This window comes from Monodelphis domestica, chromosome 1, assembly GCF_027887165.1.
Source record: "Monodelphis domestica isolate mMonDom1 chromosome 1, mMonDom1.pri, whole genome shotgun sequence".
Classification (NCBI taxonomy): Eukaryota; Metazoa; Chordata; class Mammalia; order Didelphimorphia; family Didelphidae; genus Monodelphis; species Monodelphis domestica.
This window is the reverse complement of record NC_077227.1, coordinates 496,075,043-496,147,131: the sequence shown is the minus strand read 5'-3', so window position 1 is coordinate 496,147,131 and position 72,089 is coordinate 496,075,043.

Below are 72,089 nucleotides of genomic sequence, written 5' to 3'. Positions count from 1 at the left end.
AAGGACTAGGCAATAGGAGAAAAGTGACTTATCCGGGGTCACACAGCTGGGAAGTGTCTGAGACCAGATTTGAACCCAGGACCTCCTGTCTCTAGGCATGGCTCTCAATCCACTGAGCTACCCAACTGCCCCCAGATGAGTGCTTTCTGGAAAGCTCTCACAACCCAATAAGAGCTGTGCCCTCAGCAATGTATAAAGAATACCAAAGAAGAATCATAGCATCTCAGAGGTCAAGGGGCTTCAGGAATCATTGTGCTCAAGCTTAGCTGCACTTTTGGAGACTGCATTGAAGTTTAAAATAATTTTCTCTTAAACAAATTAAAACCTGCATCCAGAAATTATATTTTACACTATTAATTTATTTAGCTAATCTTACTTTTAATATAGTAGAAAGATAAACTTCAGTCTAATCTAAGTCAGATGATCATAAATCCCTACTTTGTAGAGTTTGAATTATTGAGATTTCACTTCAGTTTGTAGAATATCAAGTAAATATAAATTCACAAATGACAACATAAATATTAAATTATAATGTAGAGGGGATGGCTAGGAAGGTGTTTCAATGGATTGAGAGCCAGGCCTAGTGACAAAAGATCCTGGGTTCAAATGCAGCCCCAGACCCTTCCTAGCTTTGTGACCCTGGATAAATCACTTTGCTTCCATTTCTATCCCTTCCTGCTCTTCTGCCTTGGAAGGAATACACAGTATTGATTCTAAGATGGAAGGTGAGGGGTTTTTTAATTGTAATGTAGATTTTTGTTGTTGTTCACAGCCTTGCTTGACTCTCCCCAGATACCTTATCTGAGGGAGCCTTGTAATTCTGCAGAATGCATAGTGGACCTCATTAGCACATGTCAGATGAGGGGCAGGTAAAAAGGAGGGGAAGACAGGTGGGGAGATGGAACTCTTGTCCCCTCTGCTACACACTGATAATAGCTGGAAAGTAATTTTAAGTCTAATATGTTCTAAACCACTGTCAGAGGTGACAGCAAGTGATTACAAGCTCTAATTCTCCTTTGATCATCATCAGCCGTCATCTGATTTCTTTGATGTGTAATTTTACATCTTCAAATGGTTTTCCATGCCTGTTTCTATGCCTGGCAGTATTCTAGCACAATGCTTGGTGCGTAGTAGGCACTCAAACACTCATCCAAAAGTTTTAGAACAAAAAGACACCTAATTAATCAACTTATCCAAATTCATCATTTTACAGAAAGGGAAACTGAGGCCCAATAATTAAATGGCTTACCCAGGACCTAATAGGTAGCAGAGTCAAGATTTGAACCTAGGTTTTGTGATTTTGAATCCAATATTCTTGCCACTTGTATCACATGAATGAATTAATCTATTATGTATCAATGAAGCGAATTAGAGGCAGGATGTTATTGTAAAAAGGTTTCTAGTCTTGAAGTCATAGGATCATAGATCTGGAAATAGCATCAGATGCCACTTAATCTAACTCCATTTTACAGATGAAAAACTGAAGCAGAAGGAAGTCATAGCTGACCCACAGTCAAGCAGGTAGTGTCAGTAGTGGGATTTAGACCCACATCTTCTGACCCCAACGTTTTTTCCAAAGTACTACACTTTTGTCCCATCAAGAGAATCCCAGTTTAAACACCTATTAATTGTTTGACCCCGGGCAAGTTATAAACTTTCTCTATGCCTCAGTTTCCTCATCTGTTAAAAAGTATGAAAGTCGTATCTATATTAATACTTCAAGAATTGTCGTGGCTTGGTAGATAGGGGTTCAGCCTTCAGGTTTGGAAGATCTTGGTTCAGATCCTGTTTCTGACTTATAGTAACTGTGTGACTCTGGTCAAGATATTTAACTTCTCAGTAATCCCAGTGAATTCTCTAAGACTAAATTACAAGCTAGGTGGCTCAGTAGATATAGGCAGCATCAGGAAGATATGAGTTCAAATCCATCCTCAGATACTAGCTGTGTGACTCTGAGCAAGTCACTTATCCTTGCTTTCCTCAGTTTCCTAATCTATAAAATTAGCTGGAGAAGAAAATAGCAAATCATTCCAGCATCTTTGTCCAGAAAATTCCAAATGAGGTCATGAATGGTCACAACTGAAATGACTGAACAACATATTTTGTACATTTCTTTCAATGGAGGAAGTTTTGTCACTGGAAATTCCCTATATAGATGAAATTTGTGTCTGGAGGGGAAATGCTTAATTCATAAGGTTGTTGTGGGGAAAACATTTTGTAAACCTTAAAGCCTAAAGAAATATGATATAGTCCTTGAGAATATATTATTTGACTTCTTTTTTTTTTTCATTTTTAAGGCACAAGACATATTCTTTGTTAGGAGGAAATAAAACTGAGTTGGAACCTATTAGCTCAATTGATTTTAGCATCCAAATTTGAGTCCTCATAATTTCTTGCCTGGATTATTGCAATAGCCTCCTAATTGGCCTCTTCCCTCTTCAATCTGTTTTATATACAGCTGCCACATTGGTATTCTTAAGCACAGATTTGATTATACTACTCCCCTGTTCAAGAAAAACTTCAGTGGCCCCTTATTGCCATGAAGAACAAATAGAAAATTCTTTGTCCAACATTTAAAGGCCTTTGCAATCTGACTTCAAGCTTTCCACATCGATTATGTATTACTCCTCCTTGTGCATTCTGCATTCCAGTCAGACTCATGTGTGTGATGTTCCCTTCCCAAGTCTTCACATCTCCCATCCCAACACTTCAAGGGAATGTCATTTTCCATTTCTGGAATACTCTCCAGGCTTACCTTCACCTTTAACTCTCTTCAAGGCTCAGCTCAAGTCCTACATCCTAAAGGAGGTCTTTCCAGATTCCCCCAGGTATTAGTTGTCTAAAAGTACTTTGCTAAGATTTTGTTTTGCATATATTTGTGTGTATGTTGTGTGCTGCCACACTGGCACTCAGCATCTCCTATACATGCACACAAACTCATAATTATCAAAAATGTTTGTTAAGTTTAAATGAAAATATTGAAAATGTCACAGAGCATCTGGCCCCAGATTGGCTAAATTTTCTTGAGTATTAGAGAGCAGTCTTATTGAAATATATAGAATTCCAGCCTCTGTAACAAGAGGCAATGATTGGGCTGTGTGTGTGTGTGTGTGTGTGTGTTGTGTTGTGTTCTTTAATTCCCATTTCATACAGTTTTCTTAGGCTACTAACAGAGAGGGGTAGAGAAAGATGCTAGAAGAGGGAGGGAGTGGGTGGTCTTATTAGTAAGTATGGGTGGGACAAGAGCAAATTCATCCGGCTGCATTTTGTGGGTGTAATGATTTTTAAAAATTTATTTGCAAGTCAGAATTTTTAAATGACTTCACAGGAGCCTGGCCAGATTTCCTAGGAAGAAAAATTCCCTTTCCTCCCACTGACAAGATACCATCTGATTTGAGACCTATTTGAAGATTTCAGCATCACAAAATCTGTCCCTATGTGCCAAAAGAGAATGGGTTACCCTTCAAATTTGGCTGTTCCAAAGTGCTTATATAACAACATAAATAAAATTATACATAAATGGTTCAACCTGAGCCAGAATAGGAAGAGGGGATTCCTGTGTTAGGATAGATTAAATGAAGTGGGGGAATCAGGGAAGAAGAATGACAGAAACTCAGAATCTCAGTTGTGAGGAACTCTAGAGACCATTTAGTCCAACCTTCTCCTGAACTAGAACTCCCTCCCACTGTTACCTGACAAGTGGTCACTCAGCCTTCATTTGAAAACCTCTAGTGAGAGATAGGTAATCAATCAATTAGTCAATGTTTATTAATCACCTACTATGTGCCAGGCACAATAGATTCAAGTACAAAGAAGTAAACAATCTCTACTTACATTTTTAATGAGGGAGACAACAAGGATATATTAAAAATATATACGACATAAATATAACTGAATAAATACAAATAAATGCAAAGTAGTTAGATACAAGGTTGTTTGGCAGACAGAACACTAGTAATTGGGGGGATCAGGAAGAACTTCGTACAGAAGCCAGTATTTGATTCATATTTTTAAAGAAGAAAGATACTCTATGAGGTAGAGGTAGGAAAGTTCAATATCAATTATCAATAAGCACTCAGGTAGGCACTAGTGATACAAAAACAAAATAGATCCTATTCTCAAGGGGATTACATTCTGTTGGGAGAGACTAAATATATATAACATATATATTTATATATGTAATTAAGTATATCACTTTTTAAAAAAAACAAGACTGTAAAGAACTTCACCTATCATTCCAGATGGTACCTTCTGTGCAATTTGTATCTTAGAGAATTCCCTGGACTACTAGAAAGTTAAGGGACTCATGCTAGATCCTACAACTAGGATGTCAGAGTGAAGACTGTTGACCTCAAAGCTCCTGACTCCAAAGTCAGCTCTCTATTATAGTACTATTTCTATCCAATAGAAAAACTATGAAACATAAATATGAGGTTATTTCTAGTCGAAACATTTATACCTGTTGGGGTGTGGGAAGTAGTATGGGGAGGTGGTCAGGAAAGGCTGCACATGGGAAATCTTTGAGTTATTTTTGAAAGAATCTAAAAAATTTAAAGCCTATGAGGTGGTACAGTGTTTAGAGTTCAAATACTGGAGTCAGAAAGACCTAAATTCAAACCTCAGATTCTTACTAGTTGTATGACACTTGGCAAGTCACTTAACATTGTTTGCCTCAGTTTCATCATCTGTAAATGAGCTGAAAAAGGAAATGGCAAACCACCCCAGTATCTTTGCCAATAAAAACCCAAATAGAGTCATGAAGAGTCAGATACAACTGAAAAATGATTCAACAACAACAAGGATTCTAAGAGATGAGCAGAAAGTGCAATGTGAGCATGGAATGGTAGATGTGTGAAAACAAAAGGTTAAGAGATGAGATTTCATGCATGAGGAGAAGCAAGAAGACCATTTGGGCTGAATCAAAGTAAATAAATGGGAATGATGGATGATAATCCTGGAAAGGCAAGCTGAAGCCCATTCTAAAGACTAAACAAGGTATTTTATCCTAAAAGTAATAAGGAGCCCCTGAAACTTCTTGAGCAGGAAAGTGATATGATCAGAACTGTGCTTTAGGGAAAGAAAAAAAACAGCACTGTGAAGAGGATAGATTGGAGAAAGGATAGATGAGGTAGAGACACCAATTCAAATGCTACTACAACAGATCAGATGAGAAGAGATAAAGGTCTGAACTAGGGTGACAACAGTGTGAATAGATAATAGAGCATCAATACAAGAAATGTTATGGAGATAGAAACATCAAGATTTGGCAAATGATTGAATATGTGGGGTGAGGGAGAATGATGAATAGAGGAAAGATGGTAAATCTGGGCAAATGGAAGGATGGTGGTGTTCTCAACTAAATTGGACAATAAGGAAGAAGAGGAACCAGGGTATACTTGGGGGAGATGATAATGAATTCTACTTTGGACATGGTGAGTTTCTTATGCTGAGAGAAAATCCAATTGGAAAGTTCCATTAGGCAATTGATGGTGCAACATCAGGACTCAGAAGAGAGGTCAGGGCTTGATACATCTTTTGATAAATTGAGCACCAAACAGTACCTTAGAGATCAACTTTTTGTGCCCTCTCAATTTACAATTCAGGTAGCTGAGATCTAGAAAAGTAAAATGACTTGCTCAAGATCTTACTTAACCCAGGCCCTCTGAATCCAAAGTCATTCTCTCTACTATGCCACAAAATGCTACCCTCTGTCATGGACTGGACAGGTTCTGAGGTTCCCACCAACTCTAGAACCAATCATAGATCTATTTATTTTTTACCTTTTACCTACTATCTTAGAAACAACTCCTAGACAGAGGGGCAAGGGCTAGGCAAATAGCGCTAAACAATTTGACCAGTGTCACACAACTAGGAAGCCATATTTGAATCCAGGTCCTCCAGACTCTAGGCCTGGGACTTAGAATGTACACTCCTTGAGGTCAAGGATAGTTTTTTCCTTACTTTATATCTCCCAGTACTAAACACAGTACCTGACACAGAGTAGACATTTAATAAATGTTTGTTTACTTGACTTAAAAGATTTGCCGAGTTCATCTAAATTTGTTTACCCCAGTGACAGGAAGAATGGTGATACCATCAAAGATATTAAGAAAAATTGGACCAGAGAGTAGGTTGGGGGAAAGAATGACTTCTGTTTTAGGCATGCTGGGTTTGAGATCCCTAAAGGATATACAGATGGAGATATCTAAAAAGTATTTGGTAATACAAGAAGTTAAAGAAAGAAATATAGATCTGGAAGTCATTGACTTGGAAATGATAATGGAACCTATGGAAGCTAATTAAGCCACCCAAAGAAATAGGATATAAAGAAAAGAGAAGAAGGCCCATGGCAGAGTCTTAGGGAATGCCTATCCTTAGTAAGTGGGAGTGTGATGATTCAGCACAGAAACTGAAGAATGCTTAAATAGAAAAGAACCAAGAGATAGATAGCATTTTCATGGAAGCTAAAGGAAAGAAAAAATTTGGAAGAAGGGGTTAATCCAAAGTTGTAATGAGGTTCAGTAAGATGAGACCAAGAAAAAGTCATTGTACTATATTTAGGAGATCTTTTGTAAATTAGAGAGAGTCATTTCAGCTGAGTGGTAAGGAAAGAAACCACATTTGTAAGGCAGAGGTATCAAACACAAGACTCTATTGCCACCCAAATGTGATAAATTAAATGTAACTATGACATATTTAATAAGAAATAAAAATACAACGAACATATATAATTTTGATATGTGGTTTTCTAAGATAATATGTGGCTTCCAGGATCCTTTGGTCCAGCTAAATGGTCCTGGTTCTATTTTAGTTCAACACTGAAACATGAATGGGAGATGAAGAGAAGCACAGGGTATCTTTGACCTTAAGTAAAATATAAAACTATTTTATCTTCATGGAGTTTTTCATGTGTCTAAATACTGGTGATGGTACCACTGCTTCCACCAAAAAAGTAGTATCTGAAAATAATTGTATCTGGAAATTATATGACATTTCCTTCATTCACATGTTTCATAACATGCAAGATACTTTAGGCAGTGTAGTACAGTGGGAAAAGCAGTGACTTTAAAATCAGAGAATTTGGATTAAAATTTTATTTCACACACACACACACACACACACACACATACCCTACTTAATCTTGGGCAATTCATTTCACATTCCTGGATCTCAGTTTCATCATCTGTAAATTTAAAAAATTGGACTAACTGGTCCCTATAGTCCTTCCAATTGTATCTTTATGATCTTTGGATTTCTCTGGGTCTCAATTTCCTCATCTGTTAGGTGAAAGTGTTAAGTCTTGGACTTTACTATTCTTTCTAACTCTAAACCTACAACTACATCCCATGATGGGGTTCTTTCATTCAGTGTAAGAAAACATTACAGTTCCAATTCCAGTTGAAATTCCTTTTGTGTAGTTTTAAGTTGTTTTTTGACCTCTAAGGTACGTTTCAGGGTCATTCCATCATCAAAACAATGTGTCAGATTGGAAATTTGGGGGGCTGGGGCTGGTGGGAATGCCTACAGGTACCTTTACTGATATGAAATGTTATTACCTGCTTTTTATTGTGTGTGTGTGTTTTTAAGGATGATAGGATTGAAAGAAAGGGAGAAAAGACTTACATGTACAAAATTATTCATAGCAGTTCTTTTTGTGTTGGCAAAGAACTGGAAATTGAAGATATCACCATCAAGTGAGGAATAGCTAATGAACAATTTTTGAGATATAATTGTGCTGGAATATTATCGTGTTCTAAGAAATGATGAGTAGGATGGTTTCAGAAAAACCTAGGAAGACAGATGATCTTTTACAAAGTGAAGTGGGCAGAATGAGGACAACATTGTATGCAGTGACAACAATATTATGATGATGATCAACCATGAAAGACTTAACTACTCTGATCAATATCCAATATCAATGAACCAAGACAATTCCAAAAGACCCTGGATGAAAAATGCTATCTACCTCTAGAGAGAGAACTGATGAACTCTGTGGGCAGTTTAAGGCATACTAGTTTCATTTTCTTTATTTTGCTTTCTTATTTTGTTTCTGTTTTTGCAACATGGCTAATATGGAAATATGTTTTACATGACTTCACATGTATAATTGATATCACAGTGCTTGTTCTCTCAATAACTAGAAGAATGGGAGGAAAGAAGAAAATTTTAAAAACACAAAAAAAAATTTTAATGACTTTTTAAAAATAACAGAGATTTAGACCCAGATAGTGCCTTAAAAACTGAAACAAAACTGTATTTTATAGATGATGAAATTAAAGATAAAAGAGGTTAAATTACTTTACTCCAGTCCCACAGGTAGCAAACAGCAGAGCTGGGAATCAAACCCAGGTCTCTGATTTGGAATATGTTGTTCTTTCCATTGAATAATGCTGCCTGTTAGTTTTGATTTTATAATCATGAAGTTTGAATCTTATCTATCTTTATATCTATGTCAGTGCATTATACAAAAAATATCCTGCACATGGTAAGAACTTCATACTTCAAAGATGTGTTGGATTTTCTTCATTCGTCTCTATAGACACACAGCGGCCAACATTCCAGCAGCACTGACTGCTGTTATTCTCAGCAAGCTGTTTAAAATTACTGAGTGGTTGTTGTTGTTTTTCCTCTCTCCCTTCCAATGCGAGAGTTCTATGATGCTATAAATGAGACTTATTTAAACAGCACCCTTAATAAAGCAGTGTTTGAACAGGATAAAGAAGCAAACAGAAAAGGTATTTAGACAAAGCACCCAGTAGCCCCTGGAGTGAAATGCCCTTCTCCTAAACCTACTAACAGCTTCTCTGGCATGAAAGATTTTTAGATTTTGTGGTTAGCACATTTGCAGTTTTTTAATATTGTATTGCCTATACTGTATTGGCTGAGGAGATAGACTTTTTTTTTTGTAAGAAAAAAAATGAAACCAAGAAAAGGAGCTTAACACTCATCTAAAAATAATTCAGCTCAGAAGTGTCTTGTGTTGTGGAAACCATGCGCCTGGGACTAAGTATACTTGAGTGTTGTTACTAGATGCCATCAAAAATCATAAATTTAAAGCTAGAAGAGCTCTTAGAGCTCCTTTAATCCAAATCCCTCATTCATCATACAGATGAAGAACTTGTAAACATTGGTAACTAGTAATTTGTCCAAGGTGATGCTGGTTCTAAGTGGAAGAATTGAGATCTGGATTCATGGCCTTGGATTCCAAATCCAAAATTGTTTCCATTTCACCATTTTAATCTTTTCAGTAAGAGAAATAAGCAACTATGAGATGTAGCTATAATCCTGAGTTAATTCTGTATCTTTTTTTCAAATTAGTGCTTTTGTTTTTTTATATACATTCGTTTTGAAAGATAATCTTTCCCCTACTCCCTTATCCAACAAATCCTTCCTTATTAAAAAAAAAGAATAAAAAAGGTCAGGGGAGCAATTCAACAAAACCAACCAATATACTGAATACCTTTGACAGTATTGTGACATTCCCCACCCATAGTTCCTGTATTATAAATGATGGTTAATTCAGTATTCGAGGGGTTTAAGACTTTCAGTATAGAGAGGAGGGCTCTAGGGGCAAGGTTAGGAAGACTTGAGTTCAAATCCTGCCTCAGATCCATGATCATACTAATGACAATGGGCATATCATTGAACCTTTATTTGCCTCAGTTTCCTCAACTATAAAATAGAGATAATTGTAGCACCTATCACCTAAAATTGTTATAAGGATTAAATTGTTATGAGAAAATATTTCTAAAGCACTTAGCACAGTGTTTGGAACATGGTAGGTGCTTAATAAAGTCTTGATTTCTTCCTTCCTCCAAGTCCAAGATTAGTCATTATAATCATGTAGCATTCAGTTTCATTTTATTGTTCTTTCCATTTATGTTGTTGTCCCTGTATATATTGTTTTCTTGGTTCTGCTTACTTCATTCTTTCTCCTCCTCAGAATTCTTCATAATAATTGTTTCTTAGAACATAATACTATCCCATTATATTCATGAGCTACAATTTGTCTAGCCTTTGCCCAATCTCCAGGAACCCACTTTGTTTCCATTTTTTTGCTACCACAAAAAGTTTTGCTTTGAATATTTTCAAAAGGAAGCTTTTGTCTTCCTTGGAGTGCATAACTCAATTATCATTAACAAAATCAAATGTATATTAATGTAATCTATAATTTCTTTTTAATCTTTGGAACCTCGCTGTCTAGAATAGTGTCTGAAATATAGTAGGGGTTTAGTAAATCCTTATTGATTGAATCGTTAATTGATTATTCTCAGTTCCTGCCTCCTGGGTCTTATAACCCATTTAACTTATATGATACCTCACCTAATAATTCTGGCTTTGCCACTTCCTAATGGTCTCCTTGATAAAGTCACTTTCCCTCTTTAGGACTCAATTTCTTCAGTGGTAAAGTGAGGGGATGGGACCAGTAGCATTCTAAGTTCCCATCCTACTCTAAATCTCTGATTCTAATTGCAATCGAGTGGTAACTAAGCTCAGTTTCTGGGCTTATCACAGCTTTCTGATTACTTTTGAAACTTTCTTTTTAACCTGAAGCCCAAAACACATCTGGAATGAGGCATAATCCTCCCACCTTCAACAAATACAGTTAGTGTAATGTCACAAGTAAAAGTATTGCAACTCAGTTGTTGTTCCACTTATGGTAATTGCTTTGAAATGCTGCCACGCTTCTCAAAATATAGGTGTTGTCTCAGGGCATGTGATGAGAGAGCAAGGTATGCCTCATTTTCCTCTTTTCATCTTGGACTCTGCACCTAACAAAAGGCTCCCAACAGCTAATAATTGTTATTTTTCTATATTTATTTCAAGTGAAAGGCTCTTAAAAGCAGACTTCATAGTGTGATCTCACTAAGATTTCTAATGTAATATTTATCATCACCAATATTAAACTGAATCATACTTTTACCCTAGCTATTCCTATGAAAACACTCCTCCCCATCCCCTTCTTTTCTATTCTTTCTGCCTGCTACTTTCTGACAAAGGCAGACTGTGATAAAGGTGGCATAAGCCTACAGACTACTCCTTTGCCTTTGGAAAATTACATGTGTACTACACCACCAGCTGATTTTGATAATTCTGCACATTGTTGGTCATCCAAAAACACTTGGAAGCCCCATCCATGATTCTGCCATCTCTTGCTCCAATACTTGCCCTTTTCTGTTCTACAGACACTATCTATTACCTATGCATTTAATAGACATTTCAGAAAACTAGTTTTATGTAATCTGACATTCCTAATTAGCCTGAACATCTAGCACTTTGCTACAGTCAAGTATTGCTACACAATGATCAAAGGGTGAGAGAAGAGGTGAGCCCATTAGGACTTATGGGGGCTTACCTCATAAAAGCCAGAGCACAGTGTATCTGCAGAATGAGAACATTCTTTCCTCCATCCCATAACAATGAAAGATAGGAGCCTGCGAGGCTTTGTAAACCCTACGTAAATGTTTCATTACCTCTTCTTCAATACTTCAAGAGAACCATGATCTCATTCTCACTTGACCTATACAAACAAAAACTTTTCCATGTCCTCTAATCCTGTATGATTCATCTAATGAAACCAGCCTAGTTGACACAGCAAGGTGCCCTGAGAGAGAAACAGGAGTCAGCATGTTCCAGGTGGACCAAACCAACCCCCTACTGTACTGGTCACAACCTCCTCTCAAAGCCTAGACGAAACAGTCCAAGACCCTTCATCCAAGAGCCCAAGAATAGCAGTCCTTCTAGCATCCAGCCTACCATCCCTTCTTCCAGACTAGTCCTGCAGTCAATCCAAGTAAATGACTCTTGTGGAAATGAAGGATGGCATCTGATACTGCAGGTGCTGTAACTTCAATATCCTCAGCAAAAGTAGCAACTAAAAATTCAGAAAGGTTCTCCCCACCAAAGTCTTTTGCCCTGTCAAATGTTTCAATGTTAAAAATGGCTTCTGGTTTGATAAATGAAAATAACATTTTAAAAGATATATTATCTTACTAGGGCAACATTGAATAGGACTCTCATTTTCCTAATCCTATCTACTGTGTTTTATTTTCCCATGCAGGGTACATTACATTATCTTTTTCTAGCTACCATGTCACAATTCAAAGAATCGTAGAATCATAAGATGATAGATTTAGTCAACTGCTGTTGAGTTTGCATTCTCTAAAATCCCAAGAGCTTTTTCAGGGAAACTATTATCAAGTCATGTCTTCCCTATACTGTATTTGTGACATTGATTTTTTACCTAAGTATAAGACTTGCATTGATCCCTATGAAATTTCATCTTATGGAGACAAGAGACAAGATAGCAGAGTAGCAGGAAGAAGTACAGCCAACTTGTTCCCCACAATTCTTCTAGACATAATCTAGAATATATACCAGATCACATCTTGATAGGGAAATCCAAGAAAATATCATAGTGGATCATTTTTCTATCCTGAAACAGTATATTAAATGGACAGAGAGGTCTATAGTCCCTGAGAAGAGGATCTAGCCAGAAATAATGGCCATGCATATAGAGACCCAGATGGGAGGTATAGGGACCTCCCACGTGAGTCCTATAATATCTATCTGTGGGAATAACCTGAGGTGGATAGAGGGGGCTAAGGAAATGGGAGAATAATAATGACTCAAAGACAGAAGTAGAAACACATGGGGAGTAACAGGAACTCCGAGGAAGCAAGAGGAATGAGAGAACAGGTGGGGAGTATCAACCCCTTGATACTCCTAGACAAAAGAGTCTGCTTTGGGGGCGACAACATCGCTAGAAAAGTGGGGGGAGTCACCACTCCCTGGTGCAGAGGCACGGTGGAGAGAGGATCCCTAGGAAAGGTGGAGTCTCTACTCCTGGTGCTGAGGCACTGGGGCGACAGCAGCCCTAGAAAAGGGGGGAGACTCAACTCCTAGGTGCCTCCTATAGACAATAGAGACTGAGCATTAGTAGGAGGTACTGGGGCGCCCACATCTCTAGGAAAGAGATACAGAGTAGCAAGAATGGTAAGAGGAGAGGAGGATAAGGGAGAGAGGAGAGGCAGTGAAGGCCGAAGGGCCTGGTCAGAGAGAGCTGGTAAGAGAGAGCAAGAGAGGAGTTAGTAAGGGTTCAGTCCGCTTGTCCCCTGGTATTTATTGAAGGTATTAGGAATGTATACGTAACATGACATGGGTATTTCCATTGGTCAAATTGACAATGATGATATCAAAGAGGTGGGGTTTTGCAAATGAGTGTAGTCAGAGCCCTAAATGCCCTGATTCAAACCACGTGGCCTTGCTCTGAGCAGAGGTAACGTGGCTGTCTCCCCGCCCAGCCCAAGAATTTGCCCATCCTTTGCTTGTGCCTAGGACTGTCCCTTTAACATCAAGAGTTCTGACCATGTGTCTGGTAGTACAATATTAATACATCAATCATACTTCCCAGATGCTAATATGCCTGGTATGTTACAATGCAGAACAAAGGGAATGCATGGAAATTCAGTGGACCAGGATAAGAACAGATTCCAAATTCAACACAGAGGGAATTAACCTTTGACAGGATGAAGAAATAGGTGTCAAATGGTGGCTCCATTGCTTTCTACCCAATTCCAAGTAACAATAGTCAGGTTGTACTGAAAAGGGGATCTGTACATAGGAGTGGCAGTCCAAGATAAGGATGGTTATGGAAATGAGTTATATATATTGAGCAAGCAGCATGTTCCAAAGCAAGCTGCAGCTATGTGGTTCTAATCCCAGGAGGAAAGCAGGGACTCGGTTATACCTTACAGGCCAGTTTGAGCCTGTAGCAGAATAACCAAAGTAGGAACATTAGACCAAAAGAAAGAACCCTGCAGTTCAATCAATCTGAACCAGCAAAGCTTGCTAGCTGACTGATAGAGGCTGAGACCAGCAGCACTCTACTGTAATTCTAACTGGGGCAATACCACAGGTGAGTTGCTTGACCCAAAACCAGACCAGGAACTAGCAGATCAGAAAGACAGCAACCACACTTCATCTGAACATGTCACTTGGGGAGCACTGAAAGTTTTCATGTTCCCAGATTGAGCTTTCTCAAGATCCTAGAATAACAAAACACTAAATATTCTACCAAAAAAAATGCAGCAGCAGAATCATAGAGGTTATCAGCTCAGCTCAGTCGTTCCCTGTAGATATAAAAAGAGCTTGGCTCTACCATAAAGTCAAAAGGCAGGAAGTGGGTTAGAAGAATGAACAAATTTAAAAAGAAGCACGCCATTAAAAAATATTATGGTGACAGAGATATTCAAGACATAATACCAAAAGAAGAGACTCGTCCAAAAACATTTAAAGAAAAGTTTCAAAGGAAAACTCTTCCCATACAGAAGTTCAAAGTTCCTGGAAGAGTTTAAGCAAAAAATAAGGGTTGAAAAACATTTTATAAATTAAGTGAGTGCTTGAAGGGAAAAATGGGAAAAAAATAAAAGCTATGGAAGAAAGAATTAGAAAAGTAATTAATAGTAGTAGTCTCTCAGTAATCGAGGATGACAATGGCCTTTGTGCGCTTTCATCTGTGATGTAGATGAGTGTGCACAAAAAACACTTGTGCGTGAAGGAGATTTAAGTGGAAAAGTCGATGCACAGAGACAGTCCCACTCTCTCAGCATTGGAAGCCTGGGTCCAGTGGCACGAAAATTCGTTACATCTGGAGACTTCCTCAGCTGCATTGGATGGCCGTGTTGTCTTTTGTGCTCCAACATGCCCTAAGCACTCCACAGTGCTTTGCTGCATCGCCATCTCAGCTGTTGAACCTTCTTATTGGTTTCTTCCATCTGTTCGGCCAAAGCAATCTTCACATGCTGGTTGAGCAAAGCCCTGGTTCTCCAGGGGTCTACGACCCGATGGCTACCCTCACAAGGTTTAGCTGGCCTGTTCAAGCCGTTGCCCAAGGGGTACTAACCTGCAAATGGCTTTATTCACATTAATCATATCTATCACAGAGTGTTGTAGAAACCTAGTAAATGATAACAGAATTCTTTGTTGTAGTAACATCACAAGAGTGTTGTTTAGGTGATTTGATAATATCCAATCAAAAGGTAGAATGTCACATACGTAGAGAATTGATTGTGTGCATGTACCTGAAAACCTATATAATAAACGAACCACGGCACTATGGCAGATCACTTATGTGATGCTGGCATACGTGGGTTGAATGCACAGTGTTTCTCATCTCATTTATCCAATGAGGTTGTCACATCTGGGCAGAGAGACCCTGGGTCCTCAGAGAGGCCGCTGGATAGACCCCACTATATGTTGGTGATGGAATACTATTGTGCTGAAAAGAATAATGAACTGGAGGAATTTCATGTGAACTGGAATGACCTCCAGGAATTGATGTGGAGTTAAAGGAGCAGAAAGAACCAGGAGAACATTATACACAGAGACTGATACATTGTGGTACAATCAAAGGTCATGGACTTCTCTACCAGCAGCAATGCAATGACCCAGGACAATTCTGAGAGACTTATGAGAAAGAACACTATCTACATTAAGAAGAACTGGGGGAATAGAAACAAAGAAGAAAAACAACTGCTTGATCACATGGGTTGATGGGGATATGATTGGTGATATAGATTCTAAAAAATCACCCTAGTGCAAATATCAGTAATTTGTAAATAGGTCTTGATCAATAATATATGTAAAACCCAGTGGAATTATATGTTGGCTATGGGAGGAAGGGGTGGGGAGGGGTGGGAAAGAATGTGAATCTTGTAACCATGGAAAAACATTCTAAATTAATTAATTAAATAAAAATTTCCAATTTAAAAAATAAAAAAATAAAATCTTTAAGTGATAAAATGAATAAACAAGAAAAAAGGCATAATATCCAATCAATAGCACTTGCCCTCCTCCAAAAATCTATCAGTCCCTTACCTGCCACTTCTGTAAGAAGGGCCACATAATGATGAACTGTAGGAATTTGTTTCACACAATCAGAAATAATACCTCCTGGAATAATTACAGAAACAATTATAGGACTAATAATTACAATAATGATTTCAGGAATTGCAATTTAAGGACTAATAATTCGAGGAATATAAATCAGGTAATTGATAACTCAAACCAAATGACCCCACAACAGAATATCTTAAGTGGAACTCATCCCAGAACTACACAGGATGCTAATGCCCCTCGGGGGGGAGCCCAAGGAACTACCCAAAGATTATAAAGGTGTACAGGGGGAGGGGCTGGGGCTCATGAATCAGAGGATACAACCTTTGATTTTCTAGACCCTGATGTCTTACTGCCTGTTGTCCCAATTGATATAACTCTTTGTTTCAGGGGATGGTAATTTAGGTAAGTAATCTGGTTTGGGAAGAGTACCCAAGCCCTGAGAAGGCAGAGCCAGACCCTGAGCTAATAAAAACAGACCATTATATTAACACAGGACAGTTTGGAATTTAATTAACAAGGGAAGGTGAAAAGGGGATTTGGAATAATCTAAACTAATGTTAATCTACCTATACCCACCAGATCTAAAAATCCCTTCACAGAGATTTCTTCTTAGTGAACTTCCTACTCTAATTCTCCCTAACCCCAAATTTCTAGTCCCTGATCTTAACTAAAAACTTCAACTAAACCCCCCTTTGGTGGATTTAAGGAAAGAGTCTGTGTAAGGCTTTGCTAGGGCCAGGGAAGGTCTTAGATCCAGAGTCAATCTCATTATCTCTATAGATGAATCAAGTTCACCAGGAACTGCCTCAATGAAATACAGCAATCAGGAATCAGGAAAGTATTGGCCCCAAGGAAATTTGAAGCTAACACCTCCAGAGATTCTCCAGAGCGCCAGCTAACAGTCTTGGTCTCAGCCTAACCCCCTTCAAAGTTCCAGAATCTTCCTGGTGGTCTCATGCCACTTCTCTCTGCCATCTTAAACACTTTCCTTACAAGACTATCTATGCCCCCCCACATTGATGAGCCTCACGTAACATGAAAACTTGTTAAAGCCTATTATGATTGTCTTTTGGACACTGGAGCCTCCATGTCTACACTGAGGAGTACATTTGATTCATACTGCAATTCCATCGGATCAATGAATGGAGTGGGGAAAATCAGGAACACCCCTAAAGGTTCCAAACCTTTCCCTAAGATGGTATCTGTAGAACCCTTGTCTATGGAGCATTCTTTCCTCTTGATGCCTGGCTACCCTAAAAATTTACTGGGGAGAGATCTTTCATGCAAGCTTAGAGCCACAATAACTTGCTCTCCAGATGGCTCTATGTCACTGGAATTTCCTGAGGAATCCTTAACTTTGCTCCCTTTATTTCTTTCAGACAGTCATGAGATGAAGGGGTCTCCCACTTAATAGCTTAGCACAAAAGATACAAAACCTTACCCAAGTAATAAAGTAAAACGACTGAAAACAGAAGAAAATATAAGGCATCTCATAGCAAAAACAACTGACCTGAAAAACAAACTGAAAGGATAAAATTTAAGAATCACTGGAATGCCTGAACATTATGACCAAAAGAAGAAAAACTGAGAGCTTGGTTGTCATATTTTAAGGAACCGTAAAATAAAACTGACCAGATCTTTGAGAATAAGAGACAAAAATAGAAATAGAAGGAACCCAGTGACCTTCTCCTAGAATTCTAAAATGAAAGATCCTAAGAACATTATAGACAAACCAGAGTTTTCAGATCAAAAGGGAAAAAATACCACAAACCACCAGGAAGAAGTAATTCAGGAACCAAGGAGCCACAGTAAGAATCACACAAGGGAGCTTAGAATCCAATATTCCACAAGGCAAAAATATTGAATTATGACCTAGAATAACTCACTGGGGGAAACTGAGTATAATTCCAAGCATAAGAAAAGACCAGGCCTGCATAGAAACTTTGAAACATACATAAAACAGTCAAGAGAAACATAAAAATGCTCTTTTTGGTTTTCAAAGCCCTCCATAATCTAATCCTCTCCAGCATTTCCAATCTCCTTACATCCTACTCCTTTGACATCCTTGATCCAATGACATTGACTTCCTAGCAGAATTTCCCCTAAATGTTCCTATGCCTGGACTAGTCTCTCTCTTCAGCTCCTCTCAATGATTTTCTTGGTTTTCTTTAAGTTCTAATTAAAATTCTATCTTTTATTGGAAATCTTCTGCAACCCCCCTTAATTCTAGTGCCTTCCTTCTATTATTAGTGTCCTATTTATCCTGTATAAAACTTGCTTTGTATATATTTGTTTGCATGTTGTCTCCCCCATTAGATTGTTAAATCCTTGAGGGCAAAAACTATCTTTTGCCTCTTTTTGAATCTCCAACATTTAGCAGAGTGCCTGGCACATAGTAGGTGCTTAATAAATATTTATTGTTTGATTGATGAAAATTAATCAACAGAGATATTCAAGATCTTTTCTCATGTTTATATTTCACATGCAAATGAATCACAAGATTTGAAGTTTGGGAAGAGCCTCAATGGCCATTTAACCTAATGCACACATGAAAAGAAGTCCTACCATATACACCTGACAAGTGGTCTTCCAACCACTGCCTGAAGACCTCCAAGAAGGAAAGCCTGACTACCTCTCATTGTAGCACATTCTCCTTTAGAATGTTTGTAGGAATGAACACATGCTTTCCATTGCTTTTCCTAGTAATGTGGCCTCAGACCTGTGAGATTGTGTCAGCTTAGTGCTAATGTTAACAATGTTCTGTATTCCTAAACATTGGCAAGAATACACAACATTGAACTACAACCTTTTGACCACTAGAAAAAAATTTTGAAGATGCAAAAATTGCAAAATTATGGAGTGTTTTTACACTGATATTTTGCTAATGCAATTAGCAGTATGTTTTGCATGTATGACTTATAAATGCTTGAATCACGTTAAAAAAAAAAAAAGACCGTTTGTAGGATTATCTGCCATAGCTGGGCTTCATGCCTAGCACTCTGCTCCTTTGTTTTTCCCAATTACTTCTTTATTTTATAAACCAATATCACTCATGAACATATTGCTAACAAAAAGCCCATTTTAAAACTACATTCCTCTGGGGATGCTACATGACTGATTCATGACATACCACAATCCCCAAAGGATTCAAATTGAGAGTCACTCAAAGGGCAATAAAAAGGCACATGGTAATCTTCAGTAGGCTGCAACATATTACCAACCAAGAAGTCTTCAAGAAGAAAGAATTACCAGAAGAAAAGATGAACTAATCTATGGCAAGGCTGAGAAAAAACAAATGGGCAGCCTGAATATTCTGCTGGGATTCATGCAATATCAAGAAAACTAGAAAAAGGCCCCAGTATAATGAGTTATCTGCATATGGAAGATTTATTTGAATACATAGACAAGATTTCTGCAGTTGTGAAAGGATATGGATAGGTGGTCATCTGAATTACTGAAAACAATATCCATATTGATATAGCCATATGACTACTGAAATTTCAAAATATTGCTTCTAATCTGATGTAATCCTCCTCTATATTACTTGGCAAACGAGATCATACTCTAAACTGATACTTCCCTACACTATCATATTTCACCACTTGGCTCTTCTCATCTCATATATGCTAAATAGTCAAAATTAAATCAAAGTAGTCATCCTTAAACTTTAGGGTTGGGAGTAGATATTTGGTGGTGACAATGCCAATTGGCACATTCTTTCAGAAAGCAATCTGCCCATTTGTTACAAGAAAATTAAAATTGTTTATGTGCTTTGGTAATACCAATACTGAAATGAATACACAGCAAAGATTTTTTTTTAATTTTACATGGGGAAATGTTTGTTGTAGAACTATACATAATGTGTTTAACCCATGGGCCAGTAGCCCAAACTCTGGGCTTACACGAAACAAATTCAGTGTTGAGGTCTGCCCCCAAATCATATGCCTTACGCTAATTTCAGTCCTTACCCAGAGTTTTCTCTGGGAACCTAAAATATAGCTCATTTCTAAATTTAAAACATAGATGTAGGCAAAAGTATCCTAGCTCTCATGCAATCATTCAAGCTAAGCTAAGAGGGTAGTCATTGTTTCCCTCCTAGAGTCAAGAGAAAGAAAGCACAAAGGACTCTCAGGAGCCTCCCTCTTAAAGAGAAAAACTGGAAACAACTTTGATGTCCAGTGGCTAAACAGCTGATGACATAGCAGTATGATGATATCTTAAGAGGTGTAGAGCAGAGATATATACAAAGAACACAGAACTTGGAATCGGAAGACCTTTGTTTAAGAGCTTCTTCTGTAGGCAACTCACTTCAGCCCTCTGACTCAATATCTTCTTCTGTAAAATGAAGAATATGATACTTGCCCTCCCCCCTCACTCATATAGAAAGTGATTTATAAACATAAATGATGTTCATTGTTATTATGAGCACTACTTTTCAAAATGAAAATCTTAACTCTATACAGAAAGATGGAAACATCCATGTGAAATAATATAAAGTGGGGGGAAAAAAGCAGAATTAATGAACAGTACTAGACATGTACTGTTCCAGGAATTGAGAATGGATTTGAGATATAATTGGCAAAGGGAATTTCCAGATGAGGATACTGCTACCAATATAAGTCAACACCTATTTTGGAATAAATAGTATGAGAGAGGGAATGAGAAGGAAACAAGCATTTATTAAGCACCCACCTTGAGCTAGGCATTGTGTCAAGTTCTTTACAAACAGTATCTCATGTGATTCTCACAACATCCCTGGGAGATAAATGCTATTATTAACCTCATTTTACAATTGAGGAAACTGAGTTAGGCAGAAGTTGAATGACTTTCCCAGCATCATGTAGCTAGTAAGTATCCACAGCCAGATTTGAACTCCAATCTAACTGATTCCAGGTCAACAACTCTATACACCCACTACACTATCTTACTACCCAATGAATTACCTAGGGCACTAAGGAGTTAACTTTGCCCAGGGTCACAAAGACAATATATGTCAGAGGAGGGACTCAGACCCAGGTGTTCCTGCTTTCAAGGCCAGGTCTCTATCCATTACACCATGTTACCTCTCAGCTATAACTATATATTATATGTTAACATATTTACATGTATATATCTCATATAGATCATATGTTCACACACACATACAAATATACATGCATATACTTTTATCCTGTATTTAGCCACCAGATAATGCTGATTGCCATTCATTAGAGCATTGAATGCTCACCCTGGTTATTTGTATGTACCTCACTGGGGCAGAAGGGTTAAGTAAATATCTATGGTAATTAGAGGCTAAAACCTCCTACCATATGTTCCTGCCTCTGACTGCAGGAAGGTATCCACTCATTGTCTAAGGATATATGAATCTGTGTATTAACCCATTCAGAACATAGCTCTGAGTTCCATCTGACCCCCCCTCCATTGGTTAAATCTTCCTCCCATATTTCGATCAGAGAGATATGACCTTGGCCATAATGGCATCAGTTCCCAATGGAAGTAGACAAATATACAAGAATGCTCCATACAATGTTTTTGCACTTAGCATAGAATCAATAAGTAAATGAACAGCACTTAATAATAAAGAGACAATGCATATAATAGACAATAAATATCTTTTATGTGTCACATGCCCACTGCTCTCCTGGGTCCTAGAATTTCCCTAGACATAGAATTTATGTGGAAGCAGAAGGCTTAACACATGTATAATTTACCTCCACCCTTGAGCAGGGCAAAATACAATGACAAAATACCCCAGATTTTGACACATACTTCTCTTAGTCCTATAATCAAATGCAGGGTCAGAAGTTCTCCAGTCATGGTCCCATCTCACCTGGGGCTTGGAATATGGGATCCAGTATGAACTGAGCCATGAGGATTATCTGTTCATTATAAAGTATCTCTGACATTATCTGGTTGTTGCTTAATTCATCATGAAGCAAGATGGATGGAGCAGCAAGACTGTGCAAGGAGTAGTGCCACCACTATCCTTCCAGTCTCTCTGAATTGGTTTCTCTCTCTCTCTCTCTCTCTCTCTCTCTCTCTCTCTCTCTCTCTCTCTCTCTCTCTCTCTCTCTCTCTCTCTCTCTCTCTCTCTCTCTCTCTCTCTCTCTCCCCCTCCCTCCCTCCCTCCCTCTTTCCCTCCTTCCCTCTGTCCCTCTATCCCTCCCTTCCTCCCTCTCTCCCTCCCTCTTTCTCTTTCCCTCTCTCTCCCTCCCTCCCTTCCTTTTTCTCTCTCTCTCCCTCCTTCCCTCCCCCTTTCTCTCTCTCTGTCTCTCTCTCCCCTTACCTCCCTCTCTATCTCCCTCCCTCCCTTTCTCTCTTTCTTTTTCTCTCTTTCTCCCTCCCTCTCTTTCTCTCTGTCTTTGTCTCTCCCCCCCCCGTATGTTTCTCTATCTCTGTCTCTTTGTCTCTGTCTCCCTCTATCTCTGTCTCTGTCTCTCTGTGTCTCTCTGTCACTGTCTCTGTCTCTCTTTCTCTCCCTACCTCCCTCCCCCTCTCTCTGTCTCTCTCTGTCTCTTTGTCTCTCTCTGCCCATCTCTCTGTCTGTCTGTCTCACTCTGTCTTTCTCTGTCTCTCTCTCTCTGTCTGTCTGTCTCTCTCTTCCCCCTCCCCATCACTCCTCTTGTTCCAATCATCTTCTCCAGAAGAGGAGTGAAAGGATGCTACATAGACAGTGCAGATAAGTAGCATTGAAGATAGAGCATCACCCCTAGAGACAGAAAAACCTGAGTTTAAATCCAGTCTCAGACTAGCTATGTAACCCTAAGTAGTCATTTAACCTCTGTTTCCTCATCCATAAAATGGGAATAATAGCACTTACCTTCTAGAGTTGTTGTGAGGATCAAATCAGATAATAATTATAAAGCATTTAACATAGTGCCTGACACATAGTGCTATAAAATTTTGACTATTATAATTATATGCATGATGTTCCCAAAGTCTTTGCAAAATTTTAAGCTTTAATAGATTAAAATTACACTATGGCTTTGTATAATAATATCAATTATAGTTAATATTTATATTGCATTTTAAAGTTTGGAAACTGCTTGATCAACATTTCATTTGATCCTCACAACAACCCTGGGATACAGGTGTTCTTATTTTACAGATAAGGAAACTGAAGCAGAGATCAACTGACTTGATCATCATTATCTGGCTGCTTTCCTGAACTTCCATCATCTCCAGGAATTCATCATTTTGTAAGAAGAAATCAACTCAGAAACTCAAATCTCCTGAGATCATTTCCCACTCCAGCTTCATGACTTCATCTTACTCAGGTTTCAAATAATCTCTTCCTCCCTCCTCTCAACTTCTTTTTCTGTTTGTCTCCTGCATTAGATTGTGAATGCCTTGAAGACAGGGACTATTTTAGAGCTTTCTTTTTATCCTTTCTCCTCCCCATCCCTAGCACAGTGAATGGCACATAGAGATGCTTAATAAATATTTATCAATTCTGCATCACATTGCTAGTGGCTGTCAGAACCTAGATTTGAATTCAGGTCTTCCTGACACCAGACCCAGCTCCATATACATACTAGGGTATATATATATATATATATATATATATATATATATATATATGTATACATATATATATATATATATATATATATATGTATATGTATATGTATATGTATATATATATATAAATGTGTTTATATAAATATATATAATAAAATGATGAAAAGCATCAAAGAATTATTTATATCATTATCGATATCTGTTTATATAGGGTTAAATTTTTTGTAACTCTTACCTTCTGTCTTAGAATCAATATTGTGTATTAGCTCCAAGGCAGAACAGTAAGGGCTGGGCAATGAGGATTATGTGATTTACCCAGGGTCACACAGCTAGGAAGTGTCTGATGCCAGATTTGAGCCCCTCTCCAGGCTTGACTCTATCTACTGAGCCACCTAGCTGCCCTGCTATATAGAGTTAATATTGTTATAATATTGATTAAACTCTCTGCCTTTTTAAGTAACACATTTATAAATGCCAAATCCCAACACATAACCTTACCAATGGGTCTTTCAGTTCAACCCCTTCCTCTTCAGGGTCCTTCTTTTTTTCTACCATTTCCAAGGCTCCTTGGATGCTCAATTGTTTATTTTTCACCATGTTCATAATTTCCTTGAGTTTTTCCTGGTCGAGCTAGAACAAAGAAAGGCAAGGCACACGTTGACATAGATCTGCTCCCCCTGTCTTCCCAGGTATGACACAGCTTTGCTGCGATAAAGTTACATATCTAAGACCCACCACAAAATTACAATTTCATTCATATTTTATGTTCTATCGACAACCTGTCTGGGGAGTTTAATCTACCTTTGAAACCTACTGAGAGGCTACAAGAGATCAAATATACCAGGCTTTGTACAATTTCCAAATACAGGGTGCTTTGCAGTGGAACTGAAATTGCCAGGAGAAAATCTTTGTTAGTTCCCCAGCTGGGCATGAGGTAAGAATACCAATCGTGTTTGTAAGTGTGCATGTGTACAGCAGCAAAAGGAAGTCTGGCATACAGGCAGCACGAAGGCACAATCAGGAACACAGTGCAAAACCAATCAAATTGAAAAGGGAAGAAACTTGAACTCTAGTCAAGTTGCCACCTCAGGCTAGGAACAGTCACTCATGACAAAACCCAAACTTCTCTTTGCTGTTCATAAACAAAACTGAAATGTGCCCCTCAGTTCAAAGACCCATCCCTCTCCTAGTTTGCTTCTGTAAGCTATCTGCCGCCAAAGCAGTTCTTAGATTTGTCATATAACAATCAATAAACAAACCTGTCGGTGGCCTCCCAAGCACTAAAATATAAATGCACACGTGGGTGCCCATTCTTTCCTGATTTGGAAGAAGCATGAAGAGAGAGAGGACTTACAAGCCAAGTCATGCAAGAAACAAAGCTGGGGACCTGTCTGTCAATCAAGATGAAGATTCCAAACGGAATGTTCCCAGGAGGAGAGGCAGTTGGAGATGGCCAGGGGGAGGAACTGATTCTGTCTCGCTCTGGGGGTGACTGACCAAGAAAGGAGAGAGAAACCTCTTCTCTGGGTTTTTACTGACCAAGGGAGGCAAGCCTGGCTGAAGGGGGAAGAAGCTGAACTGATCTTATTAGCTTCTGTCCCAGGCTGAAGGACCCTTGAGGGGGACTTCTGAAATTAGGATGAGAGACCTTGGTAGTGTTGTGAATTGAAAAAAGAAAAGAAGACTTAATAGTTATCCTCCATCTCTGACTGTCCCCCTGTCACAGCTGTGACTTCCCAAACCCTCACAATCCTCATTTTAGATTAGAGAAACCCTCATCCTTCTTACCTCAATCCTCATCCTGTTTCCCAATAAATCCCTTAACTGAGAAAAGGAAAAGAAAGGAGTTTTCCCTCATAAATCTTGTAGTCCACTCAGGGGGAAGGGAGGAAGCCAAAAGGCTTCAAGAAGAGAGTGGTTAAGGGAGGGGCCAAAAGGGAGGAGGAGGGTAGCAAAAATATTGATCTATTAGCCATCAGTGATCAATAGACAGCTCCAGAGCACCCCTATAGCAGTCTCTATCTCTCTAGCAGCATTTATCATCTATTCCCATTACAAATAGACAGCCTCGGGTGTCCCCTAGTAGCAGCTTTCTAATCTGCCAGTGTCCAGTTATAACAACAAGAAATAGTTTCCACACAGACTATTTATTCTATTACACTGATCCCAAAGTCCTAGATCTAAGGAGTCGCTAAGGGGAAGTCAGTTCAACTTAAAAGGAAATACTCTCCTATCACATCCACTCAAAACCAGAGTTGTCCCTCTTCCCTCTGTCTTAAACAGGCACTCAAACCAATTTAATGCAAGAATATTTATCGAGCTTCCATTAAGCGTAAAATCCTGAGAGAGGTACTGAGGACAGAACAAATAGAAGCACAACATAATTCCAGTCATGGTAGAGCTTAACATTTTCACTTACTACCTATGTGTCCTTGGACAAGTCACTTATCTTGAGCCCAGAAGTCTCTGAACTTCCTATTCTCATCTGTAAAATAAGGGGATTGAACTAGATTATCTCTAAGGTTCCCACCCAACCATAAAATCCCATGGTCCTCTTTTTACACCAGGTTGGAATCTGGCCCTGAGTCAAGGTGACTGAAGACACAGACAACATCCCAGGACCTCACTGGCTGCTAAGGTTATGAACTGCTTCTGGAATTGTTCATGGTGTTCTGGGAGGAAGATGCTGGAAGGAGGGGGAAGGGTGCGAATGCTGGGGACACATACACTGTACATTTTGGGAACATGTGGAGAGCTACAGGTACCTAAACAACTAGTTCTTTCATTCAGAAAATCTGTGGTGATGGAGCTCTTTAATGCTGAATGGGCCAGGTTCCATGAGACTGCCATTCATTGGTAGCCTTTTTCCCTGGAAACTCTGAATCTTGAAAAAGGCTATTATGTAAACTGCCTCCCATCAAATGTCTAGGCAAGAAAAAATAATTTTCTATCACTGAAATCCTAAGTGTTTAGCATTGACTGAAATTATTCCCTATGAACTATGATAGTCAACAGCCCTGGTTCTTTGCTTCTCTTGTCTTTCTTTCCTTGTCTCTTATGTTATAACCCCACTATTAGATAAAAGAATTAATCTTACTAACCTTTATTTGTTGTTATTTATTTGGACAATAGAGATTGGAAGGGCAATGGGCAAGGGAGAGGAACATGGTGTGGTTGGTGCAACCATACACAGAGATATAGATTATGAATATAAAATATTTATACACATATATGTGTATCAGCCTGGTTACAGCTAGAATGCATGTATCTCTCTGTTTCACATATGTTTATATACACAGGCACATGCAAGTGTCTGCATATTTCAAATGAATAATTTGAGGAGCAACATAAAAGATGTCATCAAAGAGATATATGACTAGACAGCAGGGTAAGGAAGACAATTCATAAAGCAAAATCAAGAAATATAAACTTCTTGAGAGAAGGGACCATTTCATTGTTGTCTCTGAATCCTCAGAACTTGACAGAATACCTGGCATATAATAAGAACTTGGGAAATGCTTGTTATACATTGAAAGTATATAAATTGTTATATATTATATATATATATTTACACATATATATAAATGTTATACATTGAAAGTAATAAATGCTGTAAGCAGGGGCATCTTAGTGGCTTAATGGATAGAGAGCCACACCTGGAGATGAGAGGTCTAAGGTTCCAGGCTAGCTCCAGACATTTCCTAGCAGTGTGACCTTGGGCAAGTCACTTAACCTTTATTGGCTAGCTCTTAACACTCTTATGCCTTAGAACCAATACTTAGTACTTATTATAAGACAAAAACTAAAGAGTTTTTAAAATAAATAAATGAATTAATATATTCTGTAAGTACCTTTCACCCCTACAGCTTCTTTCTCTGGTTGTCTGATTCTTCCCAGAATCTTTATTAACGTTTATATTATTATCCCAGAACTTAGACCACCCTTATCTTCATTTCTCTCCAGGCTGCAGTCTTAACTCTCCAGATTTTCTCTACCAGGTCCCTCATGAGCAAGTTATTCCCTCCCTCTTTCCTTTTTATGTGTTATTTTCCCCCATTAGAATATAAGCTCTTTGATGGCAAGGACTATCTTTCTTGTATTTGTATGCCCAGTGCTCAGCACAGTTCCTGGCATGTAATAAGTATCTAAATTATTGATGACTTTTGTTGATCTGCTGACAACTTGTGCTATTAGTCAGACACTCTTGCTTACTATTGATATCCACGCAATGGCAAGAAATCTAGAAAAAAGCCCTCAGCACACTGGGAGAAGCCAATATGGAAGATTTATAGGAGGAAATAAACAAAAAGAATATCCACATAGGCAGAGATAGATGGATTATGAGCTACATTGCTGGAGGGAGAATCCATATCAACAAGTTGCAGACTCACCAAAGTATGAAAGAACAAAATAATGCGATATGGACAAAAAGTTACTCCATCCACAAAATAAGGTCTCTGAGACTTACAGAAGTTGATGACTTTTCCTAAACCAAAGAAAACTGGGAAGCAGAACATAGGGATGCTCAGATGCATCACTGATTTATTTTAAGTAGGAATGGCTTGATGCTGGTCCTTTACAAAAAAAAAAATACTCTTTTTTTAGGGTGTTGTTGTTGTTAATGTATTCTATTCATGCTGGTCATACTAAACAAAATACAGATATATTAAACAAAAGATAGTAACTTGACACTAGTCACATAGAGAGAACATGGCATAGTTGAATAGTAAGAAGGCCAGTGTTCTGGTCCTGAGTCAACAATTATACAGAGTGTACTGTGCTGACAGTGTAGATGTTTTCTGATAACTAGCTTTGTGATGTTGAGCAATTCATTTTCCCTTTGATGCCTTTGCTTCCACATCTGTAACATAAGGGAGCTGAAGTTGATGACCTCTGAGGTCTTCTAGTTCTAGTTCTATGACCCCTTGCAGCTTTGAAGTTCTATGATTCATATGGGAATTTCAAGAACCATGACACATCCAATGGGGGAGGCAGTATGGAGAACAGGGACTTTGTCAGAGCCCTTAAATCATACGCCAAGCTGTTGGGCTGAAGTCAGTGCTACTCACTCACCAGACACATAAAGTAGGACTCTCCAGAAGCATCTGTCCCAATTGAAGATCCATAGTTTTTCTAAACTGTCTTTGCTAATCCATAGCACATTTATCTAGAGACAAATCTTGGCAGCAGTAAGTGGCAAGAGAGGTGGAGTGAGAAAGAATTAGTTCTAGGAGGGACTTCCTCAGCAGAGTTTATCCCTCCGGACTTGTCTAGGTTGTCTGACAGCATCTGAAAACCCTTTCACACTGTGTGGGATTTCACTGGAGGTGAGTTCTTTATTGATAGATAAAACTGATTTGTTCCTGCTTTCCCCACACTGTGGCCTCACTGAATCGGTGCCACACAACTGCAAGGTACTCAGGATTACATGAATTTACAACAGCAAATCCATCCCAGCAAGCATGTGCTTAGAATTTTTCTTTCCTGCTGAGACTGAAGCAAGCATTGCTGAATTTAAACCCTAGTATTCTTACCAAAATGTCCTGGTCTAGTCCTGACAAAATCTGGTGGTTAGAATATCTCCCTTTTATCAAGTACTTTTTGTTAAGCATTAACCTTTTTGAGCCTTGGTTCTCAAATCAGTTAAAATGGACATAAATGACTTGCCTAAGGTCGTATAGCTAGTAAATGGTAGAGCCAGAAATGAATCCAAATACTATGATTCAGAATCAGTACAAATTCAGAAGTAGAATTGGAAGGGACTTTATTGGCCATCTCATCCAACTCATACTGCAAATGGATATCTACTATATCTAATCTACTGTATTTGGCAAATGGTCATTTAGGATTTCCTCAAAGACCACTAAAGAGGGAGAATCTACAATCTCTTTAAAAAGCCCATTTTGCTTTTGTATTGAGTTCCAGATTCAGTTTACATCCTACTGTGATATATAAGAAAACAACGAGCTCAAAGGTTAAGGAAAAGACCACTTGAGAGCTTTGTGAAAATTGTAGACTTCAGATATCTAAAGGGCTGGTAATATGGACTTCCTGTATTGGGCCCTGCTGGGGAAAGCTAGAACCAATGGACAAAATAAAGAGAACAAAACAAATTCTAACTTGCCATGACTGGAAGTCTTCTAAGGTTGGAGGATCAGATGGCATCTGAGGCCCCTTCCAATTCTGATATTCTAGAATTTTAGGAATTCAAATTGTGAAATGAAAAGGAAACTATCAACATACTCCCTCAATAGGATTACATTTGCTCCAGTCAAAGCCAGTCAATTAGCAAGCATTTCTTAAGCTCCTACTAAGAGCCAGGAACTATGTTAAGTATAGGGTTACAAATAAAGGCAAAAGACAATCCCTGTCCTCAAGGGCCCCACAGTCTGAGGGAGACAACAGACAAATAACTTTATGCAAACAAACTATATACAGGATGATCGGAAGTTAATCTCTGAGAGAAAGCAGTAGATCCTGTTGCTGGATTGTAAAATGTCATTCTACCTACAATCAATTCTCTGTACACAATTACATCTTAACAAGATGAAATCCTCTATGAACAGTTTTTATGTAAACAGCAAGTGATTTTGATATATATGAATCAAAAGAAATTTCCTTACGGCCAGATTCTGCCACATCTTCAGAAATATGCCCCAGTTGTCCCAGAAATTATTTTACTTCAGGGACCCAATTAAAGCTATCAAAACTGTTAGACTCTTCTGAATAAAAAAAAAGATGCAGCAGTCTTTGCACAGAAATGTACAGCTTATAATTTCTCAGTAGTTTCATTTTACAGGTGAAAACATTTCTTCAACCAAGGGGCTGGGTTATTGAGAGATCATGGAATTGCTGAATTGCTTGCAAAATCACAGAGGCTCAGTAATAATGTAGGCAAGAAAATGCTTGCAATAAAAGCACGAGTAAATTTATTCCTGGACAGTTGAAAGAAATCACCAAAGAGGCTTATATATGAGATCCTGTCATTTTCAATTCTTTGAAGCCTAAAAGTTGGTATGCACGGTTCACGAGAGGTAATCAAGCAGAGATTATTTTTGTTCCATTGCTTCCAAATTATGGGGTGTCTTGTACAGACCAGCCTCTTGTACTTTTGAATATATGGTAATCACGGTACCTACAATAATGTCATCTATTCTCTAGGAATAAAGAAAAACAATGCTTGTCTGCATTGATTCTAGGTTAGCTGATACCTCCATCCTCTTCCATTCTCTTGGTTATAGAATTGGGGAATAAAAGACTAAGAATCTACTGGAGAAAGTATCATAAGTGAACTAAAAAAGGTAAATAACAATCATTCAATTTGTGAGCTCTGTCAAAATATTTGTCAGCAAGATGGCTTGGTGAAGTTTCTGACACTCTGGTTAGCAACGTATTTTACTTGCAAACAAGATTTGAGTAACAGGACCTGACCTTTATCACTCTGTAACTGGTGAAGGAATTCTCTTGTCACACCACAATTTCTGTACTTTTTTTTTTAAGAAAGCAGTCTTTGTCAAATTTCCCAGCTGAAATGTCACCAAGGCTGTTCATGTTACATAGTCTAATGGAATGGATCCACCACTATCAGGAAATAATAGTTGTCTGGGATCTTTGTAGGACATTGGGGAAATAATATGGTCTGCACAGCCTAATGTTATGTAATTTGACATGTTGTTAAAGATCTAATCAGATTTTGATGTTTTTTTTTCATTTAGTTTTCTTTTTTTTAATGAACAATTAATTTTCCCCACCATCTCCCCTTTTAAAAAAAGAAAACCCTTGAAACAAGTGCACATAGTCAAGCAAAACAAATCCCCCTATTTGGCCATATCTAATTAGAAAGTGGGTAGCATTCTCCATTCTAAACCTCTGGATTTATGATTGATCATTACGTTCATAATTGTTCTCAAGTCTTTCACAATTGTTTAATTTGACAATGCTTTTAATATTGCATAAATTCTTCTTGCATAAACTTTTTTTCTCATTTCAGTCTGTTTCACCTCATGCAAATCTTCCCAGATGTCTCTGAAACCATTCCTTTTATCATTATCGTTGTTATGGCATGATAGTAGTCTAGAAATAGATTCTTTCTATTTGTTATTATTTGAATTTTCAAAATCACAGTATGATCCAGCTATAGCTAGATGGAACATTAGGACATGAAATAAAGATTTTCATTAATAGGGTACATTATCTAATATAGTCTAATCTGTATAACTTCTCTTATTTCTATATGCTATCAGCCCAGAAAAGTGGTCTATTTACTATTCAGTATTTGTGATAGTCTTTGCATAGGTAGAATTTCATGCAAAGAGAATCAAGCAATGAATTATAGCATGGGCTGCTCCACATTAAGAGACAACAACTGGGAAAATATATGGAACCTAGAAATCGTTTTGCCTTGACTAGCAATATTTAGGAAGGCAGATAGTTATAATTCTCATCCATTAACCCCACTCTACACAGAGTAAAGTGGTCCAGCCTTATGAATCCAATGCCATGCTCTTCTCTAGGGAAGAATCAAAATCTCCCTTGGAGCATGGTAAGGAAAATTCCGGAGATTCCATACTTCCTAATAATTTACATGCACTTTTACATTTGAATATTTATATAACATTATAAACATATGAACATACACATAATCTACCTTGGCAACATGTACCCTAGATAAGGAAAAGGAAGTGGAAAATTTGTTTTCTTTATATATATATATATATGTTTGTGTAGATATATGAATATGTATATGAAAGAAGAATCTTCAGAGCTAATTTATAATACCTAAAAGAAAATAATATTCATATTTATTTATTTTTAAACCCTTACCTTCCATCTTATAATTAATACTGTGTATTGGTTCTACAGCAGAAGAGCAGCAAGGGCTAGGCAATGGGGCTTAAGTGGCCTGTCCATGGTCATGTAGCTAGGACATTTAAAAAATTAACACTGTCTCATACCCTTTTTCTTGGTACCTAAGTTGAACTTTGAATTTTAAAAAAGGAGAGTTTTGATACTAAATTTGAAATAGCCCATTCTTTGATTAAATTCAACCCAACCCTTGGATTAAATTAAGAATAAAACCTGTTGCTTATCTGTCAACAAATTACTTAAGACTGTGGGAGACTTGCCTACACAAAGGTGGGGTTGGGGGGTGGAGGGATGCCAGAGTCCTCTGGGCTTCCTGGTATCTGGATTGTCCCTCATAACTCTTAGCCCCTGAAAGACCAACCTTTGATCCAGATCCAGATTGAGGTCAGAGTCCACCAAATCAGAGGCACAGAGAAAAATGATGTCACAAGTAACATAAACTGGATGAAAGAAATGAGAAGGGCTCTTTTATCTCTGAACCATAGAGAGAGGAGATGGTTAGCAGAGCACTGAACCACCTATAGTATGACTGCCTAGCTAGGGGGAAAGTAGGGAAGTAGGGAAGGGATGTGGCTAGGGAGCCCCAGTGCACACACACCACTGGGTTCACAGCTACCTTGGAGAGAGCCCCAGGGAGTCTGAGGTCTGGCCGAGAAGCTGGCATAGCCAGCTTAGGGAGGATATTTGCAAATGGCACTGCAAGCTACACATGGCTAGTGCCTTTTCTTCCTCTGACCCACTTTTGTAAATTATTTAGTAGATACATAAAATAAGCTGGCAAAGGAAATGGCAAATCACCCCCGTATTTTTGCCAAGAAAACTCCAAACGGGGTCATGAAGAGTCTAACATGACTGAATAAAAACAGACTTAAGTGTTAATAATATAGAAAAAACTTAAAAGTGTATCACCCAAACATTCTTTGAGAGAAAGCCTACGGTTAAACATATGCCAATTCACCCCTGCCCTTAATAAATATTTTTAAGCTGAATTAAACGCAGCCATCTTGATGTGCATTGCCATTGGTTCTTAAGTACTTGTTGAACTGAATGAACTGACTGCCCTATCTCTCCTGGGAAACCTGAATGGGAAATACCAAACTTTCGAATTTAGAGGCAAAGTCCTGTAGAAGAAAGAGTACTAGTGTTGGAGTCAGGACACCTGGATGTTCACTTCCACCTTGACCACATTCCCTCACTTCCCAGAACCTCAGCTCCAGAATGAGAAAGCTCAGTTCTTGTGTAGAAAGCCTTTGCCAAACATAAAGCACCATATGAATGCGAGAGGCTTTGAAGTTGTTGAGATCCTGTCTCCGCCTTTGTTTTCTACTTGAGGCTTGTCAATCAAACTTAGAGAGCCCGCTGACAAGATTTGGCTGAGGATACGGTGCATTCAGTGGCAGGGCATTTGAGGTGAGCAGGGAGGGACACATTCAGCCTGGAAGCTAGGGATAGAAAAGGCTTTATTCCTTGTGGCAGGTAAAGGATTTTAAAAGACTAAAGGTCTGCTTCTTAGGGCTGGGGAGCAATTTAAATAACAAGGGTCAGGATTAATCCTTTCCTTAGCTAAGGTGGAAAGAAATCTGTGAAGAAGCTGGAATGAGGGCTGTAGACAAGGATTCATTTTCTTACAATAGATCTGTTTCCAATCTTGCTGAGCACAGGCTGCTGCGTAATTATATTGCCTTCCTCGGACTGCATACACACTTCCTCTCTTGCCATCAACACAGTCGTGCCTCTTCATGAAAGCCTATTTTAATATAGACACCCTTATATATATAATTCATGCACTTTAGCCTTTACATATTTATTTTGCATTTTAATTAAGGCCAAAATCTGAATACTTTAGATGGATGGTTTCTTTATTCTTCTATGCATAGCTTATAGGCAAATTACCTGGCAGAAACCCAAATGTTAAGCAAACACAATACAACCAGCGACTATAGTAAGCTATTATCCCCGTACAAAGGACCACGGGAGAGCTTCTAAAACCCTGTCCTTTCAAAGAGTCCCTCTCGGGACTGATGGCATTTCCCTACTCTGCAGCCTCAGCAGAACGAAGTGATAAAACACCAAAGTCCCAAGACCACTGGGGGGGGGGGGGGGAGTGCTCCTCAGGAAACAGCTGCCATCATTTTCTCTAGCACCAACTGGAGAGTTCACAGGGGATAGAGACTTGATAGACCCCCTGAAGTTTAGAAGGAATTCTTGGTGCAGACACAGAGTTATAGTTTCAAGAGATTGACATTAATGGGTCAAGGTGGTCGAATTGGTTGAAAGAAAAGCTGAAAATTGGGAAAATAATAATAATGGTTTCTATCAGGAAAGGACTCTGGTTTGTAAAGAGTCCTAGTGTGCTCACTACCTTTCATTAACTTGGCCATTCATTAAACAAACATCAGTGCCTACATGTCCAAAAGACTATGTTGGCACTGAGGGAGATAATTGGATAATAATAATAATAGCTAATATATTCTATAAACATGTTACACATATATACACATAATATTTATAACAGCTAGGCAGCTAGTTGACACAGTGGATAGAGCCCTGGGCATGGAATCAGGAAAAATCATCTTCATGAGCTCAAATCCAGTCTCATGAGCTCAAATCCAGTTAGCTGTGTGATCTTGGGCAAGTCACAACCCTATTTTCCTCAGTTTCCTCATCTGTAAAATGAGCTAAAGAAAGAAATGGCAAACCCCTCCAATATCTTTACCAACAAAATCCCAAATAAGGTCACAGAGAGTCAATGGGACTGAAAAAATGACTTCAACAACAGCAGATAATATATAGATATATATAGATATATATTATATTAGAGAAAGAGCACCTACTGTGTGTCAAGCACTATGCTAAGTACTTTAGAACAAAGAATCAACAAATATCCCTGAAGAGCTGATGGATAATAGTAGAGAATAACTCAGTGACCAAAGACACCCAACAGAAAGAGATACTCACAAAAGGATAGAGATACGACTCCCAGGAAAGAATAGCGTAATGACAGCACCAGAGCATTCCTACAGCCCATTTGCCCTGGATCCACATTTCCCCATGTGTCACTTATCATGCATGTCCTAGCTACATGAGTTCCTGGCATGTGCCTCTTTCATGTGTAAAGGTTAAAAATAAAAGAGCATTAACTTAACCCCTACACAAGCATATTCTCAAATGATGTGACTTCTCTGTGTAGGCACCCTCCCCCAATTAATCAATCAATAATCATTTATTAAGTTCCTACTTTATATGAAGCACAGTGCTAGGAGCTGGTAAAATGAAAAAGAAAGATGAAAAGGGACCCCAGAGGTTATTTAATCCTATGTTCACCTGAAGGGATACAAAGACAAAAAATGAAATAATCTTATTCTCAAAGAGTTTATGCTTTTTCAGTGGGAGATACTGTTGGTGTAGTAACCTGTAAGAAAATGTGATTATTGAAGATCTTTTCTTATCATTTTATTTGCCATGCTTTTTAAATAGATTTTGTTTTGAATTAATGTGTACTCTAACTGGCTGGTAAAAGTAAACACATTGATCAAGGTTTTCAATCTATAGTTTTTTAGTGGATAGCAACCCAGTGTGCCTTGAACTTTGAGTATGTGTTTTCACCTCTCTGGGAAAAAAGCCTATCTCAGGTATTATGTAGTATTACCCTATATTACAGATGAAGAAACTGAGACTTGGAGACATTAAGTGACTTTTCAGATAGCAGAAAGAGCAAAAGATTTGGAGTTAAGAGCCTTAGGTTCAAATCAAGTAGCTATAAATTATTAATTACACAAGTTTTACTCCAATAAACCATCTTGGTCTATGGACTAACCAAGATTAAGACTAACAAATGGGCCTCAAATCCATTGACAAGTTAAGGGAACATCTACCCCAAATATGTAAAGACTCCCCCAGTGGAATGGGCAGATGAGAATAAGTTGTTCCAATGACCAGGAAGGCAGCTGATGCAGATACTGTAGAGACTTAGAGCTTAGTCAGACATTGAAGATGCCATGGTCATCCAGTGCATCCCTGCCATCATTAGTCATCCTGACTTTTGTCTTGCTATCTCCAATGTCAATGACTCTGGAAGAGAGATGAGGCTGGTGACTTTGTGCAACTCTGCCTAGTTTAAATCCAGTCATGCATAAATCAAGGTGTGACCCTTGTTGATGTCATTAATGATCTTCAAAAACTAAGAACAAACACAACTTAAGGCATTTGTGCCTCTGGACAAGTCCCTTAATTTCTCTGAGCTTCATTTTCCCAATAATGTAAAATGAGGGGGTATAACCTCCAAAGTCCCTTCTATCTCTAACTCATATGAAGAAATCAATCAACAAATTATATACTAGACACTAGAGATACAAATGCAAAAAAAAAATTAGTTTCTGCCCTCAAGTATCTTACATTCTATCAGATGTGACAGAGGCTGGCAGGAGAGAAAAAGTACCAGGCTGAAAAGTGTATGAAACTGATTACATCAATGGGGGAGGGGCCCCAGGAGTTTGGATTCTTGAGGAGGAGAAGACTCAGGCTGGTAGAGGAGTTGGTCCCACTCAGTCTTGAGAAGCCGAAGGGAGAGGGTGGGGGAAAAAAAAGACTTTCTCCTGAGGGTTACCCACTTTCCTGCTAGTGACTAGAAATCCTTTCCCCCAACATTTTCCAATTGAAGGGACTTTCTGAAGAGAAACCTGAGCAAACTTTACCTCAGCTCCTGTTACCCAGGGGTGAGTCACTGCCAAGGCCTGAGTTCCCCCCAAACTCAAGGAGGGAGGGGAAAGGGTTTAGATAGAGATGGGGACCCCTTTTTCCCCACTTCCCTTTTCCCATTCTTCCCTGCCCATTATTCCTTTTGTATTATCTAATTGAGTTGGCATAAAAAATTATTTGTTTCCCAAGCTGAGTGTGAGTGAACAGATCAAGGGGAGACCCTTTGGTCTTGAGTAGTGGAGGGGGGGACAAGAGGAACAAGAGTGAATTGGGGAGAGTAGCATTAGCTAAGGAAGGAAGGCAGAAGTGGGAAAATCTTCAAACTCCCTCTCCTCTCTCTGAGCCAACCCTAAACGTCAGCTGTCTCCCCTGAATCCCACTAAGAGGAGGAGTCTCCATTCTTTCACCCTCTCAATACTGAAAGGCTGAGCCCCTCGGTTACAATTAACCCCCCTTTATAATACACAGGGAAAACAAAGTATGTACTTATAAGTATGTGTGCACATGTACATAATAATAAGTATACACATTACCTATAACATATGTATGTTTGTATGTATGTGCACTGAACCTTCATACATATAAACAGCCACATATACAAAGGAAATATAAGATAATTTGTTCAAGAGAAGACACATGCATTAGGCATCAGGAAGGAAAAGCACTCATGAAGTTTATCCAGAGTTGCCCAGCTAATAAGAGCCAGGACTCAAATACAATGCTCCTAACTTTGGTCCATGCCAGGCTTTCCACTACATTTCCATTACTTCTGAAAGCCAGGTTTGAAGAAGCAGCTAAATTTTTCAATGATATAATATGCAGTGCTATGATATATTATTTATGAAGATACCACCAAAGATTTCAAAGTAGCTGATCTTTAAAATGTTATACTCCACCTTTACCATGCTCAGGAAAGGAAGAACAAGGTGTTAAAGCCTGATTTTATTTCTATTTGAGTTCCTCTACCCTCTGTCACCCAACTCTGTACTTGAGGAAGAGTCTGCAGGTCAGCCAGTTGAGAGACATTCCGAATCTCAAAATGTGGGCAGAGCACTCATCATTCTGCTCAGTGGCTCATCCTGGAGGATTTAAACCCAGGGCAGACCCTTAGAGAGTTTCTAGTCCAACTGTCACATTTAAAGATGAGGGGTAAGGAGAAGTTGACTGGCTTGCCCAATCCCACATTGGTGATAAGTCGCTGAGTTTAGATATTAATCTGTATTCTCTTACTCTACACTTATTCTTACTAACAAAATCTCATAGGAACCCTTGTTTTCTATGTTATAAATCTGAGTTAAGGTCCAGATTAATTTTGAAGCCTTTATGACATCCAAGTCCCTATAGGTAAAACAAATTGAAAAGCTGTTTGGGGATAGAATTTTCATCCCCATGATCTGACTAGGCAGATAAATATTTGCCATTTTTAAAATAGACAATATTATAGATATCTTCAGTCCTATTGTCCTGTATTTCTGAAATGAGATGGCAATTATGAAATAAAGATTAAAATGATAATAACAATAGCTAATATTTATACATTTACATGCATTATCTCATCTGCTCTTCACAACCACTCTATGAGGTAGGTACTATTTTTATCCCCATTTTATAGATGGGGAAACTGAGTTTGAGAGAAATTAAATGACTGACCCAAGGTCACACACCTAGTAGATGTCTGAGGGAAGATCCAAATTCAGACTCCAAGTCTATTTACTATGCCACTGACTCTCATCAAAATCAAAATCATAGAACCTGAAGATTGTGTTTAACTGCACTTACATATTTTTTTCTGTGTTTCTTCCTTTCTGTATTTTTTTTCCAGTGGAAGTGTTAGAGGGAAAAATGAATGCTTCATAATTGTTGGAAATAGAGAAAGAAAGGAGGAAAAGTTATGAAACCCACTTTTAGATGGGAAACATCTCTATTGGCAGCTGTTCTACAATTTCAAGGGTTAGAGAGTTATGTAGAAGTGTGGAAATGTGGTTTGCCTGTGGTCATACAACCAGTTTATACCGGAAACAGAGCTTGAACTCAGGTCTTTCTGATGTTAAAGATACTTTCATATCTTCACCACTTCAGGAAGGAAGGAAGGAAGGAAGGAAGGAAGGAAGGAAGGAAAGAAAGAAAGAAAGAAAGAAAGAAAGAAAGAAAGAAAGAAAGAAAGAAAGAAAGAAAGAAAGAAAGAAAGAAAGAAAGAAAGAAAGAAAGAAAGAAAGAAAGAAAGAAAGAAAGAAAGAAAGAAAGAAAGAAAGAAAGAAAGAAAGAAAGAAAGAAAGAAAGAAAGAAAGAAAGAAAGAAAGAAAGAAAGAAAGAAAGAAAGAAAGAAAGAAAGAAAGAAAGAAAGGAAGGAAGGAAGGAAGGAAGGAAGGAAGGAAGGAAGGAGGGAGGGAGGGAGGAAGAAGGGAGAGAGGAAAGATCAAAGGTCATCTAATACAACCTCTACTAGAAGTATGAACTCTGTCTAGAAAGCCCCTCTTTGGTAGTTATTCAGTCTTCACTTAAACAAGTTCATCAGTTTCTACCTTCCAAGGGAATCAACTCTCATGCTGGACAGATATAATTGTTAGGAAATTCTTTGTCACATTGAGTCAAAATCTGTTTTTCATTAGTTATCACCAATAGTTCAGAGTTTTGCTTTTTGGCAGGCCAATTCTAACACCATTTCCTGAGAGGCCTTCAAAAATATGTGAAGGTACTTCCTTTTAAGACATTGTGGAAATAGACATTCAGTCATTTGCCTGTCCAAATTCATTCAAGAAGAACAAACTACTGCATTCTGTTGGGAAATTCTCATGAAGAACTATGTTTCCTTGTACACTATTTGTACACATCAGCCCTGGTGGGTCAGCAGGTATTTGAGTCACTGAATTGCTTTTTACCATATCTACTGGACTCCGGCTTCAGCCTTTCCAGGACATTTATTAGTCTGTTCTCATCTCCCGAAGCCTCCACACTGATTTGGGCTTGCATGTTAGCAATTTACCAACAAAAAGCCCAAGAATAAGAAACAAAGGGAAAAAGGGAGAGATGATTTAGAAATTGGCTGAATTTAAAGTTATTTATTAATGCTACAGGCCCACTTTTTTGTTGAAACACACAAACCCTAGCTTAATCTGTTTGAATACCTCCAAAACACTTTTAAAAATTTAAATTAATTTATTTGCTTGTTTATTACATTAAAATACTGAGGTAACAACTTCCTTCCCCTCATTACAGAAGACATCATTTGACAAAAAGATATATGTACATATAAAACTGACTTGCTTAAATCTATTTATCAGTTCTTTCTCTGGAGATCAATGTAAACAAGTTATTCCAAACAACACATTTTATGGAAGATTTTTCAAAATACCTGTGCTCTGCTCTGTTTGCTCTAGATAACCATTTAGATAATCACAACTCATCATTTAGTTTTGGAAGCAGCTAAGTGGCACAGTAGATAAAGTACCAGGCTTGGAGTCAGGGAGACTCCTCTTTCTGAGTTCAAATCTGTCCTCAGACACTTACTCATTGAATGACCCTGGGCAAGTCACTTAAGCTTGTTTGCTTCAATTTCCTCATCTATAAAATGATCGAGAAAAGGAAATGGCCAAATACTCAAATATCTTTGCCAAGAAAACCCCAAATGAGGTCACAAAGAGTCTGACATGACTAATGAACAAAACAACAAAATGATGTTGCCTCTATTAGAATATAAGCTTTCTTGAGGAAAGAATATATGTTCACTGAGGGTTTGTTTCACTTTTCTTTGCCCCTAGCACCTAGCAGAACACCCTGACACATAGCAGGTGTCTGATATATGCTGATGATTGATTTGCACACTTATTATCCAAAAATCAGCATCCTTAAAGGCAGAGAGGTTTGTACCATGTTGGTCAACGGGAGACAAACATTTTAAAACACAGCATTTCCCGAATACCATCTACTAAGAAACTGTGACCTGCCCCAGTGGAGAGCCCTCTCTCTCAAATGAAAAAACAGATCCTCGAAGTATTCAAGTTAAATCACTTCTCCCTATTAGCTGTGAATCAATTTCTTTTCCCTGAAGCAAACTACAGGAGAACAATGTTTCCCAATATTTAGCTTTCGGTTCAGCTTGGAGATACCTACTGTGAAAATGAAAGTTATGCCCAGGAACTCAAGATACCCCCAAAAAAGGCACGTCATTGATTAACTGTTTGTTTCTGGAGGATAAGAAGCATTTTAGTTAGTAGAGGTCTACAGCATCCCCAACTGTGCAGATTCAAAGAATTCCCTACCAAGAACTATAGAACTGGGCCTCTGACATACAGAAGATCCACAGTGTGTGTTTACAGAGCTCTCATTAAAAAATCATTTTCCTCACTATCGTCCTTCACCAGAGTCACAAGCCATCACTAGTAGTCCAACAGTGGCCTGGAGCCTTATTCTAAAAAATTAAGGAAAAATAACTCCAGGAATAAACAAAAGTAGAGGAAAGATAGTAATAAGGGAAAAGGTCAGAATCAATGTATATTTGATACTGTGATGAGCTTTGGACTCTAAAACATCATAACTTTGTCACCTTGGGCAAATCACTGTACCTTTCTAAGCCTCAGTTTCCTCATCTGTAAAATAGAGATAATGAGACAACTTATTCAAAAGAGTTATTATGAAGAGTTTTGAAAACTCAACACCATATACTATGTAACCATAATATTAATACTGCTCTTATTTGAATGAACAAAGTTTTCTGAAGCTTGAAGAAATCGTACAATTCAATTAGCTTTGACAAGAAGCCATTTATTTGTCTACTAGGTGATGCATGCTGGAGATTCAAAAGCAAAACTGAAATAAGCTCTTCCTTCAAGAAGCTATGAGCTATTCCCTAGTTGATAAGTGGTCAAAAGATATGAACAGACAGTTCGGGGATGAAGAAATCAAAACTATATATAACAATGTGGGGGGAAATGCTCTAAATCATTATTGATTAGAGAGAGGCAAGTCAAACATCTCTGAGATATCATCCGACGCCTATCAGATTGGCTAAAATGATAAAAGGGTTAAGTGACAAATGTTGGAGGGGGCATTAATATGCTGGGGGTGGAACTATGATCCAACCATTTTGGAGAGCTATCTGGAATTATAAAACTGTGTATAACTTTTTACCTAGTATATAATACCCACTATTAGGTTTTATTAGGTTTGAGCATCTCTAAGATGATCAGAGAAAAAAGAAAAAGAAGCTATTTGCCTGACATGTTTACAGCAATTCTCTTTGTGGGGGGCAAAGAACTGAAAAATGAAGAGATGCCCATCAATTGGGGAATGGCTAAACAAGTTGTAGCATATGATTGTGTTGGAATACTACTGTGCTGTAAGAAATGATAAACAGTAATTTTAGAAAAACATAGAAAGATCTACATGAAATTATGAATGATAAAACAAGCAGAACCAAGAGAACATGATATATACAACAACAGAAATGTGGGCTTGTGTATGTCCATCTCCAGTGAAAGAACTGAAAAACAGAAATAAGTAAAACAGCTTCATATAGGCATATATCCTTTTGTTAAATGATGCCTTCTGGAACAGGGTAAGGGTGAGAGGGATGGAGTTATCTGGGAATTTTAATATAACAAACAAATAATTGTTATTCTTAAGAAGTTTATATTGTACTGGGGGGAAGCAATCTGTCCACTGATGAATAAATACAAAATATATCCAAAAATAAGTACAAAATAAGTAGAATGATTTCATCTGTAATTGAGAGAGGATGCATCCAAAGTCTTAGTTTTAAGGTCTAATATTCTAGATATAAGGCAGGTAGGTGGTACAGTGGAAAGAATGCTGGGCTTGGAATCAGGAAGATTCATCTTCCAGAGTTTAAAGCTGACCCCAGTCACTTACTAGTCATAACTTACTAGTTACCCTGAGCACCTCACTTAACCCTGCTTGCCTTAGTTTCTTCATATGTAAAATGAGCTGGAAAAGGAAATGGTGAACCCCTCCAGTATCTTTGCCAAGAAAACTCCAAATGAGATTACAGAGTTGTATACAACTGAAAAAATGAGTAAATAATAATCCTGGGGACTAGTTGAGAAGGTCACTCACAGAGCGATATTTAAGTTCTTTCACCACTGGTTGCTTTTTTCTATGTGCACATGATAAAATGGTAAGTTCAAACTCCAGCTCTGTCATTTTACATCTATGGGCCTTAGTAATCTATATCTGTAAAATGAGGGTACTAGATTAGATGATAAAGTTCCTTCAACCCTAAAAATATGTTCCTCTGATATGATTCTCTGATGGAATCAGTCTTGTTATAAAGGAAAAAAGATTTGCATTACTTTTTTTAAAACCTTACTTTCTGTCCTAGTAACAACTCTAAGACAGAAGGGCAAGAGCTAAGCAAATAGGGTTAAGTGACTTTCCCAGTGTCACACAGCTAGGAAGTGTCTGAGGCTAGACTTGAACTCAAGTCCTTCTGTCTCTAGACCTAGCATTCAATGCACTGTGGTACATAGCTGCCTTAGTATTACTTATTTTGACCCATGATGGCTCCTAGTGAGAAATTTTATTTCTAAATATTCATGTTATTTATTTAATAATTCATTCTAGAAGCATACCAATAATCAATATTAAGCTTATCAGTCTGTTGGTGATCATAATTCACTTTTTCTCCCCTTTTTGGAAAATGAAGACATTTCTGCACTGTCTAGCATCTCCCAATCTCTATGATCTCTGATAAATCATCAGTAGAATTTCACCCAGCACACTGTCAAGGTCTTTTAGTACCCTCAGGGGGAATTCACCTGGGCTTCCAGAAATGGACTTACTAGAACTGCTACCTCCTTTCTCACTATCTTCTCACGAAATCAGGGCTTTCACTCCCTCTCAACTATGATTTTTACTATTAGTCTATTTTCTGAGCTGCATCTCAATTTTTAAAATGTCCCAACCATATATCGAGCACCTTTATGTTTGCTTTCATTATTTCTGCTGTTTGCAATAGCTCTGAATTCAGCCGCCTCTGCAATTTCATTAACATGCTGTTTACTCCCTCTTACAGATCAAAAAGTCAAAAGCATTTAATGATTTCTTTTTATCTACATCTTCACAATAAAGGTGATCTATGAACTGGGGTCAAGGGTAGCAATGTTTAAAGGATGTCAAAAAAGACTTGGTCAAAGACCATTCCAAAAGGCTGAGTTATGCAAAAAACTTCAGGCCCTGAGAACTCGTAGCCCCAGCAATGTAAACAATTAGCCAAAATCATTTTGTAGAGCCATCAGCTGCCTCTTTGAAGAGCTCAAGAAGAACTGGAGATCTATTAAGAATTAGAAAAATGTTTACCTCCTAACTAGTTATAGTCCTATGAAATATGATCATAGAAATGACACAAAGCAGGACCAAAAAAAAAAACAAACAACAAAGCAATGAAATTGAATGCCATGTGATTATAATGATCAAGTTTGTCCCACAGAAGAGTTGAGAAGATATACCTTCCTCCCTCCTTTCACAGAAATGGGAACTCTGATTGTGCAATATTGATGTACATGGTTGCTTTTGCTGAACTGGTTTTTGTTTTCCCTTTTTTTTTAGTCTTTGTTAAAAGCTAGGGATGGTTGACTGAGTAGGGTGTGCAGAAAAGATAAAAAAATAAAGTTGATATCACAATATAGCAATAAAAGATTTTTTAAAAGAAAATGGTCATGAAATTATAGTATCTCCAAACTAGAAGTGACTTGAGAGAACATTTAGTTCAGCCACACTTGAATCATGAATCCCCCTACAACATTTCTGCAAAGTGACCATCCAAGCTTCTGCCAGAAGACCAGAAGGAATGGGGAAGCTACTCCCTCTCCAGCTAGCCATTTTGGAACAATTCTAATCATAGGGATATTTTTCCTTATATTTAAACTAAATCTGTCTTCCTTTAGTTTCCACCTATTGGTCATAGTTCTTTTCTCTTCATCTCAGCAATTCAGAGGCAAAAGGGAACCAGATGCCATCCAATCTAATGACTCTGGAATTTCCTCTAGAACATCCTCAGTAAATAGGCTTCTGACTTCCATATGAAGACCTCTGGGGTAGAGTAAGCCACTGTTTTTGGAAGCAGTAGTTCCATTTGGGGATAGCTTTAGTTCTGGCAAAGTTCTTCCTGATATCAGGCCGATCGATAACTGTGTCTTTGTAGCTTTATCACCCCTTAGTTCTTAGCCATTAATTACTTAGTTCTGCTCCCTACGACCAAGAAGGAAAAATCTAATCTCTCTTCCACATTACAAAACCCTTCAAATACTTGAAGACAACTCTTATGTCCTTACACACACACACGCACACACACACACACACACACACACACACACACAGAATATACACATCTCTTCTAGTCTGAATAATACTGAAAATAAAAATATATAATGTGTCATGATATAAGTATAATTATAATATAAATGTATAATATATCATAAGAATAATATATACATTATATAATATAGGTATGTAGGTAATAATTTATTGTATGTATAATGATATATAATGCAAGCACTTTTTTAGCACTAGGCACATTACAAATATTATCTCATTTGATCCTCACAACAATCCTGGGAGCTAGGTGCTATTATTATTCCCATTTTATAAATGAAGAAACTGAGGCAAGCATAGGTTACATGTTTTTTTTCAGAGTCACAGATCTAGTAGGCGTCTGAGACTAGATTTAAATTCAAGTCTTCCTAAGCACTCTTATATGCTATGCCACCTAACTGCACAGAGGTTATAGTATTATTATCTCCATTTCCCTCACCCTCTAGATCCAATCAAAATTAGTCTAATCCATCTTCCACATGACATCCTTTCAAATATTAAAGGAAAGAGGTTGGGGGCAGTTGGGTGGCTCAGTGGATTGGGAGCCAGACCCAGAGACAGGAGGTCCTGGATTCAAATCTGGTCTCAGATATTTCCTAGCTGTGTGACCCTGAGCAAGTCACTTAACCTCCATTGCCTGGCCCTTACCACTTTTCTGCCTTGGAACCAATACCTATTATTGATTCCAAGACAGAAGGCATGGGCTTAAAAAATAAAAATAATAAAAATAAAGGAAAGATTCTCTACCTTTAAATCCTTCTCTCCATCTTGAATATCCTTAGTTCCTTCAATAAATCCGCATTCCTTTTACTAAAATACATTATTTCCTGTTGAATTCCTTTAAAACTCAAATACTCCCTCCTCCATCAGGGCTTCATTGATCACCCACCATTGGTAAGACATTCTTCTTTGGCTCTCCCATAGTTTATCTAATAAATTCATCATATTAGAGTGGAAGTTCATTGGAAACATTTTAGAAGTGTTCCATTTTATCAATTTTCTCTCCTAAAATTGTATACTCAGAACTGAACCCAATATTCATGGGTCTGAGCAAGAGAACTACAGTGGGACTATGAACAGCCATTCGAGTCAACTCAATTCAATTCAACTTAACAAATCAAGCACACAGGAGTGTGCAAAGTCCCATGGCAATCACTGAGGAACATATAAAATTTCTTTAGGCTAAGACATGGCCTCTCCCTTTATTTACCTTACAGTCTAATGGGAGATATGACACTCGTGCACAGGTGCAATATTACTGTTGTTCAGTTATTCAGTCATGTCTAATTCTTCATGTTGTGGGAGGTCCAAGGAAGAAAGTTTTTACTAATGGAGTGGATCAATGAAGTCTTGATAAATGCACAAGAGTTTGAAGTGGGTTTTAAAGGAATTCAATGCAGAAGGAATACATCCCAGGCATAAGGGACAGCATGAACAAAAGCAAAGAGGTGGAAAAGTAAGTTCCAAGTACAGAAAGTGAGCAGTGTGCCTAGAATTAAGGATAGTAATATGAAATAAGGCTGATTAGTTAGGGTGATGCAAGATTTCAGAGGTCTTTGAATGCCAGGCAAAGGAAATTTTACTCAAGAGGCAGTGCAAAGCTACTAAAGATTTGTTATATGACCAGATCGATTCATAAGAAAGCTTATTTTGGCAACAGCAGAAAGCATGATTGAAAGGAGGAAGACAGTATTAGCAAGAAGACCTATATGAAAGTTATCGCAGTCATAATGTGAACTCTCTTCTCATTTTCAGATACCTTTCCAGTATTCCCTGGGATATTATAAAATAGTAAGGCTAACCTCTGTAGATAGAAAAAAAATTATTAGTAAAAAAAAATGTTACTTGCTAGAAATTTAATTCTAATGAATAATTCTTAGTAATTTCTTTTTGCTAGAGGATCTATATCATGTTATTGCATTCCCCACCCTGGAGTCCAGTCTATCTTGTGATGAAGGGTTACCTTGAGACTATACAAAGCTAACTAGTCTCTATGCCAATCAATCAATAAGCATTTATTAAGTACTTTCTGTGTGTGCCAAATGTTCTGGTGTGCTCTTGTGATAAAGGCAAAAATGAACCAGTTCCTGACCTCAGAGTTTATAATCCATTTGAGGAAACAATATGTACGTGTGAAATTACATGCAAAATGTATGAAACTTTAGTCACATTGGCTTCATACCACTCTTGATCAATTGAGCTAAGGAGACAAAATAAATCTAGGAGGAAAAAAATTACTTCTAGATTGATTTGCAAACCAATTGAAAAAATGAGCCAATGTTCAACTAAATTGATGTCTCACAGTAGTCATTCCTCTAAGTTTTAAGTTATTTTGTTTTTAAGATTTTAAGCTTTGTAGTTAGAAATAAAATATCTTCACTGAACATAATGTCATTTATTCCTACACTATTTAGAATAAGTCATACCCAGTTCTCTAGGTGTGGTCAAATACAAAAGCTGAAATGAGACAGATGACACAAAATAGCCTCCAACTCAAATTTTCACTGAACCATGGAAGAAAAGAAAATTTCATACAAGAGAAGCTCCATTTGCCAAAAACATCTAGATAGCTAAAACCAAGGCACCTTTTTTTAAAAAAAAAAAAACTTTAATAACCCACAAAATCTAGTCATGTCAACTTAGCCTAAGTTACCCATGTGACAGCAGGGGGAATTTTTATTTTGGACAGAAAAAAGAGAAATAAGATAGAAAAATAGAAAAGAAAGATGGCAAGAAGGGGAAAGGAATTTATAGAGAAGGAAAGAAAGAAGAGGAGAGGAGGGGAGGGGAGGGGAGAGGCAAGGTGAGGGGAGGGGAGGAGAGAGGAGAGGAGGGGAGAGGGGAGGGGAGGGAGGAAAGGAGGGGAGGGGAGGGGAGGGAAGAGGAGAGGAGAGGAGAGGAGGGGAGAGGACTCTGATTATAAAATCTGACAAGTCCACTGAACAAATTTATCTATATCTATAGATATACATCACTCTCTGGGTACACTTCACCCCACACCCCTACCTCCCCACAGTTAGGATAGTATTAAGCTCTTTCAAAAAGGACAAACACCCTTACCAGAGGCTTGGCAAAAGTCCAATTTTGCCTCCTACACTTCACAACACTTGGTGGTGGTGGTGGTGGTGGTGGTTTCACTTCCTGAACAATGGATGAGAGTACAAAGCCTTTCTCTCCTTTCTCCGCCAGGGCTGTTACCTCAGGCAAGACCTCACTCTAACTTACAGTGACCAATCAGTTCATTACCCAAACCTTAGTCTCTAAGACTTAGCCACTTGCCCAATAGTTGCCAAATCGCCCCAGGGGTTGTTTTTTTGTTTGTTTTTTAATTCTAAGTTTCTTCTCTTGGTCTAATACAAAGGAGCAAGAGGGAAACCATAGCAAGAAAACTCTACTGTCTCTCCAACTCTCCTGGCCTTATAAATCACCCACTCAAAGTGTAATGTTGTATCTATCCTTGATTCTTACAACCTATAAATTCACCAAAATTGGAAAGAGGCACAACCTTGCATATATATACCCATGCATGTATACGTATGAATATACACATGCACATGTACATCATATATCTATATACACATATGCATATGTATACAAAAATACACATATTATGGGCATACACATATATACAGACAGATGTAAATTCTAGAAAAAGATTAAAATGAAGATTCTATGCAAGCTCTTCTTGTCTCTGTTCTGTCAGTAAACGATCTCTTTTCCATCTAGGTCTTCCACAGCTGGGCTGGGTTGGGCTGCTGTATGTTAGTGACACCAGTGTCATGTACTTTAACTACAAATGGAAAGTTCTTACTGTGAAGCATTTGATAACTGCAGAGCTAAATGACTCAACCTTTCTGTCATCAACTACATTGCTCATCACAAATCCTCCCAAATACTAAGCACTTGCTGCTCCCCTGGGCTTCAATAGATCACCAAGGAAAGTTTGGTTTTATCTTGAGTTTATTGCTTTCCATCACTTTAGCTCAGCACCAACTCTCACAAACCTGTCCAGAATGGTCTCCTTTCTCGATCCAGGGTCTGTTTCCCCCATTTCCAGACCAAAAGAGGAAATGCAGATCATATACTCTAAGATAAACCAAATCCAGTGTTGCTCATTATTATAGGAAAATACATTATCAAGGTTATGAAATCCTTTCTGATTTCTCCCTGTTACATGGTCAGGAAATGTGATGTGTCACTGGTGCTAGACTATAGAATCTTACAACAGGACACACTAATGCTGAAAGGGTCCTGGGAAATCAACAAGAGACAGAAAAGTGTAGTGAAAAGAGTACTGGTCTTACTTGCTAAGTCCTAGATTCAAGTCACAATTCTGACACTAACACCCAAAGAAATTGAGTGAATTAATTAATCAAGGTCATATTACTAATTAGTGGCAGAGTTGGGACTAGCACCCTCTTCTCCAGTGTTCTTTCAACTGCACTATGATGCTCATAACTTCTCATGCCTTTAATTTCCTGACCTAAAAAATGAGGGAGAGGCAAGTTTATATAATGGGATGAGCAGTTGATTTGCAGTGAAGATTTGCTGTGTGACCTTAAGGTTGATCTCTCTAAGCCTCATAAATAAAATGAAAAAATGTATATATAAAGTCTCTTCCCATTCTTGATCCAAAGGGAATGGAGTCTTCTTCAGCCCCCTATATGTTCTAAAGCATTTTGCCCACAATAATCCTATGAAATGCATAAAGAACTCAGTAAGAAATCCAATTGAACAAATGTTAATTAAGTGCTTACTATATTCTAGGCACAGAAGCTCAAAAGACAAAACTACCCCTGCCCTCAAAGAGCTTACATTCTATAGGTCAGGGAGGAATAGGGGACATAACATTCTCACAGAGAAATAAATTCAAGGTAAAATAAGGAAGGAGAGAGTACTCATAACTGAGGGTATTGAGGAAGGCACCTAAATTAAAGAAGTAACACTGAAACAGATTCTTTTTTTTTTCTAACCTAAGTATATTCTTAAAGGATGGTGAAGACCCAAGAAATGGAATTGAGGGGGAATCTAGGTGACTCAGTGGATAGAGTGCTAGATCTGGAGTCTGGAAGACCTGGGGTCAAATTTGGCCTCAGATATTTCCTAGCTATATGACCCTGGACAAGTCACTTTACCCCAGTTCCCTAGCCCATACTGCTCTTCTTTCTTGGAAACAGTATTCAATATCAATTCTAAGACAGAAGGTAATGGCTTTTTTAAAAAGTGGAATTGAGGAGGGAGGTTTATGGCAGTATACACTTTTCACCAAGGAAGGAATCCTGGCCAACTATTATGAAAAATGAACAGAACCTTACCTGATGCATAGCATTGCTGGGTACCCTGGCATTATCATCCATGGCTGTAGCCCGGGAATCTGCTGCTATGAGGGTCCCTTTAAAGGTAACAAGTTAATATAGTACGGCTCATTCATGAACTGCCCCTGCTTTTACAGCAGCCTCACTCTCTCTTTCTTGCTCTCCAGTGAAATCTAACAGCTGGTGATATTTATTAGCTGCTACTTCCTTTTATGAGGCAGCTCAGGGCTGGGAAATTGTTCCTCCTTTCAGGGCAGGATAAGAGAGAAAAGAAGAAGAAAAGGTTAAGGTTGTGTTTACTTACTTAGTGCTGTTTTTCCTTACTTCCTCAAAATAAAAAGCAAATAGCTATTGACTAGCATATGATTAACCAAAGAAACACCAGGAAATGGCAGGCACTGTTACAACAGGAGTTCTGACTATATAGGAAAGGATTCCAAGTGGAGAATGAAAGTAATTGCTGCCCAGTCAATTCAATTCATTCCACCAAAATGGCTCTCTCCAAAGTTACTGTTGATCTCTTCATTGCCATTCCCAGTGGCCTTTTTTCTACCCTCATTCTCCTTGACCTCTCTGGAGCCTCTGACACTGATGATCACCCTCTTCTTCTGGGTACCCTCTTCTAGCCAGGTTTGGGGGGCATCGTTCTCTCCTATCCAACTGCTTCTTCTCTATCTCCTTTGCTGGATCCTTGTCCATATGATGCCTTCTACCATAAGTGTCACTCAGGGTTCTGTCCTGAGCCCTCTTCCCTTCTATGAAACCTCACTTGGTGATCTACTCAGCTCCCATGGATTTAATTACCATCACAGTGCTGATGACTCTCAGATCTACCTAGACTGCCCCAAATTCCCTACTCATCTCCAAGCTCTCATCTGCTTTTCAGACATCTTCAACTGAGTGTCCAATAGACATCTTGAATTCAATATGGCCCAAACTGGATTCATTATCATTCCTCCTAAATACTTCCCCATTTCCACCTTCCATTTTACTGAGTGAGAGCTAAGCATTCCTCAAAAACCTTCAGCTTCCCTGGAGTGTCTCTGAGGTCAGTCTGCCCTCTCCAGTACGTTTCTTAGGTTAAACAATTCCCTAACCACATAAATCAAGGTTCAAATAATATTCACAAATGATAAACAATAATCCACAAAGGCAAAGTTGTAAATATATCGTAAAATAACAAAGCACTAGACCTAAAATCTGTATTTTAGCTTAATAAAACTGCCATCTAAGTGACTCTGGGAAAGCTAGTGGCCTTTGATAGGGAAGTTGGGTTTAAAAGCTTCTTGTGATATTCAATGCAGAGTTCACAGAAGCATTTGACCTGGATGTAGGATAAGACATTTAATATTATATCACTAATTATTATGTAATTATAATATTATGCAGATAATATTATATCACGCTTTTCTATAAAATGACAGGGATGGAATACTACAACACATAAGAAACAATAGGCAGGTTAATTTTTTTAACTTGGAAAGATCTATGTGAAATTATGAAGAGTAAAACAAGATGAAGCAAGAGAACATTGTATACAGCTACAGAATCAATATTTGAAGAATAACTTGTGAATATCTATCTTCAAAGAATGAACTGACAAATAGAAACATGAAAGACATAATTTATAAATATTTTTTTTTGTTAGGTGAAGTCTTTTATGGTGCAGAGAGGGGAAATTGGAGCTGAGACACCTAGGAATAAATTCTAATTAAAAAATAAACATTTTTTAAAGACCAAAAGAAAATGATAGGGATGGATTATTACTAGAGAGAGAGAATTAGACTACCTCTTCCAGAGCTAATTCCTCTGAGATTGAAAGGCCCTAATTCATAAGTCAGTTCTAGTGCCTAACTTCCTCTGCGATTGTGGACATATCTCAGCCACTAGGGCCTTCTGGTTTGGTTTTGTTGATAAAAAGTCAGAATCGGACAAAATGTTCTCCAAAGGTCCTTCCAGCTCTGTCATTCTGTGATACTCCATCCATCCACATAGTCAGGTGCTCCAGAGAGGAATTGAGTTGTTCCTGCATCAATGAGTCACCTTTAGACTTCCCTGTTAAAACCCATGATAAGAATGCTGGCCATTGAGAGGAGGGGTGGGAAGGAGAGAGAGAGACTCAGAGAACTGGAAAGATTTGAAGGGACTTCGTGAGTTGCCTCTGTCTACTCCCTGTCAGGCAAGATCATCACTGAACTTATCCAGCTATAGGATTACCAATCCTGCTACAAACAGCAGAAATTGGCTACCAACTCCAGTGTTTTCTGCTTTCTAACATTGAATAATCAAATTGCTGACTAGGAGTTAAAGGTTGATACAGAGAAATCTCTTTCAAAACTGTCTTTAGGCAGCTAGGTAGCTCAGTGGATTGAGAGCCAAGTCTAGAGATAGATGGGAGGTCCTGGGTTCAAATTTGACCTCAGACACTTCCCAGCTGTGTGACCCTGGGCAAGTCACTTACCCCAGCCCTTACCACTCTTCTGCCTTGGAGCCAATACACAGTATTGATTCTCAGGTGGAAGGTAGGGGTTTCAAAAAACAACAATACTTTTTCATCTTCAACTGGCCTTCTGTTCTCCATGTGTGACATTCCATTTCCTCTCTTTGTATTTATTTTGTCCCCTGACTGAAAGGCTCCCTTCTCCACCACTGCCTCTTGTATTCCTTGGATTTCTTAAAGACTCAATTCAAACAGGACTTTCTGCATGAGGCCTTTCCTGGTCCCCATCTACCAGTGCCTCCACGTTACTTCATATCTGTTCTATACATAAACCTCTATACAAGTGTGTACATTTTCTCTCCTGTCAGAATATTAGTACCCGGGACAGTGATTTTTCACTTCTGTCTTTGCATCCCCAGTGACTAGCACAGTACCCAGCACATAGTAGGTACTAAATAAATGCATACTGACTGTTTTCTTCCCCAGTTCCTTGCTCTCCTGTGCTTTTATAAACCATTTCCAAGTATCTCAACTCCTTTCTTCTTTTAAAGGTAAAAATTTGGTTTCCCAGAGACCTCATCAAGGCAGCTAGGTAGGAGGTTTCCCACTGGGGGAGCCTTTTCCCCTAGCTCTTCCCTGTCTAGATTCCATGGACTGGTCTTTTGCAGAAAGAATGGCATGGATGAAATGGGGGCCTCGGTTACAACCCTTATGGTGAGATGGAAAACTACTAGACTTTTCACTCACAATGTCCTGCTTCAACATCCTGCAGACCTCTGACCTCTGACCGCTGCCATCTCATGTGCCAAGGCACCTTTAGAAAATTGAACTTTGCCATCCTCTTCACCCACACCCCTAGTCACAATGTCAGGTCTTTTAGACTTTTCCATGTGTCCTGCAGCTCCTTGAGAGAAGAAACTATCTCACTTTTTCTGTTCGTATCCTCAGAGCTTAACACCATACTTGGCACAGAGCAAATGCTTAAAGATGATTTTTATTTATTTGCTCCTTTATTTATTCACTCATAGTTTGCCTATAGCACTGAAGCTGAAAATTTAACGTACCTAGCATTTATTTCAAAGCTTATCTGTCAACCAGCTGTTCTTGAGGTTGGTATTTTGTGAAGGGTTTTTTTGTTTGTTTTTTTTTCTTTTTAGAACTGGAAAGGATGTTAGAATATATCTGTTACAACTGTGCCTTTTAAAGAGGAAGTCTAGAGAAAAGAAGCAGCTTGCCCAAAATAACCCAAGCAGAATTTGAACCCAAGTTTTCTGTTTCCAAATCCAGAGCTCTTTCGGGTCTTCCTCCCTCCCCTTTGGGGCCCTTCTCTAAAACTACCTGATGACACAAAATCCATGTACTCACTCCTTCACTCTCAGAAAGAGACAGCTGTTCAATTTCTCTCATTCTCATCACTGGTTCATTCTCTTCTTCATCAGCCCTCCATAGCTAATCCAAGTTCTTCCCTCTTCATCAATGGGCAAAAATCAGTGGGCAAAAATGTATTGGTCTTTATTTCTTCCTCCAACCTTCCCATAGATCCTCATTTGATTTCAACCTTAATATTAACTGCTAGGTAAAATTCTAGCTAGCTCTGTGAAGTAATGTGTGTGTGTGTGTGTGTGTGTGTGTGTGAGAGAGAGAGAGAGAGAGAGAGAGAGAGAGAGAGAGAGAGAGAGAGAAATAACTTGATCTTTTTAAAAGTTTAGCAGCAACCTCAGAGGCACTGGTTCCATGGATGCACATTAAAGAACCTTTTCATGAGAGTTATTTTATGTGAGAAAGCAGTTAAGCAGAAAGGCACTTGGCTGTTCCTTCTAAATGAAAATTTTCAATTAGTCTGAAGAAGTTAATTACACTATCCTTTAATAACTGCACTTGTAATTCTGCAAGTCCTCTGTTAATTGATCCAACCGTATGCCCCCAAACCAGCCATCTCAAAGCAGGTAGGAAAGACCATGGAACTTAACTATTAGAAATGTCCTCTTCTTTCTTTAAGGATGTGCTGTCACAGGCGTGGGAGACACCTGAAAGAATTATTGGGAAATTTAGTTGGTAACATTCAGTTGGAGAGGAGACATGAGAAAGTCATACTATTCATCAACTGAGCTTTCACAAGTGCCTTGTGACTAATACAATTGCTAGCAAAATGCATCTTCTGAAGCAACCTTTTGGGGGAAAAATATAATTCCATGGAGGCTTTATAGACAATGAAAAAGGGGCAAGCAAATCCACTCTTTTCCCATTCTTTATTAAGTATAGGTGGTTTGGGTGAGATTCTGCAAACAGCAGCTTTCCTGCCTCATAAAACAAGTCGGTAAAAGTGAACCTGGTTTCTCTGAGCAGCTGGTCACATAGTTTAAGTAATAAATGACTAACTTTTCCATAGTACTTTAAGACTTATGAAGCACTCTACTTCCAGAAACCCCTTGAAGTAGGAGATGCCATTTTTATTCTCCCCATTTTACAGAGGAGAAAACTGAGATTCAAGAAGCAGAAAGTATTACCCAAAGTCACATTACTAGAAAGTGATTAATCTGATATTCAAGCCTTGGAGCCCAATGCTGCTTCTACTACCAGTTATAATCCCTCCTCCAGCCAACTGGCTTCTAGGAGGTTCTTAAAAAAAAAAACCCACCAGATACTCTAGTAATATATAATGCCAGGATCTGTAGTTCTGGACACAGAAATGCAGTATTAAAGCTACACTTCAACTGACCATTCAAACAGAATCCAAACTTCCCTCTCACAGTGCAAGCTGATTCAAAAGACAAATGCAATCAAACAGAAGGGCAGAAGGAATTAACAATTACTGGGATATAGAGAACAAGTCATTATCTAGCTTTATTTAAAGGCATAGTTTGCTAGTATTTTTTTTACCCAAATATCTACATAAAGATGTTCTGAGGACTAAGTATCTATGTACAGATGCTATCATTGTTCATTATTTTTTATTTGTACTTAGCCAATGGATAATAATAATAATAATAACATTTAACATAGATTCAGAGCTGAAAAGGACCATGAAATAGAGCATATAGGATCTCAAAGCTAGAAGAAAAAAAAAGTCTTAGAGATCATCTAGTCCATCCTCTTATTTAAGAAAGGGGGGAAAAAACAGATTCCCTAAGAGGTGAAATAATTTGTCTAATGTATACAAAACTCAAACAAACCTAGGTTATCAGTGTAAATTTTCTTCGTTTTGCAGTTTCTAAAATGTAGGAGAATAATTTCCTAAAAAAATGTCATAGAGCCATTTCTTTTGTGGCAAGACTTCCTTGTAAATTCCACCAGTGGTGGTCTAGATGACAAGGTTAAAGATGGGAAACCAGATGATATCAGAACTACATTCTCAGAGAGGGTTGAGGAGGACCAAACCTAAAGGTGATAGTTTGGAAATAAATTAAGTGAAAACCTTTCTTTTACTTCTCCCTCCTCTCAAACCACAAAGAAAAGCTTTTCAGACCAGCCCCAGGCTATGCAATCTTTTTTGTATACACAGGCTCACAGGGGCAGGCTCTGCCAGCTTTGTATAAACTTGATTTGTCTGGGAAAAACAAATAGCTTTCTGATTGCTGACCAATTTCTGCAAAAATAAGCAAATAAATAAGTATTTGTCTTTTCTCCCACCATGATCAGGGATATTTGTAGGGTTTCTCCCAAACTAAACAAGACAACTCATTGGGAATAGATAATACTGGATTCTGAATAAGAAAAACTTGGTTCAGAATCCCACCTCTCAAATACTATCTCTGTTGTCCTGGGCAAGTCATTTAATCTCACTCTGCCTCAGACTCCTAATGTGTAAAATGAGGATGATAATGCTAGCAGCGACTTCTTCAGGTTGTTCTAAGAATCCAGTGAGCTGGTGTATTTAAAGCACTTTGTAAACCTTAAAGTGTCATCTAAATGTGAACAATTATTCATTCTGATGTTCTCTACAGAATCTCCAACTAATGGTCCTCTGGTCTCTGTTTAGATACTTCCTGTAGAGTAAACCTCACACACTCCCAGGGTAGCCCAAGACATTGGCTGGGTAGCTTTAATTCATCAGGTTAATGAAAATTATATTCATTCTGAAAAAAAAAAACCCTCTTACCTTCCATCTTGGAATCTGATCTTATATTGGTTCCAAGGCAGAAGAGAAGTGAGGATTAGGCTAAAGGGGTTAAACAATACAGCTAGGAAGTGTCTGAGAACAAATTTGAACTCAGGACCTCCTGTCTCTAGACTTGGCTCCCAGCTCCCCTTATCTTATTCTTTTTGAATATTTAATAAAATACTTGGACATGGTAGAACGCAACTATAATCTCGTTACTGGGGCCAACACTGGTGCTGGCAGATCTCTTGGGCTCAGGAGCTCTGAGCTGCAGGGAGAGAAGCCTGTCTGGAGTCTCTACCATGTTCATCATAAGCAGGAAAGCCCTAAGGAATAGGGATGCTTCCAGAGGGGAGAATCAGCCAACCTCATTTATAGAACAGGTCAGAGTTTTCTATGCTCATCAGAGTGGGATTAGAATTCTGAGACATGCTCTTCCAGCCTGGATGAGATAGAGAGACCAATCTTCATTTAGTTAGATTTGCATTCATTTATTTTTCTGCTTATTTATTTGTTCATTTGTGATTGATTAGTAGTATTATACTTGAATTATATCAACTATCAAATCAATATTAATTTTTATTTACATTTATTAATTTCTACAATGATTAAAACTAAATTGATATGATTATTGTAAAATGACTTTCTAAAGAAAAACATACCTATTTTCACCCTTAGTTTTAAGATCAAACTAAACAGGCTTCTGGCCATTCCTGTCTCTAGCAGAACTGATCTAGTGGCATTTGCAGTTTTAAAAACTCTGTGGGGGACAGTTGATTGAGAGCCAGACCTAGAGACAGCAGGTATGGGGTTCAAATATAATCTTAGATACTTCCTAGCTATTTGACTTTGGGTGCCTTGCCCTTACCACTCTTCTGTCTTGGAACCAAATAGTACTGGTTCTAAGACAAAAGGTAAAGGTTAAAAAAAGAAAGAAAGAAATTCTGAAGGGTCAGGGGGGTAGCTTAGTGGATTGAGAGCCAGGAGGCCTGGGTTCAAATATGATCTTGGACTCTTCCTAGCTATGTAACTCTAGGCAACTCATTTAACCCCCGTTGCCTGGCCCTTTCCACTGTTCTGTCTTGGAACCAATACACAGTATTGATTCTAAGATGGAAGGTAAGGGTTAAAAAAAAAAAAAACCACTGTGGAATCCATACAATCATCCATATTTGCTGAGGGAGTGAGAAGGGGAAAAGCCTAATAAAAAGCTAAAACTTTTGTTGATCACTGTAGTTAATCTTAAAGTAGTCCCTGTCTTGGGTTGTTTTTTTCCCATTTACATGTTGATAATTCCTCCTTTTACTTCTGCTTTTCCATTCCAGCACTTCTGCAATTCCTCAGGAAGACAGGGAATCTAGTGTTCAATACTGGATCCCAAAGAGAAAACATGATACCTATAGGTGCACACACACACACACACATACACACACACACACACACACACACACACACACACACACACAGCAGCAGCAGCAACAGCTGCAAACTGAGTTTCTGATGTACTTTTCAGACCCTGTTAAGTTTTATTCCATAGCTGATTGGCCCCTTCATCAGTTACTGTGGATCAAACACAAAGGATATAAAGTCCACAAATCCCCACCCCAACACACACACACACACACACACACACACACACACACACACACACATACACAACACACAACACAAATGTCCTATTCCCAGCAGAACAAGAAGGATTGCATCATTTGGTATAACCCAAACCTTTCAGACACCAAATCAGAAGTCATCAGTTTCGCGGTCTTTAAGGAGTGAGGAGAGGCAGGAGATTTGGATTTGAATATAGATTCTACCATGCTGAATCTTATTTGACCTTGGCAAAGTCATTTCCCTCCTCTAAAATAGTCTTTTCCTCTGGAAAATAAGTTATTGGACAGAACTCTAGTTCTAAATCTTTTGGGAGAGTGGGAAAAACACGGTAGCCAAAGGAACTCGGTTCATAAATAAGTTTGATTACAACCTGTGTGAGCTGGAGCAAATCATTTCCTTTCTCCTAGCCAAATCTCGGTTTCCTCATGTATAAAATAAAAGGGTTAGATTTCCTTTCTGGGTCCAAATCCTAATAAAATCCTATTTCAAAAGGAAATATTTGTTCACATGCAGCAGTCATTTCCTTATTTGTATTTCTCCAAGAGGTAATAGTCAAAAATAACTTTCAAGCTATGTGGATCCACTGGAATTTTTTGTTTTGTTTTAACCCAGCATGGTTTTAATTCCTATGCCTGCTGTCATTTTAAATGAAAGAAACCTTTCCTGGAGCAGCCGAGCGACAGCCGATGCTTCCATCTGACCTTATTTTGATCCTGGTTTTATCCAAGAAAAATATTTATACACAGGAGATTGAATTGCGTATTGAATCAGACAGTCTCTGGTGTATCACATACCCAAACATGGAGAAGATAAGCCAGGTTGTGATCTATTCATTTTTACCACCAACTTCCTGATTGTCCTAACTAGAAACACAAAAAGCAGGTTAACAGTGACACCCAGTGGAAGGAGCCAAGAGAAACATTCCTTTGGTAACTAGCTGATCAGAATTCAACTAGAGAGATTTGGGTTTGGGGATGATATATTTGTACTGGTTATAGAAAAGGTCCATCAATTAGGAAATAGCTGAACCAGTCATGGCATGTGAGTACTCTTGTGCTATGAGAAAGGAAGAAAAAGATGATTTTAGAAAGATATGAGAAAACTTGCATGAACTGATGCAGAATGAAGTGAGCAGAACCAAAGTAACAATTTATACTATAGCTTCAATGTCGTTAAAATGAACAATTCTGAAAGCATTAAGAATTCTGTAAAGAAAATAGATAATTATTATTCCAGAACACTAATGAGGAAGAACTCTTCCCATTTCATGAGAGAAGAATAATATAAAGCAGATTAAGAATTATGCATTTTTGGATGTGGCCAAACATGGGGATTTTTTTTTTGCTTGATCATATGTATGCTACATGGATTCTTTCCTTCCTTCTTTGCTTTCTTTCTTCCTCTTTTCCTTCCTTCTTTCTTTGCTATCTTTATGATGAATAGAGGGAAAAAATAAATTATGATCATTGAAAGGGGAAGGAAGTAAAGAAAAAAGAAAAAAATTGGGGAGAAACATGTCTTAAAATCAAAGTATTTTGCATGATAGTAACCGCTCAGGGCTATTCTCCCAACTAACACTCACAGGTAGGAATCTCCAGCATGGGATTCACTATTCCTTTTGGGGCTCTTGTGTAAATTAGGTCTCAAGTACGGGTTCACATATGTTACACTACTTGGTCATATAGGATTGGAGTCATATATAAAGTGGCCTGAATTTAACAAATACCAGGGACTGAACTCCCACATATGGCTTAACTGAGATTGCCACATGAAAAAATATTTAAGGAGAATTAAAGGAAATATTCCCTGGGACAATATAGTGTTTTACCCAGGAAGAGGTATGCCAGTAGCAGATTTAATAGGAAGAGACACTAATGTAAGTACCAGTAAAGATTCCAAAGAGAACCCACATCTCAGGTATACACATGTGAGCAAGGATTCGCTTCATATGTGAGATGCTGGAAGTTCTTTTTTCACTTTGTGGAGTCTTCCTGAAGTCCCCCTTAGTTATAGCTCTCTTCTAGGCTTTGAGGATTAATACCTATCTCTATTATATAGATGACATTTCGTTCCATCAAAGGAGGTCAAAGTTCCTAAAGCCATCACCATCCTTGGGTGACCATCTTTCTATATGCTAGCATTTCCTCCATCGTCAGCTACTGCCATAGCAGTAGTCATCGTTACTGCCTCTGGGAGCTGATGGGACTCTCTTGAACTTACACAGTCACCAGTATTTCTCTCTATGACTACTCATTTATCTAAGAATGAACAGAGAACAGAGAAGAACAAACTCAGAAGAAAAGACAGAAAGTTATCATACACCCACAGACCCTACAGTTCATATCAACCTTTGCCACATTCGCTCGGGAAGAAGAGCTAGGGATCAATGGATCATTTCTTTTATTTGGGAACTCACTGGTGGAGGCATCACTTCTGGCTCTGCAGCAATTGGAAACCTTTTTCTTCATCACATAAAAACGCTCACACATGGCTACATGCAGGCTTCCAAAGTTCCACATATTGGATTGGAATAAAGTAGGAACTATCTTTGCATGGTTTGCATAACCCATTGGGAAGAACAAATCTAAGCATGCTATAAATATTGGGCCCATTCCAATTCTGCTACTCCCCATGCATTTCTGGTCCTCAGAGCTCTAAGTAGGAATTTTTGTGCCTAATATAAAAATATAAAAAGCAAATTCAGTTAAGGAGGAAAGATTGAGACCCAGTCCCAGGAGATTATCAAAAGTCTTCGTAGAAGATCACTTTACGTGAAAGCAATGCAAAATGGACAAAGATCTTATCCCAGCACTCCAAAAGATTGTGAGTCCTCATCAGTCCTAGTCATTTCAACGCCCTATTGATTTTGGCACCCTGGGGCAAAGTCCTATTGGTCCCACAGTAATCATGGCTCTAATTATCATATTTTTGAGAACATGATCACTATTCTCAAATATTTGAAGGATTGTATCATGGACAAGGGATAGACTTGTTCCTAGAGGCAAGTAAGGGATGCTAAGCCTGAAAACAGGAAGACTGGATTCCAAATTGGGGCATCTAATATATTTACTAAATGTGTGACTATGGCAAATCACTAAAGCTCTGTGTGCCTCAGTTTCTTCAATTGTAAAATAAGGGTAATAGTAGCACCTCCCTATCAGAATTGTTAGAATATAATGTGATCATATTTCTAAAACATTTATGCCAGTGTCTGATACAAAATAAGCACTCTAAATATGCTAGATATTATTAGTGTTGTTTAATTTTGTTTTACCCTAGAAGCTATAGCTAAAAGCAATAGGTAGAACTTAGAAAGAGGGAGACCCTAGTCCAATGTAAGGGAAAACTTCCAAATATTAAAATTAATCCAGAATAGAATTCCTATTCTGAAAGATAGAGATTAAACTAGATGGCCTCTCAGGTCTTTTCTAATTCTGATATTCCATTTTTATTTCTTGAAGTGGAAGAATTATAATAAGAATCTGGATAACAGGGGGGAAATCCCTATTATGATTATCTCCATAACTTAGAGAGAGAAGGAATTTTATGGAGTTTTTTAGTCCAATTCTTTCACTTTACAAATGAGAAAACTGAGGACCACAGAAATAGGTTAAGTAACTTACTCAAGACAATACAAATAGAAAAAGATAAAACCTAGGATTGGAAATATGCATATGTATTTGGAATTCCAGGCATTTTTAGTTATACTATCTGTTATTAGTTCCCAAATAGAACATCTTCTAAACATATAAACATATTGGGTCATTTTATATCTGATCCAATCCAATAAATATTTAATAATCACCTACTATATAACAAGCACTGGACTAAGTGCTAGAGATACGATTAATAAAAAGAAAAACAATATATGAATCAGTTAATAGTTTAATGGGGACTAGTAATCCAATGTCTTAATTATATTAACCAAATTCTTCATATTTCTTATTGTACTTCCATATTACTACCTGATTTTTATATATTTATGCTTTATATCCCAAATATCATTGGTCCAAATTAATGACAGGGATTATGTCTCAGTATACTCCATCATAATCACCATCACCACCATTGCTCCCAATGTCTAATACCTTGCTGGGCATATATCAGGTACTCAACAAATCAATATACTTTTATTAAGAGTCATTCATGTACCAAACACCATATTAGTCAATGGAGATACCAGTACAAAGAATTAAACAATCCATGCTAGCAAGGGGAGAATTCAATCTACATTTGTAGATATATTTGGTTTTGTGTCCAATCTAGCCTATAAACAAAATCATAAATAAAAATCACTTATGTTTTCCCTTCTCTGTCTCTTATAAGGAAGAAATTAGGAAGACGTGAAAGATAAATACATAGGTAGATAGAGCAAGCAAGCAAGCTTTAAAGCTTGCAAAGTGCTTTACAAATAATTCACTTCATCGTCATGTCAACCCTGGAATATAGATATTATTATCTCCATTTTACAGATAAGGAATCTGAGGTAGGCAGAAATTAAATAACTTGCCCGGGTCAAACAGTCAGTAAGTGCCTAAAGGCAAATTTGAACTCAGGGCTTCTTGATTCCAGGTCCAGAACTCTAGTCATTGCATCATCTTCCATTTCTATAGGCTCCTCAAATGCTGAAGTGAGAAGGACTTAAAGAACCTAGTACAACATCACTTAAGTAAATCAAGACCCCAAAAGGTAAATCTAAGTAACTTGCCCAAGACCACTCAATTGTTTAGTCCTGGAACTAGTACTAGGATCTGATTATTCTGGTTTCCAATTTAGGGGTTTTTTTCCTCTAAATCCCCCTGCCTTAAAGTCTCCTGTTTTGTCTTTCTCAACTTAACATCAATAGATGAAAGAATCTTATATTACATTTTTGTCTGTCCTAAAAACAGGGAATCCCTTGTGAACCAGAGGTTTTCTTCAGAATGGGATCTGAAAGCCTCAAAAGCCAGTTATGTTTCCCTCTCAAATATGGGAAAGCCTGATTCACTAGGAGCCAGGGTGGGGAGGGGAATGCTATCTCACCTCTCTCAGCTCTTGCTTTCCTACAGTACCTTTGAAGCCCATCACAGCTTCCTAGCTCACAGTCACTAGTGAAGTTTTATCAAGAGTAATTCAGACTTCAAAATGCCCAGAAAAGAGACCTGGAAGAATAGGTCAGTCATCAGAATACAGTAACTATATTTATTTTGTCAGTCAAAGCTCTGAGCCCCGGTGAGTCAATATCCTGTCCTCAAGTCATTTCAAAGCATGTATGAAACCATCTTAAATAACAACTAAAATTTCCCTGGGTTTGGGGCAGAAATGTTTTCATGTATAAAGAGAAAATATTATTTAAGAATTGTGTAATTAAATATCCCAGCCCACCCCCACCTGCCTTAACACCAGATGTGTTAGATTTCATCCCTCTCCCCTCCTTCCCTGCTACCCTTTAAGTAGTGGGCTTAACAACTAAACTCTTCCACTACCTCAATCCCCCAATTAAAGGGTTGTATTCACCCAGTTTAGGAGATCTTCAGTACACTAGTTCCATTTAAGCACCTAAAAGGCAGATTAGCTCTTATAGAGCACACAAAAATTCCTTCCAGTAGCTAGGGACAATCCTCCTTCCCCTCTTACACGACCTCAGTCTCAGCAGAGGGGACTAGGATTAGGTTCACAGTTTATCTCAATTCTTATCTAGCATAGTCCTTCCAAATTCCCAGTCCAAAGCCTAGCTGAGTTTTTATGCTAGGATCCTGGATCCTCAAGGCTTCCCTGATTGGCTAGCAACAACATTCAGCCTGAGGTTCTAGCTCCAAGACTTCCATAGATTGAGTTCCTAAGTTTAAGGACTATTCTACCTGCACTTGGAACTCAAAAGAACAAAGAAGACCAAAATCCCCAAGCCAGCTCTCAGGACCACCAAATCAAAGTGGAGAAGAGAACAGGGAATAGAAGGTAGACCCCCTCCCTACTTCCAGCTGAGTACATGATACCTCTCCTGGTATAATAGGTCCTGAATAAGACCTTCATCCCTGGGTGCAACTGGAAAGAGAGACTGTCCTATTTCTTTCTCTCTCCTCTCTGCCACCACTCCATTTCCCTAAGATGACAAGTAATATGATATATAGGTTGTACATGTCATTACATATTTGCATGGTCATTATGTTGTGAAAGAAGACATATAATGCTAAAGAAAAACTCATGGAGGAAATAGAGTGAAGGGTGATATTCTTCAATCTACATCCAGATTCTGTCAGTTCTTTCTTTAGCAGTGAATTGTCTTTTTCACCATGAGTCCCTTGGAGTTGTCCTAAATCATTGTATTGCTGATAATAGTTGTCATTCACAGTTAATCATCAAAAAATATTGCTGTTACTGTATATAGCATTTTCCTGCTTTTGTTCTCATCACTTTGCAACTCTTCATGTAAGTCTTTCCAGGTTTTTTGGTGGTCATTTTGTTTGTCATCTCTTATGGCACAATTATATTTCATTACAATCATATACCACAACTTGTCCAGTCATTCTTCAATTAATGGACAACACTTTAGTTTCCAGATCTTTGACACCATAAAAAGAGCTGCTATAAATATTGTAGCCCCCTTTCCCCTGTCTTTGATCTCTTTGGAATGTGGTGCCCTTGTCTTTTCTGTGTGTACAGAAGTCCAAGAAGAGGGGGCGAAGTAACAAAGAAGGAATTGGTTAGAATCTCTAAGATGAAATGACTCCTATAATTGAAGGGTCTCCTGAGCCAAAAAATGGTAATTTATGATCATAGATTTGCATTTGGAAGGCACTTCAGAGGTTACCTACTCCAATACCCCATTTCTTAGATGAGGAAACTGAGGTTCAGAGAGCTTAAGTGACTTGCCCAAGGTCACACAGGTACTAAGTAATAAAGCCCAGTTTTCTGGTTCCAAATGGGTACCTGGTACCACTCTTCTTCTCTTTTCCAATCCAGAAAACTTTTGCTTCTGAGTTTAAAGTAGTCTTTCCATTGGCCATGTAATAGCCTGCATCTTTAAAACTATCAGAATAGGACAATGTCTCTCTTTCCAGTTGCATCCAGGAGTGAAGGTCATATTCAATCACAGGATGCACTAAGCTAGAAGTAGAGAGGTCTACTTTCTGCACCCTGCCCCCTACCCCATTTGGGCCTTGTGGTCCAGGATTTGGGTCTGGTTTTGTGTTTTCTTTTGAGTTTTAGGGGAAGATGGAGCCCTCAGACCTAGTACACAATCCATGGCAATCTTGGAGCTAGAATTCTAGTCTGAATGTTGTTGCTAGCCTAGCAGGAAAGTCTTGAGATGTCAGCGTCCCAGTATGAAAGCTCAGGCAGGATTTGTATTTAGAACTTGGTGGGATTATGCTGGATAGGAACTAAATCAGGTACACACTGGGATCCATTCAAACATTTTTAAACTAATGGGAAGGATGCCAAACACCAATAGTTATAGATTCTACTACATAACCTGACTCAGCCCAAAGTCTGGTTATTCTCAATAGAAATAAGAAAGAGAATAAGGTAGCAGGTATTGGTGTGACCCTAAAAATCTACTACAGATATCCCCAAATTCATTTCTTTTTAGAAATTATTGTGGGGTTTGGAACAGTATGAAATATAAAATCATTCCCCCAAAAAAGCCTTACTGGCCACAAGAACGCAAAAGAATCTTTGAATGGTTGTGATGGTATTAAATTCATACCAAGAGTTTAAAACAAAGAGGTCCTACTAAAAAGAATACTTTGAAGGTGATCTGGTCATATAATGTGCATTGTTCAGAGCAGATGATTATCTCAGCAGAAAAGATACTCAAAGAAGATCTGTTAGAAGTTATTCTATCATTCTTGGCTATACTAGAAGACCTCCAGATCTGTGCACATACACTCTATGCATTCTTGTAATGCAAATACTTTTTTGTGACAATTAGTTGGAGCAGTGGACAAAGTGCTGGCCTGGAGTCAGGAAGACAGAAGTCCACATCTATCAATAGATATTTACTAGCTGTGTGATCCTGAGTGAGCTTGCCTTAATTTTCTCAAATGTAAAATAGGGGTAATAATAGCATTTACATCACAGAGTTGTTGTAAGGATCAAATGAAATAACCACTGTAAAGTATTTATTTAGCACAGTGCCTAGCACATAGTAGATGCTTAATATATTTGTTCCCTTACAATAGAGAAAGTACATAGTCACCAGTAAGAAAGACCCAAGTTTAAATCTGAACTCAGATACAAGCTATGTAACTCTAGGCAACTAATTTAACTTCTGTTTGCCTCAATTTCCTCCTTTATTAAATGGAACAACAACAAAGGATCATATGAGATCCTGTAAAGCGATTTGTAAAGTGACTACATATTAAGAGCTATTATAAATGTTAACTATTTTTACTTACCTTCCTCCCATCCCATTGAGTGAAATGATTCATTTCTGTGACAATGAAGTACCTAGAGGTAGTGAATGTGGGGATTCATTTCTTAGTGCTTTCCCCAAATGCAGAAAATATCATGTGGCTACTACATGTTTGTAAGAGAGACTGGAACTAGCATCATGAGCAGGTCAGCCTATCTGCTAAGTAGATCTGAAATCTTTTCATTGTACTAGAACACACAACACTGAAGCATATTTTGTTTTTGATTAAATTTTATCTTTATTTTATTCCAATAACAAATTTAAACATAAAATTTTCAAAGTTACATGATTCATGCTGTCTCTCTCCCTTCTCCCTTCCCCTTCCTGGAGTTGACAAACAATTCCACTGGGTTATACATGTATTATCATTCAAAACATATTTCCATATTACTCATTTTTGTAAATGAATAATCTTATAGAACCAAAACCCCAAATCATATACCCAAATAAACAAGTAATAAATCATATGTTTTCATCTGCATTGATACTCCAACAATTCTTTCTCCAGACAGGGATAGTATTCATTCTGATAAGTCCCTCAGAATTGTCCTGGATTTTGTTGCTGAGAGGAGTCAAGTCCATCACATTTGATTGTTCCACAATGTTGCGGTTACTGTGTACAATGTTCTCCTGGTTCTGCTTATTTCACTCTGCATCAACTCATGTTGGTCTTTTCAGGTCTCTCTGAAATCATCCTGTTCATCATTCCTTATAGCACAATAGTATTCCTTCACACTCATATACCACAATTTGTTCAGCCCAATTGAGAGATATTCCTTTAATTTCCAATTCTTTGACACCACAAAAAAGCACAACTATAAATATATTTTTGTACAAACATATCCTTTCCCATTTTTTTATCTTTTTTGGGATACAGACCTAATCGTGGTATTGTTGGGCCAAAGGTATGCATTCTTTTAATGCCCTTTGTGCATAATTCCAAATTTAAAACATATTTTGATGAAACATATTTAGGGTAGTATGTAATCCCATGTCAAGATGCCCTCACAGAATGATTAATTGGTTTCTAAAACTTTGGACCTTCTTTGGCCAGGCCTTGCTAAGCACTGAAAATACAACAGAAATTTCCATTTTACAAGGACAGCCTATCAATGACTGCCATTATCTCTAGCCACGTAAGTTTCTTGCAGTGTTTCATACAAGTATCTCAAATCAGTCGTTAACTCCCCAACTAGATCCTCTTTGCATTCATATTTTTAATGAGGAGCTCCACTATGAAGCCATTGGAAATTGGAAATCCGGAAGTTAACTACCTGTCACATTCCACTGATGCAACAGACTCACTTCCTCTCTCCCACTGATAAAGAAAGCAGCGAAACTTTTTCTTTGTATAGAAAAAACTTCCCCAAATCTCCAAAGTCCAAAATTTCTGTGGGCTACATCCCCTGAGACAGCACAAAAGCTTCAATGTTTTTGTTTTTGTTTTTCTTCCTGGCAAGATCTCTTCTTAATTAGAAAAAAATGACCTGCATTATTCAAACACATTTTAACCATGGCCTAGCAGAGCTGATGCTGGGGATGCTTGACAAATAGCCTCCCCAAGTCCTCCAGACCCACATTTCATTAATAATGGAGTAGATCTTTCCTCCCTAACTTCCTTGAAAAGTGTTCCCAGAGACTTTCACAAAAGGAACTATGCCAGAAGGTGGCACTAGATACTGTCTAATTCCATCTGAAATGGAAGCAAAACACTTCCCTGAGGGAAGGATGAAATGACTGGGAACTGGAAAAAATCTTAACTGTGGTTTGTTTACTGAAGTCAGGCATTAAATTAATTTAGAGAAATGTCTTTTCTCCCAGAGTTTTCCCATTCATTATCCATAAGGGGCTTCAGTTGAATTGTCATATGCAACAGGAATCTAAACACACAGAGGAAAATTTGGCAGATAATCTGATTGAAATAGTTTTCTTACCCCCAGCATTCCTGGGAACAGAGGAATCCACAACTGAAATGAAAACAAAGAATCCCAAGTTTCAGATAGCTAAATAACTCAGAGAATTTTCCATAGAAGTAGGCTTTCTAACCTAACAATTCAAATCAAAGTTTATGAAGCACCAATAATAGGCACTCTGTGAGGTAGTTTGATGTAGCAAACAGAGGTTCAGCCTTGGGATCAGGATGACTTGGGTTCAAGTTCTCTCTGACACGATAAAGTCAGGTAAGGAAGAGCAAGTCATTTAGCTTCTCAGTGCCCCTGCACAAATTGTGGATCATTGCTATTCTTCATCACAACATTGAGACTGATCTACACTGATTAAATCACAGATTCAAACCAAAAAAGATGGGGAAAAGGCAGAGCTTTGTGCTAGACACAATGAGTTTGTAGAGGAAAAAAGTTCAACTGCACAGTCCCTGAATTTAAGATACTTACTGTTTAAGAGAACCAAAGAGATATGACAAATAATGATTACAAAAGATAGAATGTGAGAAGTGGAACTGAGAGCTGAGGATCTCTCTCCCTCTATGAGAAAGTTGGAAGAGAGAATACTTTCACTTGGAGAGAAATGGGAGGAGGTAGAGAACCAAGGAAGGCAGCTTGGGAAACAGGGCATCTAAGTTGGATCTAGGAGGAATGGAATACTTCAACAGTCAAAGCTTAGGTCATTCCAGGCATGACAAAATGAGGTAAATAGAAGCACAGGAATAGGAGGGAACAGGATGAGAATGGGGGATAAGATAGTCATCCATTTTGGCCTGACTGGAAACTACCTGAAAGGCAATAGTATGAGATCAGGCTGGGATGGTAAATTTAAATCAGATTATGGAGGGTCTTGAATACCAGGATAAAGGTTATCCTTTATTTGAAGACCATGGGGAAAGACCTTAGGCTTCTGGCTAAATGAATTGTTTAATCATGGTAGTGTACTAGGCATATATAACAACCTCTGACAAGGGTCTGAATGGCCACAAAACCCTCTGAGATTTATAATTCTTCACAGTTTTGGAGAAGACTAAATCAAAATCACTGCTTAAACAGAGGGAGGCTGTAGTAAGAGTTTGGAAAACTCTGAAGGACAATGAAAAAAGAAAGGACAGTTGGCAGTAGAGCAGCAGCAGCTGGTGCCTGCTATGTCTACAGATCTTTTCTTTCTAGAAGACCACAAGAGATAATCACTAGCTAAATAGACAAGCTAGAAAGTATGCGACTGAGTATTTATGGTAGGTGCTTGTCCAGGAGCCACAGAGCATAGAAAGAAACAAGGCTGCTGAGAGAGGAATATGTGGGCTCTTAACTTGCTCTGGCCTTACTTCTATTTGTGTTTTATTAAACTAATTCTATTAAATGATACATTTGCGGATTTAATATGATTTCTCAGAAACATCTGGGGTCCACTATGGCCTAAATGTTGCCAGGTACCTCTCTGAGAACAAGGGAGCTTCAGAGGAGAGTGGTATCTTTCTTTTTTTATAAATTAATTTATTTAGTCAATTTAGAACATTATTCCTTAGTTACAAGAGTCATGTTCTTTCCCTCCCCTCCCCCCACCCTTCCCATAGCTGAAATGCAATTCTACTGGGTATTACATGTGTCCTCGATCAGAACCTATTTCCATGTTGTTGGTGTTTTCATTAGGATGTTCATTTAAAGTCTACATCCCCAGCCATTTCCCCTCAACCCACGTATTCAAGCAGTTGTTTTTCTTCATGTTTCTACTCCCACAGTTTTTCCCCTGAATGTAGATAGCGTTTTTGAGAGAAGTATCTTTCTACTAGTGGCTGAATTCCAACTCCAGCTCATTTTAGTTTTGTTCTCTTGGGGAATTAATAAAAGCCATTTCAAAACTATCCTTCTCGGTACAGAGTAAGTATGAATTCAGGCTCTATCTTATAAATCTACCTCATAGGCATAAGTTAAGGTTACAAATATACTAACAATGTAGACAGAGCTTTGGAGAAGAGAGAAGCAGAGAGACCAATTGGCAAGTTCATGGAATTCGACATGAATTGGGGGCCTTTGATTTCACGCAGGCCAAACCTCTTACTTTACAGATGGGAAAACTGAGGTACAGAGAAGTGTAGAGGGTTGCTCATGAATATTGTAATAAGGAACTGGAGAAGAGAAAATGATGATGTGAAGAAAGGGGGAATAGGGGTGAGAGAAAGTGAAAGGATTGAATTTGTTCTCCTCTCCTTACTTCTGAGGGGAGATAAGCCAGGTCCTGTCCCCTTGAAAAAGGAATATGTCTCCCCAGAGAGATGGGAGATGGAGGACAGGAGACTAGAGTGGGAATGACTCAGTGAATTGGCAGGATGTATCCCTCAGGAGCCCAGGGATCCTGAAGTCAAATCTGTCCTTGAGAGGCAAGATAACTCTTGTGCCTCTGCTTCCCCCAGGGACATTAACTATCAGCCCCTTTCAGGATCTTAGGACTACTCAACTGCCCAGGAAAGATGTCAATTCCTTTGGTCAGACAATCTTGAATGACTGGGATCTAGAAGTCAACCCTCTTTTGGGGAGAGGTATGACCCTCCCCAAATCCTCAATCCTCTTAACTATGATGTTTAGAGACTGGCCCAAAACTAATTCTTAAATGTCAGATAATTTATTGGAGTTCAAGCAGGAAGGGGATGGCAAGGATGTCAGGCAGGAAAGTGGGTAAACGGGGGAGCCCTACAGATTTCCCCTCTTGCAAGTTGGTCCCCCTAGAGTCTGGAGGTCACAGGATTCTCAGCCTCTCCCTTTTGCCAATTGCTTTTCTTGTCCCTACTCTCAACTAGCTAGATCTTGGAATGTGTGAGTCCAGGGACAGGTAAGGGAGAGAGTGAAAGAGAGAGAAATCTCAAGACAAAGGTCTGTGGATGGCTCTATTCAAAAGTTCAAATCCACAATCCCACTGAGGACTTTAGACTGCTGTCACTGAGAGTCTTAATGTAGGTATTCATGGGTTCAGAAA